Source organism: Erythrolamprus reginae, chromosome 4 (assembly GCF_031021105.1).
Source record: "Erythrolamprus reginae isolate rEryReg1 chromosome 4, rEryReg1.hap1, whole genome shotgun sequence".
NCBI lineage: Eukaryota > Metazoa > Chordata > Lepidosauria > Squamata > Dipsadidae > Erythrolamprus > Erythrolamprus reginae.
In genome coordinates this window covers 2,440,271-2,510,936 of record NC_091953.1, presented here as the reverse complement: position 1 = coordinate 2,510,936, position 70,666 = coordinate 2,440,271, and the positions used below count along the sequence as shown (strand labels likewise).

General features: G+C 44.4%; 4 protein-coding genes across 6 annotated transcripts in view; 3 read left to right on the top strand and 1 right to left on the bottom strand.

The window, feature by feature from the left end:
- Nucleotides 1-3,724, top strand: part of LOC139166208 (lamina-associated polypeptide 2-like) — an 8,808-nt gene extending 5,084 nt beyond the window's left edge. For both annotated transcript variants that reach the window (XM_070749462.1, XM_070749460.1), the window contains exons 3-4: nucleotides 2,493-2,568; nucleotides 3,246-3,724. In XM_070749462.1, coding sequence (XP_070605563.1) covers nucleotides 2,493-2,518 — 26 coding nt within the window. In that variant the 3' untranslated portion in view covers nucleotides 2,519-2,568; nucleotides 3,246-3,724. The remainder of the gene's footprint in view (nucleotides 1-2,492; nucleotides 2,569-3,245) is intronic.
- A 31,146-nt stretch (nucleotides 3,725-34,870) lies between these two features.
- COA4 (cytochrome c oxidase assembly factor 4 homolog) lies at nucleotides 34,871-37,092 on the bottom strand. Its single transcript, XM_070749459.1, has 2 exons — nucleotides 36,920-37,092; nucleotides 34,871-35,295 (listed from the first exon to the last, which is right to left on the bottom strand). The coding sequence occupies exon 2, from the start codon at nucleotides 35,283-35,285 to the stop codon at nucleotides 35,022-35,024; it is 264 nt and encodes an 87-aa protein (XP_070605560.1). The 5' UTR covers nucleotides 35,286-35,295; nucleotides 36,920-37,092; the 3' UTR covers nucleotides 34,871-35,021.
- On the top strand, nucleotides 36,749-56,143 carry PAAF1 (proteasomal ATPase associated factor 1). 2 transcript variants are annotated; one of them, XM_070749458.1, is made up of 12 exons: nucleotides 36,749-37,120; nucleotides 38,406-38,446; nucleotides 39,733-39,836; nucleotides 40,751-40,840; nucleotides 43,776-43,874; nucleotides 44,201-44,351; nucleotides 46,756-46,950; nucleotides 48,686-48,777; nucleotides 50,535-50,650; nucleotides 52,252-52,334; nucleotides 53,773-53,855; nucleotides 55,480-56,143. In XM_070749458.1, exons 1-12 carry the CDS (start codon nucleotides 36,999-37,001, stop codon nucleotides 55,555-55,557), a joined length of 1,254 nt encoding a protein of 417 aa, XP_070605559.1. In that variant the 5' UTR covers nucleotides 36,749-36,998; the 3' UTR covers nucleotides 55,558-56,143. The 2 variants fall into 2 exon arrangements, with proteins under 2 accessions (XP_070605559.1, XP_070605558.1); XM_070749457.1 differs by having other exon boundaries at nucleotides 36,772-37,120; nucleotides 53,773-53,859; nucleotides 55,484-56,143.
- Nucleotides 56,144-59,422: 3,279 nt separating this feature from the next.
- On the top strand, nucleotides 59,423-69,626 carry DNAJB13 (DnaJ heat shock protein family (Hsp40) member B13). Its single transcript, XM_070751609.1, has 8 exons — nucleotides 59,423-59,559; nucleotides 60,577-60,680; nucleotides 61,970-62,131; nucleotides 62,736-62,893; nucleotides 65,539-65,652; nucleotides 66,199-66,312; nucleotides 67,672-67,748; nucleotides 69,399-69,626. Exons 1-8 carry the CDS (start codon nucleotides 59,492-59,494, stop codon nucleotides 69,550-69,552), a joined length of 951 nt encoding a protein of 316 aa, XP_070607710.1. The 5' UTR covers nucleotides 59,423-59,491; the 3' UTR covers nucleotides 69,553-69,626.
- The last annotated feature ends 1,040 nt before the right edge of the window (nucleotides 69,627-70,666 follow it).

Genomic DNA, 70,666 nt, shown 5'->3' with positions numbered 1-70,666 from the left:
GTGGCTGTGGGCATTCCCTCCGAAGGACTGTTTCATCTGCCTGTCCATTGCTCGGGGTAGGGGTGGGGAGAGGTTTTGACCCCCTCAGATAGGGTTTGTAACTTACGTATCCTCCTGGATTCACAGCTAAATCATGAACACCATCTTTCGGCTATGGTCAGGGGGACCTTTGCCCTAGTTCACCTGGTGTATCAGTTACGGCCCTATTTGGACCAGGAGGCCTTGTACACAGTTACTCAGGCCCTCATTACCTCCTGCCTCAATTATTGCAATGCGCTCTACATGGGGCTACCCTTGAAGAGTGTTCGGAGACTGCAGATAGTCCAGAATGCAGCCATGCAAGCTTTATGAGTGTACCTCATACGCCCATATAACACTCTGCATGCTACACTGGCTGCCGATTAGTGTCCAATCACAATTAAAGGTGTTGAAGCCCTACATGGCTTAGGGCCTGAATATTTAAGGGACCGTCTTCTGCCACATACCTTCCACAAGCCTATTAGATTGCACAGAATCGGCCGCCTCCAGGTCCCCTCAACTAAACAATGTAGGTTGGTGGGACTGCGGGGGAGGGCCTTCTCTGTGGCAGCCCCGGCTCTATGGAACCAACTCGAAAAGCTGTTAAGACATAGCTTTGTCGACCGGCCTGGGGGCCGTGAACTCTTAACATCAGACGTGTTTGGCTGGTGTGTATGTTTGTTAGATTGATTTTGGGGGGTTTATATAATGGGTTCGTTAGGGTTATAATGGGGTTTTAATCTACTGTTGATATTCAACTTCTTTTTATTATTGTACTATTGCATTATTTTTCATTGTTATAAGCCGTCCTGAGTCCTACGGGTTTGGGTGGCATGGAAGTCGAATAAATTAAATTAAATTTTTCCTACAAACCACCTGAATGACAGTATAGCAAGATTGTTGGGACTTTCTTGAAAGGCTGAGCTTGTGCCCAGAGCCCCCAGATCTCACCTCAGTTTGAGAGCTGCAATCAACGGCATCTTTACAGGTGATCCTCAGTGAATCACTTAATTAGCAATGGCTCAAAGTTGTAGCCAAACACTCCCCCAAATTTACTTGAGTGACCCGATTTCAAAATTCTAGTGACTTTTGTTTTTATTAGTTTATAACATGAAATACAAAAAAAATACAGTGGTACCTCATGATACGAACCCCTCGTCTTATAAACAACCCGAGATACAAACCCGGGGTTCAGAAAATTTTTGCCTCTTCTTACGAACTTTTTTCTTCTTACGAACCCACCGCTGCCGCCGAGAAGCCCCGCCGCCCGGCTGTCGCTTTTTGAAACAGCCGGGGGTGCTTCCCAGCGTCCTCCTGAACCCGAACGCCAAACCCGAACTTCCGGGTTTGGCTTTCGGGAGGCCCCTGAGAAGCCCCCCGGCTGTTTTAAAAGGTGACAGCCGGGCGGCAGGGCTTCCCAGCGGCCTCCCGAACGCCAAACCCGGAAGTTCGGCAAAAGTTCGGGTTCAGGAGCCGCTGGGAAGCCACGTTGCCCGGCTGTCACCTTTTAAAACAGCCGGGGGGCTTCCCGGCAGCCTCCCGAACGCCGAACCTGGAAGTTCGGGTTTGGCGTTCGGGTTCAGGAGGACGCTGGGAAGCACCCCCGGCTGTTTCAAAAAGCGACAGCCGGGCGGCGGCGTTTTTTTGCATTTTTTTTTTCCGTTGCACGGATTAATAGATTTTACATTGTTTCCTATGGGAAACAATGTTTCATCTTACGAACTTTTCGTCTTACGAACCTCCCGCTGGAACCAATTAGGTTCGTAAGATGAGGTATTATTGTATTGGGAAAATATGGGAGGGAAAAGCGGAAACAGAAAAAATAATATTGATAGCTGTTAAAGTAAGTTGTTCCCAGCTTACTTGCTTTTACATTTTTGCTACTGTTGTTAAGTGAATCCCACGGTCGTTAAGCAAATCTAGTTCTCCCCATAAACTTTGCTTATTGGAAGCAGAGACTAGGAAGATCACAAATAGCAAACACGTGACTCCGGAACGCTGCAACTCTCCTTAATTCCCAATTTTTTATCCAAAGGCCATTGTGCTATGGCCATAAGTGTGAGGACTCATCGGCAGTTTCTTTTTCAGGGTCGTTTTAACTTCCAGCAGTCACTTAACAAATGGAAAGTCAAGGTCTATTTGTATCGTTTTATTATTTTTATGACAATCTAGCAGAGGATTCTAGGTTAATTTTTGTACAGGTTATCTTTTTGGGAAATCGTCAGGTGGCATTAAAAAAAAGATAAATCAATAAGCCATCATAATACATTGAAGGATGGTAACTTATTTTTTATTTTATTTATTTTAATTCATTTTATTTCATCAAACTATGAATACATGAATTGGAGGCAATAAAAGGGAACGTTAGGCCAGGGACAGTAGGCACACTGGTGCGTCTGTGCGCCCCTTAAAAGCCTCTTAGGAATTGGTTTTGTCTTTTCCTCTGGAAAAATAATTCTTCTCCGTTCCTCCAGATTACACAACTGACTGCCACCTTTAGTCCTATTTTCTTGGAAATTATTCAGAATAACCTGCCCGAAAGTGAAAGAGGTATGTGGCTCTTAATGAAAACATTTTAAATTAGAGAATAAAATAATGAAAACCATCAAATTTAATCTCAATAGTTTAAAAAAAGGAAGGAGGAGGACCACTGAGGGATCTTTGGTCTCTCTGAGCTGGGTTGTTTTTTTGCAGACGTTTCATGACCCAACTAGGTTACATCATCAGTGCTTGAAAGCTGGAAGGATATAAAAGTGGCTGTGTGTAAACAAACCTCTCAGGGAACGCTATCAATTTCCCAAAGAACCCTAGAATTCTCCAGGCCACAGTCTGATAAACCCTGACATTAAGCCAAGTTTAAAGGTGGATTTGTAAGATTGTTTCATTCCCTCCCACCAATCACTGACCACTCAGAATTGGGCTGCACAAGCGCTGGCTGGAGTGCAAGTGTGCAGCTTAACTTGCACAAGTGGTGGGCCCTTGGGAAGTCATGCACATGCTCACGATAATTCAGCTGCGCATGTGAGCCGCTCATTCTGCACTAGTCTGCTGCTGGCAAGGCCCAATTCCCCTCCCACCCCCAGCTGTGCTGCCAAGCCGCAATAGTTGGGGACCACTGGCTTAGGTGGCCTAAACTTCCTTGTATCCAAAGGTTTTGCAACTTTCTTAAGTGACCATAATTCTGCATTGTCCAAGACCCAAATGTTCGGATTGTTTCTTTCCTTCAGCACACGGAGGAAGATTTCAGAATTCGACTGAATGTCGGGCCAGAAATGGAGGAGCTTCGGGCCAAACTGCAGTGAGACAGGCCCGGTTATGCTTCCCACCGTTTCCAGACATCCTTCCAGGGTTCCTCAGCCAGCATGGGGGGACTTCCAACTCCCGCAATTCTCCCGCAAACTACATGGGTGAACTTCAACTCCTAGGATTCCCCATAACTACAAGAGGGCCAGACGCAAAAGAGTGCCAGCAAACATGGTTCCATGACACAGCTTTCCCATCTTACCCCATCCTCTGCTTTTTTCACTCCTGAGATTTTTACTCACTTTGGGAAAACATTGCCCGTACCTCAAACAATGAACAAAAAAAAGAATACTCCATTTATTCTGGCGGGACACTTCATATTTTTTCCTGTTACAAGTCGGGGGGAAAACACTCCATTTTTGTATTACCTGGTCTGAAAGTATACACATTATTTTTCTAAAAAGTTTAGCTGTTTCCAAATTTCTGAACGGGCCACGACTTTGTCCACAGCTTCGTCCCTGCTCTGACTACCATGGTGGGCAATGGTAGAATTTATAATCTTTGCAGACAGCTGGTCATTTGCATCCTTTTAGAGGGCTTTTGAGGCCACCTGAAGGTTTTTCTCGGTCCTCAGGGTCACCTGAGAGCTGCAAATGCTGCAATTTTCCCCTCTGGAAATCCATTCTTACTCCCACCCCATTCAAAGGGTCTTCATCCCAAATTGTATTATAGAAACATAGAAACAGAAGTCTGACGGCAGAAAAAGACCTCATGGTCCATCTAGTCCATTATTATTATTTTTATTATTATTATTAATTAAATTTGTATGCCGCCCACTCCGTAGACTCGGGGCGGCTCACAACAGTAATAGAAAAAACAATGTACAATACAAATCTAATAATTAAAACTAAAAACACATAATTTAAGAAAACATACACACAACATACCATACATAAACAGTATAGGCCTGGGGAAGTTATCTCAGTTCCCCCATGCTTGACGGCAGAGGTGGGTCTTAAGGAGCTTACGAAAGGCCAGGAGGGTGGGGGCAGTTCTAATCTCAGGGGGGAGCTGGTTCCAGAGGGTCGGGGCCGCCACAGAGAAGGCTCTTCCCCTGGGCCCCGCCAAACGACATTGTTTAGTGGCTGTCGACGGGACCTGGAGAAGACCAACTCTGTGGGACCTAATCGGTCGCTGGGATTTGTGCAGCAGAAGGCAGTCCCGGAGATATTCTGGTCCGATGCCATGAAGAGCTTTATATATAGAAACATAGAAGACTGACGGCAGAAAAAGACCCCATGGTCCATCTAGTCTGCCCTTTTACTATTTCCTGTATTTTATCTTACAATGGATATATGTTTATCCCAGGCATGTTTAAATTCGGTTACTGTGGATTTACCAACCACGTCTGCTGGAAGTTTGTTCCAAGGATCTACTACTCTTTCAGTAAAATAATACTTTCTCATGTTGCCTTTGATCTTTCCCCCAACTAACTTCAGATTGTGTCCCCTTGTTCTTGTGTTCACTTTCCTGTTAAAAACACTTCCCTCCTGAACCCTATTTAACCCTTTAACATATTTAAATGTTTCGATCATGTCCCCCCTTTTCCTTCTGTCTTCCAGACTATACAGATTGAGTTCATTAAGTCTTTCCTGATACGTTTTATACTTAAGACCTTCCACCATTCTTGTAGCCCGTCTTTGGACCCGTTCAATTTTGTCAATATCTTTTTGTAGGTGAGGTCTCCAGAACTGAACACAGTACTCCAAATGTGGTCTCACCAGCGCTCTATATAAGGGGATCACAATCTCCCTCTTCCTGCTTGTTATACCTCTAGCTATGCAGCCAAGCATCCTACTTGCCTTTCCTACTGCCCGATCACACTGCTCACCCATTTTGAGACTGTCAGAAATCACTACCCCTAAATCCTTCTCTTCTGAAGTTTTTGCTAACACAGAACTGCCGATGCAATACTCAGATTTAGGATTCCTTTTCCCCAAGTGCATTATTTTACATTTGGAAACATTAAACTGCAGTTTCCATTGCTTTGACCATTTATCTAGTAACGCTAAATCATTTACCATATTACAGACCCCTCCAGGAATATCAACCCTATTGCACACTTTAGAGTCATCGGCAAATAGGCAAACCTTCCCTACCAAACCTTCCCCTATGTCACTCACAAACATATTAAAAAGAATAGGACCCAGAACAGACCCTTGTGGCACACCGCTTGTAACCTGTCTCTGCTCAGAATACTCGCCATTAACAATAACTCTCTGATGTCTATGCTTCAGCCAGCTTGAAATCCACTGAACTATCCAGGGATTAAGTCCAATCTTCACTAATTTATCTATCAGCTCTTTATGTGGAACCGTATCAAAGGCTTTGCTGAAGTCCAGATAGGCAATATCCACGGCACCACCTTGATCCAACACCTTTGTGACATAGTCAAAGAACTCAATGAGATTAGTCTGACACGATTTGATTTGCCTTCAGTAAAGCCATGCTGATTTGGGTCCAATAAGTTATTGTTTTTTAGATGCTGATTTATCCTCTTTTTGAGTAGAGTCTCCATCATTTTAACTACAACTGATGTCAAGCTAACTGGCCTGTAGTTTCCAGCTTCTTCTCTACTGCCCTTCTTGTGGATAGGCACAACACTGGCCATTCTCCAATCCTCAGGAACATCTCCTGTTAACAGGGATTGGTTAAACAAATCAGTCAGGGGGGTAGCAATGACAGATCTGAGTTCTTTAAGAACTCTGGGATGGATGCCATCTGGACCCATTGCCTTATTTATCTTTAATCTTTCAAGTTCTTCTAAGACATCGGCTTCTAAGATCACTGGAGCTGAATCCGTACAGCTGGAAGCAATGCTATATCCCTCTATAGTATTATTTTGTAAGGTGTCCTTTGAGAAAACTGAACAGAAGTAGCTATTGAAATGGTCAGCGATCTCCTTATTCCCATTACTGCATGTATTATTCCCGGTACTAAGCTTTGTGATGCTGCAGTTTTTCTTCTTCCTATCACTAATATATCTGAAGAAGGTTTTATCCCCCTTCTTTACAGATTTTGCTATTTCTTCCTCTTTTGAGGCTTTAGCAGCATATATTATCTGTTTCGCCTCCTTCTGTCTCATTTTATACACCTCTCTATCAGCTATACTTCCAGACTCTTTATACCTCCTATAGGCAGCCTTTTTTTCATTGACTATAGCCCTTACATCATTGCTAAACCATAGCGGTTTCTTCTTCCTTTTACCTTTAGTTACTTGCTTTACATAAAGTCTTGTGGCTTTTAAGATGGCCTTTTTTAATACAGTCCACTGGGTGCTCGCTCCTGCCATTTTATCCCTCCCCTTTAATTCATTATTTAAATATTCCCCCATTGCATTAAAATTTGTTTTTCTGAAATCCAATACTTTGGTTGCAGTATAGGATTGCTCACAATCAGTTTTTACATCAAACCACAAACATAGATGGTCGCTGCAACCTAAATTTTCTCCCACCTTGACCTCTGAAACCCGATTCCCATTTGTAAAAACTAAATCTAGAATATTCTCCCCTCTAGTTGGTGTCTTAACTAGCTGTGCCATAGCTGCTCCTGTAAAGGCCTCTACTATATTCTTACTTTTGCATGTAAGGGCACTGGGGATATTCCAGTCAACATCAGGCATGTTGAAATCACCCATAACCACAATATCTCCCTTTACTGCCATTAGGGTAATCTCATCCACCATCTTGTTGTCATGTTCCTCAGATTGCCCTGGAGGCCTATAGATCACCCCAATTCTAATGACAGAACCGTCTTTATTTTGCATGCAAATCCAGAGGGTCTCCAGATCTTTACATGTATTTTGAATTAGTATTGTTTTTAGACTTTCTTTAACATAAATGGCTACTCCACCTCCCCTTCTCTCTATTCTATCCTTCCTATACAGTGTATATCCTGGTATGGATATTTCCCATTCATTGGAATCCTTAAACCATGTCTCAGTTATGGCAACCAGATCCAAATTATCTCTAGATATTATGGCCATTAACTCACAGAGCTTGTTGCTCAAGCTTCGAGCATTCGTGCACATTACCCGAAGAACATTATTTTCATTATTAGTTTGCCCCTTATCATCAACAACTACATCTATTTTATTTTCAGCTCCCTTTTCATAAGCTTCCAGAAACTGATGTATCCTCATTGGTCGGGGACAGAAATCCTCCACATCTGGTACATCTCTGTCCCCTTTACCTAGTTTAAATGCCTGTCCAAAAAAGCTCTGAATTCCTCACCGAGCACCTGGGTACCTCTGTATGATGGATGCAAACCATCCCTCTTAAACAACTCCCTATTAGACCATCTACTGACATCATGACTTACATAACCAAAACCTTCAGCTTTACACCACTGCCTTAACCACACATTAAACTCTCTGATACAACTTGTTTTACCCTCCTGGCCACAAACCGGTAACACCTCTGAGAAAGTCACTGAATCAGTTATTTTATATAGCTCAAAGTCTGTAGAAATTCTCAGTCCTCAAGGTCATAGTTGTCCGAAAGGTTCTTTTTTCAAGAAGCAACTGGACTTTTGTTTTTATTTTCTTTTGAAGAAGTTTTACTTCTCATCCAAGAAGCTTCTTCAGCTCTGGAAGTGCTTCACCTCCAAGTGGCCTCAGGGACTCTGCGAAAGGATGCAAATGACCAGCTGTCTGCAAGGAGTATAGATCCTTCGCTTCTCCACCATCCAGTCAGAGCTGAAGAAGCTGCTGGGAGGAGAAGTGAAAAGTCTTCAAAAGAAAAACCCAGAAAGTCTAGTTACCTCTTGGGGGAAATCACACCTTTGGGACAACCATGGCCTGGGTGATGGAAAATCTCTATAAACTTCTCTTACTGATTCATCTAATGACAAGTAGCTTCTCCCCCCTTTACGATCATTCTTGCCACAGTTGTTAAGTGAATCACTGCAGTTACCATGTTTTTCGTAAGACGCACCTTAGTTTTGGGGGAAGAAAATAAGGAAAAGAACCTGCCTACCAGATATTCATCTGGCTAGCGTCCTTAATCTGGTCAGCCTCACATTATTTTATCCCCTGGTTAGGACTTTAAAAACTTATTCCGAGAGAGTAACAAAACTTTCAAATCAGTAAAAGCTGGGAATATCGTTAGCACCTAGTTAGGGCTGGAAAGAAACGTACTCAGAGCAAGTTAGAGTAATGAGAAAACTCTGCAGAGACTTAGGGCTTGGAAAACACTCTTGGCAGAGAGTAACAATGAAAGAACCTGCAAGGTAAGAGCTGGGAATATCGTTAGCACCTAGTTAGGGCTGGAAAGAAACGTACTCAGAGCAAGTTAGAGTAATGAGAAAACTCTGCAGAGACTTAGGGCTTGGAAAACACTCTTGGCAGAGAGTAACAATGAAAGAACCTGCAAGGTAAAAGCTGGGAATATCGTTAGCACCTAGTTAGGGCTGGAAAGAAACGTACTCAGAGCAAGTTAGAGTAATGAGAAAACTCTGCAAAGACTTAGGGCTTGGAAAACACTCTTGGCAGAGAGTAACAATGAAAGAACCTGCAAGGTAAGAGCTGGGAAGATTGTTAGCACCTAGTTAGGGCTGGAAAAAAAGCTTCCAAAAAAGCTACATTCAGAGTATAAGGCACAACTGAATTTTCAGCCTCCCAGGGAGAAAAAAGGTACATTTTATACTCCGAAAAATACAGTAGGTTAGTGACACCGAGTCTGGCTTCACTGACTTTCCTTCGCAAATGTCACAAGCAGATCACGTCACTCTGGGACACTCATAAATGTGAACCAGTCGCCATGTGGGGATTTTGATCACGTGACCATGGGAATTCTGCAATGGTTGTAAGTGAAAACATGGTCCTAAGTCTTTTTCAGTGTTATTGCAACTTTGAACGTTCACTAAAGGAATTTATTTATTTATTTGATTTGATTCAACATGATCGAAACATTTAAATATATTAAAGGGTTAAATAAGGTCCAGGAGGGAAGTGTTTTTAATAGGAAAGTGAACACAAGAACAAGGAGACACAATCTGAAGTTAGTTGGGGGAAAGATCAAAAGCAACATGAGAAAATAATATTTTACTGAAAGAGTAGTAGATCCTTGGAACAAACTTCCAGCAGACGTGGTAGATAAATCCACAGTAACTGAATTTAAACATGCCTGGGATAAACATACTGTATATCCATCCTAAGATAAAATACAGAAAATAGTATAAGGGCAGACTAGATGGACCATGAGGTCTTTTTCTGCCGTCAGACTTCTATGTTTCTATGTTATGCCGCCCTTCTCTTTAGACTCAGGGCGGCTTACAACATGTTAGCCATAACACTTTTTAACAGAGCCAGCCTATTGCCCCCACAATCCGGGTCCTCATTTTGCCAACCTCGTAGGGCTGGAAGGCTGAGTCAATTCAATTGTTGTAAGTTGCGGCCTACCTCTACTCCTTTTCAGCTTGAAAAACGTTATATCCATAAAACTAAAACATGGTGGATTTTTCACAGGCTACTTTGCAAAGCAGGTAGAGTGCTGTACTGCAGGCCACTGAAGCTGACTTGTAGATCTGAAGGTCAGCGGTTCATATCTCATCACCGGCTCAAGGTTGATTCAGCCTTCCATCCTTCCGAGGTGGGAAAAATGAGGGCCCGGATTGTGGGGCAATAGCCTAGCTCTGTTAAAAAAGTGCTATTGCTAACATGTTGTAAGCCACCCTGAGTCTAAGGAGAAGGACAGCATAAAATTGAATGAATGAATAAATAAAACAAGGCTCATACATAGAACAATATTGGACTTCTGCAAAGTATAAGCATGCATAAGTACTCAGTACAAGCTTTGGGTCCCTTTTGCAGAAATTAGAAATATAGAAACAGAAGACTGACGGCAGAAAAAGACCTCCTGGTCCATCTACTCTTCCCTTATACCATTTTCTGTATTTTATCTTAGGATGGATCTATGTTTATCCCAGGCATGTTTCAATTCAGTTCCTGTGGATTGACCAACCACGTCTGCTGGAAGTTTGTTCCAAGCATCTACTACTCTTTCAGTAAAATAATATTTTCTCATGTTGCTTTTGATCTTTTCCCCAACTAACTTCAGATTGTGCCCCCTTGTTCTTGTGTTCACTTTCCTATTAAAAACACTTCCCTCCTGGACCTTATTTAACCCTTTAACATATTTAAATGTCTCGATCATGTCCCCCCTTTTCCTTCTGTCCTCCAGACTATACAGATTGAGTTCATGAAGTCTTTCCTGATAGGTTTTATGCTTAAGACCTTCCACCATTCTTGTAGCCCGTCTTTGGACCCGTTCAATTTTATCCATCTCTTTTTGTAGGTGAGGTCTCCAGAACTGAACACAGTATTCCAAATGGGGTCTCACCAGCGCTCTACATAAGGGGATCACAATCTCCCTCTTCCTGCTTGTGATACCTCTAGCTATGCAGCCAAGCATAGCTGCCTGAAGATGGTGTGGCACGGAAGCTATCAGCCTGTGGCAGTGCTGAGATGTTATGGAACACCAGGGTGCTTCAATAGCGGCCTTCAGCTCTTCTGCATTGTGCGGTCTCATGTCTCTTTCTTGGCAATGCCTCATAGATTATGTAGTCCAGGTCAGATGAGTTTGCTGCCCAACCAAGCATAGTAATCCCGTGGTCATTGAACTAGATTTTGGTGCTTTTGGCAGTGTGTCCAGATGGCAAGTCCTGCTGGAAAATTTTAAGTCACCATCCCCGTAAAGCTTGTCTGCGTTGGTTGACCCTTGAGAGTGAAGCACAGTGGACCAACACCAGCAGATGACATGGCTCCCCAAATCAACACAGATTGTGTTGAGCATCCTGGGCAGGCCAGCACTGAGGCAGAGTCGAAGGTGACGCAGGCACTGGTGCTGCAGATCCAGAGCGACTGGGATCAGGTCTTGAGGTGAAGGAGGTCACACCCACGACAGCACCAGCAATGCCCTTCAGGCCTGCTGTCAGGCGTGGCGAGAAAGGGTGACCACCTGGAGATCCCTGAATAAAAAGTTGGAGTGGACTCGCTGGTGCTGTGGATGGAGGAAAGAGCCTTTTGGGTGTGGGATTCCAAGGCAGAGAAGTCACTACGGCAATCAGTCCAGCCCTCTTACGGAATACAATTCCCATCCACACAAGCCACAATGGGCTTTTAACAGCATGGACTTGTGTTAGATGCCTTTGAGTCCACTAATTCCAGCCTTCTGGGTGCAGGAGCCCAGGGCAATTAAGGGGCATACATAAGTGCACTGGTGTGCCTTTCGTCCCCTGTCCAATCGTCTTTCCTTTCTTTCACCTATCTGATATATTCTCTCCCTTTCATATATCCTCTCCTCTAAGTTCACTTTCACCCTCATTTATATTACCACAAGTCTATTTTTCTTCCTATGTATTTGTCTATTGGACAAATGAATAAATAAATAAAATAAATCAATCAATCCAGCCCTCTTAGGGGCTACAATTCCCATCCGCCCACGCTACAATGGTTTTTGAAATGCCTGGGTGTGTCGTAGGGGTCTTTGGGTCCACCAGTCCCAGCCTTCTAGGTGCAGGTGTCTTAGGCAGAGAAGTCACTGAGACAAACAATCCAGCCCTCTTATGGACTACAATTCCCATCCGCCCAAGCCAAAATGGGCTTTTAACTGCATGGACTTGTGTTAGATGCCTTTGGGTCCACTAGTCCCAGCCTTCTGGGTGCAGGAGTCCAAGGCGGAGAAGGCACTGAGGCGATCAATCCAGCCTTTTTAGGGACTACAATTCCCATTTATCCATGCCACAATGGGCTTCAGAGCCACTTCTGCTCTTGTTCCCTACCAGTTGATTGGTAGTTTTTCTGCCTGGGGAATTCTGAGAGTTGCAGTCTGCACTCCTTAAAAGTTGCCAAGTTTGAGAAACCAAAAACACATTAAGCCCATTTACTTTACAGGTAGGAAAGCCCATAAGTACAATAAGTGCATGCCAGTTGCCAAGCGTATGAATTTTGATCGCGTCACCATGGAGAAACTGCAATGGTCAAAAGTGTGAACAGTGGTCATAAGTCACATATTTTTGGGCTGTTGTAACTTGGAATGCACACTAATTAAAATGTAAGTTAAGGACTACCTGTAATTTAAAAATCCCACATCTCTAAATTAATTTCATGCCAGACCAACCTTATTGTGTTCCTTCACATAGTGACAAGTAGTCCTCAATTTAGAAACATAGAAGTCTGACGGCAGAAAAAGACCTCATGGTCCATCTAGTCTGCCCTTATACTATTTTCTGTATTTTATCTTACAATGGATCTATGTTTATCCCAGGCATGTTTACATTCAGTTCCTGTGGATTTATCCACCACGTCTGCTGGAAGTTTGTTCCAAGGATCTACTACTCTTTCAGCAAAACAATATTTTCTCCCGTTGTTTGATCTTTCCCCCAACTGACCTCAGATTGTGCCCCCTTGTTCTTGTGTTCACTTTCCTATTAAAAACACTTCCCTCCTGGACCTTATTTAACCCTTTAACATATTTAAATGTTTCCATCATGTCCCCCCTTTCCCTTCTGTCCTCCAGAGTCCAGACTATACAGATTATCAGAGATTTTATCCCACCTAAAACTATAGAGGGAGTGGACTACAATCCCCATCCTCCTCTGCTGGCCCCTCCTCCATATCAGAAGGTCTGGATTTGGGCGGAAGAGCAGCCATTCCCCTCCGAGGAAAGGAATGGGTTAACTCTTCCTTCCGGCTTCCTGTCAATCAAGGCTCTGGAGCCACGCCTCTCCTGTCCCCTCCCACCTTTTCCCACTCCGTCTTCAGTTCGGATGGCCGCCATTTCTTCAGCTCTGATCTTTCCTGCCTCAGAACCGAGAATTTAAGGAACCTCCGGCAGGCCAGCTGAGGTGACTACTCGGGGCTCCGGAGCAGACTCGCCGGGCGGCAGCCGCAGCCTTTCCAGTCAAGGCGAGCCCCGAAATGGAGCCTTCCGCGGAGGGAGACAGCCGCCAGGGAAACGTGAGTGGGGAAGGACTGGATTCCGCAGCCCCCAAGCCCCCCCAGGGGCAAAAGAAAGCCCCCCTCAATCCCAAAACGGCTCCCACGAAAGCAGCGGCCAGAATCCGCCCGAAGCCCACACCGGCCAAAAAGGCCCCTAAGGCCGAGGAGGAGGAGGTGGAGGGGGCCATGGACGGAGAAACTGAGGAGGCAGAGCCGCGCAGGCAAGAGAGCCCCCCAGTGGACGAACCTGGCAGTTCCCTCGCTTCTTTACCGCAGCCGTTAAAACCTCCAACTGAGGTCCTTCCGACGGCTACCCAATCTCAGTCACCAGGTGGCGCCAGAGAAGAATTTTCTGAGCCACAGCTTCCAACGGAAGAAGACAATGAGCTTCCTTCCGTTTCATCTCCACTCCCACAGGAAGGAGATGGGGAGCCGGCTCCTAAGAGGGCAAAGCCTATCCCAGAGGCTACCTTCACTCCTTCAGCAGCGGGAGTTCGCCCAAAGGAGACACAGGAGCCAGAAATTACTCCACAAATGAGATTAATCATCGCAGAGGCCATTGCTCAGGGTATTGCCGCAGGCATGCAACAAAAGCAACAGGCAGCCTCTCCAGCCCCTCACAACCAGGGGCAGTCTATTGCTTCTGACAACTCAAGGGACTCACCTGTTCCTCAGAGGCCTCATTGTCCTGCCTCTTCCCTACACACCCCAGAATCCCTCTGGGGTGATGAAGAGCAAAAAGAGCTAATGTTATCTGAAGGCAAAAAAGTGACTCCAACCTTCACAGGACTCTTCAATCCCGCCTTGTTTAAGACACTTGTCTGCAAAGCCAAGGCCACAGCTGGGAGAGGAGCAGACCCAGCCGCCTCAGATGCGTCCTTGGCCTTATCTGACCCCAATAGTTTGCTGTTCTCAGACACTGCCACTGAGAACCAGGAGATCCCTTTCCCACAATTTTTCCTGGATATTATCGAGCGACAGTGGGCTCAACCAGGGGCGTTCTGTACACCGTCCAGCAAGGAAAAGCATTTATACAATGTGGATCCAAATTTCAGGGCGGCATTAGAAATACCAACAATCGACGGACCCATAGTGGCCTTAGCCCTCCCCACCTTTTTGTCCAATAACACGGATGATGCCTTAAGTGCAGAAGATAGGAGATCGGAAATTATACTCCGCAAAGTTCATCTAACGGCTTCCTGGGCGGTTAGGTCGGCTCTGGCTGCTTCCTTCTTCAATAGAACTTCCTTGATTTGGCTCAAAGAGATGCAGTCAAGAATCCCAGCCACCGACGACCAGACTCATCAGGACATCAAGCAGCTGATAGCGGCAGCAGAATTCTCTGCAGATGCCACACTCAACTCGGCCAAGTTCGCTTCCGGGACCATCGGCACATCCGTGACAACACGACGACTGATGTGGCTCAGCCACTGGGAGGCAGCCATGAAGTACAAGTGGAAGTTGGCTTGTGCTCCCTTCAAAGGTGGCAAGCTGTTCGGAGAGGTCTTAGAGCCTCTACTCATAGAGACCAATGACAAAAAGAAAGTTCTACCCTCTATGTCCGACAACACTTATCAGCGACCCACACCCTACTTCGAAAATCCTTCCATGGGAACAGCAGGCTCTGCATACAACTTCACACAACCACATGCAGGATACTTTAAGCAAAAACGTGGCCAATTCAAAAGCCGTGGCTATAGAGGCAGGGGCAGACAGCAGTTCCAATCCAATTGGCCATATTGAGGTAACAGAAGTCATGTTTCCTCCAAATGACTGCAGACCTAACCCTCCCATTGGTGGCCATGTAAATATCTTTGCGTAACAATGGGAGGAAACGACCACAGATGCCTGGGTACTAAGCATCATAGAAACAGGCTTCGCTCTTGACTTTCGACACCCCCAAGGTTCTTTATTTGCTGCCTGGTCTCAAGAAATAGAACAACAAGATCCTTCATGGCAGCTGCTATCCAACACATGTTCGATATGCGAGCCATCCAGCCAGTTCCAGTGAACCCGCAGCGACTGGGGTTCTACTGCATTCTGATTGTAGTCCCAAAGGCTTGGGGAGCGGGAAGGGTGTTGGAGAGCGGTTCTTGGTTTTGTTTTGCAAACTTAACACGACCAGTACAGGCCCACCCATTCGGCCTATCTTCAGCACCCAGAAAATTCACAATGGCGCTTTCAACTTACTTCAGAACTCTCCCTATTCACATCCAATGATATCTGGTCAACGTTTTGATTCCATTCTCAGCCTCACGATCCAGGTGCTTCAGTCTCTCAGATTCTCAGTCAACTATGACAAGAGCCACTTCTCTCTTACCAACAAGATATTCCATCTAGGACGCGTCTACAACCTTAAATACTAGAAGAGCCATTAGGACCTGTTTCCCTTAGAAAACACTGAGAGCCACAAAACCTGGCTGGACGTGGTTATCTCGGCATCTCTCTCTCCCAACCATTCGCATGAATCCCCCCCTCCCCCTGCCATGCCTACCCAGGTTTTGTGGCTCCAGGTATTTTCTTTTAAACGTGTTTCTTGCTCTCGCTCTCATCTTTCTCCCCCATCTTTCTCCTTCTCTCTTATCTTTCTCCCTCCACTACTCTCATCTCTCTCCTTCCCACTCTCTCTTCATCTCTCTCATCTTTCTCCTTCTCTCCTTCCCAATCTCTCTCTCCCTCATCTTTCTCCTTCTCTCTTATCTTTTCCCCTCCACTACTCTCATCTCTCTTTCTCTCCCCCATCTTTCTCCTTCTCTCTTATCTTTTCCCCTCCACTACTCTCATCTCTCTCCTTCCCACTCATCTCTCTTTCTCTCCCCCATCTTTCTCCTTCTCTCTTATCTTTCTCCCTCCACTACTCTCATCTCTCTCCTTCCCACTCTCTGTTCATCTCTCTCATCTTTCTCCTTCTCTCCTTCCCAATCTCTCTCCCTCATCTTTCTCCTTCTCTCTTATCTTTTCCCCTCCACTACTCTCATCTCTCTCCTTTCCACTCTCTCTTCATCTCTCTCATCTTTCTCCTTCTCTCCTTCCCAATCTCTCTCCCTCATCTTTCTCCTTCTCTCTTATCTTTTCCCCTCCACTACTCTCATCTCTCTTTCTCTCCCCCATCTTTTTCCTTCTCTCTTATCTTTTCCCCTCCACTACTCTCATCTCTCTCCTTCCCACTCTCTCATCTCTCTTCCTCTCTTCCTCATATCTGTTTCTCATCTTTCTCTTTGTCCCCCTCTAGTGTGTGTGTGTGTGTGTGTTCCCTGTTGAACCATTTACAAAAACAGCCCAGGGTTTCATGTCCCCCCCCCCCCAAAAAAGTTGATGTTTTTTCTAGTTTGGGTGTATTTTGCCCTATGATTTAAATCAGCAGTCATATCAGGTTCCCAGATAAGTGAAGTTTTTTTGTCCTCCAGCGGTGCCTCCCGGTCAGCTGGCTGCCCCCCCCTCACTCCTTGCTGCCCTTGAGAAGGATGGCAGTTAGTGCGTCCTCCACCCAGAGCCACAATGGCTGCAACTAACCATTTGGTATTTGAGTGGAGGGCTCTAACGCTAGACAACTTCTTTGGGCAAGTGATACAAATGATTCAAGTGTCTAGGAGGCCATCTACCAAAAGGATTTATAATTCCACCTGGAGATCCTTCTGGGCCTAGTGCTCCAAAGCCTGTATTGATCCCCTCTCAGTATCTGCCCCGAATCCTGGACTTCCTACAGGCCGGACCAGACGAGGGGCTTATTGCCCAAGACCATAAGGGGACAAGGGACCACTTTGTCTATGTTATCTTATGGGGAAGTGAAATCCCTCGCACAGTGCCCTATTACGCGTAGCTTTATCATAGACGAGACTAACTTAAAGCTTCCAATGGTTCACCAATATCCCACCTGGGAACCGCCAGGCTCTTTCTTCTACAGCCTTCAAAGCTTTGCATTCCACTAGCCTTTATTTCCCCATCTGCAGGGCCTCCTTTCTAGTGTCACCTCAGCGAGGGGCATCTCCGAATTAGCAGCCCCCTCAGTAAGGAAGGATCTAGGCGTTTTCCATCCCAATAGGCTTATTTTGTGCTTGGGCCCTTCGTTCTGACCAAAGATCAACTCCATATTTCACAGGCCTCAAGAACTCTCCAAAAGGATGCAAATAACCAGCTGTCTTCAAGGGATATGAATCCACCATCAGGTCAGAGCTGAAGAAGCTGTTTGGATGAGAAGTGAAACGTTTTTAAAAGCAAAACCACAAAGTCCAGTTGACTCTTGGGGGGGGGTGGACACCATTGGGACAACCATGGCCTGGATGACGGAGAATCTATTGATCTCTTTAACTGATTCAAGGGCAAGTAGCTTCTCATCCCTTTACGATCATTCTTGCCGCAGTTAAGTTAGTGACACAATTCTTAAGTAAATCTGGCTTCCCCACCGACTTAGTTTGCCCGGAGCTCTCGAAAGTGGATCACGTCACCCCAGGACACTGAGTGTCATGAATGTGAACTGGTTGCCATGCGTGGGGATTTTGATCACATGGCCATGGGAATGCTGCTGGTTGCAAGTGTGAAAACATGGTCCTAACTCTTTCAGTGTTACTGCAATTTTGAATGGTGAATAAACAAACTGTTGTAAATCGAAGCCTACCTGTGCTCCTTTTCGTCTTGAAAAATGATGTCCTCTCCCTAAAACGAAAGCCAGGCTGTGGTTTTTTCACAGGCTACTTTGCAATAGCAATCCCAAACTGATCCAACCTGTTCCATTTTCCTCAGAATGTCAACTAAGTACTCCCAATTTAAGGCACTAGACAAGGGACAGACACCCACAAGGCCTCTAATACAGTGTTTCCCAACCATGGCAATTCGGAGATACTGTATCTGGACTTCAACTCCCAGAATTCCCCAACCAGCATTTGCTGGCTGGGGAATTCTGGGAGTTGAAGTCCAAATATCTTCAAGTTGCCAAGGTTGGGAAACACTCTTCTAATGGAAGACTGCAAGGTGGCTCCAGGCCCAACTCTATTAGACCAATTAGCAGGAGCATCAGGCAATTATGGTTTTCTGCTTGGTTTTATTTTATTTATTTAATTCGATTTCTATGCCACCTAATCCCGAAGGACTCAGGGTGGCTTACAATAACAATATGAATACAAAAACAAGAAGTTGAATATAATATCTAAAACAATAAAACCCTCATTAAAAAACCCCATAATTGAACAATCAAGACAACATGCATACATACCATTCATATGATTTGGCCATGATGGTTGTTAGTTCATGGCTCCCAGGCCTGCTGCATCAGCATTCCTATTGCCCATGTCCTAATGGTCCCACTTATCAGTACACTCATGTATTTATTTACTTACTTATTTATTTATTGGATTTGTATGCCGCCCCTCTCTGTGGACTCGGGGCGGCTAACAACAGTGACAAAAACAGAATGTAAAAACCCAATACTAAAACAGCTAAAAACCCTTGTTATAAAACCAATCATACATATAAACATACCATGCATAGATTGTAGAAGCCTAGGGGGAAAGATTATCTTAATTCCCCCATGCCTGACGGCAGAGGTGGGTTTTGAGGAGCTTACAAAAGGCAAGGAGGGTGGGGGCTATTCTAATCTCGGGGGAGTTGGTTCCAGAGGGCTGGGGCTGCCACAGAGAAGACTCTTCCTCTGGGACCTGCCAGATGACATTGTTTAGTCGAAGGGACCTGGAGAAGGCTAACTCTGTGGGACCTAATCGGTCGCTGGGATTTGTGCGGCAGAAAGTGGTCCCGGAGATATTCTGGTCCGATGCCATAAAGGGCTTTATAGGTCATAACCAACACAGTTAGTAGGACGATAGTTCAAAGGCCTCGATTCTTTGGCGTTCAGCCAGGGTGGCACAGTGGTTAGAGTGCAGCACTGCAGGCTACTTCAGCTGTTACCTGTAGTTCAGCAGTTCAAAACTCACTAACAGCTCAAGGTTGACTCAGCCTTCCATTCCTCCGAGGTGTGTAAAACAAGGACTTAGATTGTTTGGGGCAATAGGCTGATTTTGCAAACCACTTAGGGCTGTAAAAGCACTATGAAGTGGTAGATAAGTCTAAATACTATTGCTAATTCTGATGGTCCAGACTTCGCAACCATACATACATACATACATACATACATACATACATGCATACATACATACATAGCAATGGGAAAATCATTGCCTTGACTATACAGTTTTGTTGACAGTGATATCTATTTACAGTATTTACTTTATTTATTTATTTGATTTGTATGCCGCCCCTCTCCGTATCACTGCTTTTTAGTATGCAGTCTAGGTTTACCATAGATTTCTTGGTCAGGAACAAGCTATTCCTATCTGCGGTGATCTTGGAACTCTGGAAAATAAAATCTGTCATTACCTCCATTTCTTCCTGATTTATTTGCCAAGAATTGAGAGGGCGAGATACCATGATCTTAGTTTTTTCAATGTTGAGGAAAATAAAATCTGTCACTATCTCCATTTCTTCCTCATCTATTTCCTAGAAATTGAGTGGGCTGGATGCCATGATATTAGTTTTCTTAATGTTATGGTAAATAAAATATGTCACTACCTCCTTTTCTTCACCATCTATTTGCTAGGAGGGATGGATATCTCCGGGACCGCCTTCTGCCGCACAAATCCCAGCGACCGATTAGGTCCCACAGAGTTGGCCTTCGGGTCCCGTCGACCAATGTTGTTTGGCGGGTCCCAAGGGAAGAGCCTTCCCTGTGGTGACCCCGACCCTCTGGAACCAGCTCCCCCCTGAGATTAGAACAGCCCCCACCCTCCTTGCCTTTCCCAAACTCCCTAAGACCCACCTCTGTCGTCAGGCATGGGGGAACTGAAATATCTTCCCCAGGCCTATACTGTTTATGTATGGTATGTTGTGTGAATGTTTTTTAAATTATGGGTTTTTAGCTTTCTAATTATTGAATTTGTATTTTACACTGTTTTTCTGTTGCTGTTGTGAGCCACCCCGAGTCTGCGGAGAGGGGCGGCATACAAATTTAATAGATAGATAGATAGATAGATAGATAGATAGATAGATAGATAGATAGATAGATAGATAGATAGATAGATAGATAAATATGCTGAGGGCTGGATATGATGATCTTAGTTTTTTTAACGTTGAGGAAAATAAAATCTGTCACTTTTCTCCATTTCTTCGCCATCTATTCACACACATTCCATACTTGGAATATAGCATCTAGTTTTGCTGGAATTGGGTATGTCTAATTTGATGAAAAGAAGGACCAGGGGAGACATGATAGCAATCTTCCAATATCTCAGGGGTTGGCACAAAGAAGAGGGAGTCAAGCTATTCTGCAAAGCACTTGAGGGTAGAATAAGAAACAATGGGTGGAAACTAAACAAGAAGAGAAGCAACTTAGAACTGAGGAGAATTTTCCTGACAGTGAAAACAATTGATCAGTGGAACAACTTTTTAAGACAAGCTTGGATAACCATTTGTCTGAAATAGTATCCTTCCTAAGCAAGGGGTTGGACTTGAAGATCTCCAAGGTCTCTTCCAACTCTGTTATTCTTCAAGCGTGCTGAGGAGAATTCGAGGAGAGGAACGGGTTAACTCTACTTTTCCCGCTCCTTCTACACTGTCAATCAAGGCTCTGGAGACACGCCTTCCCTGTTCCGCTCCGTCGTCAGCTCGGGTGGCCGCCATTTCTTCAGCTCTGATATTTTTTCCCTCAGAAACGAGATTTTAAGAACACCCCACCTACCCACCCACCCATTTCTCCGAGGAGAAGCTCCAACCCAGCCAGGGACGAAGGACCGGCAGGCTCCCCGTTCTGACTGGCAAGTCCGCCTTTCTCCGGCTCTTTCCCTTAGAACGCTCCGCAGGCCTGCTGAGGTGACTGGAGACACTGCTCGGGGCTCCGGTGCAGACTCACCGGGCAGCACTCCTGATCCCAGAAATGGAGGCTTCCGCGGAGACAGACAGCCGCCAAGCAAACGTGAGTGGAAAAGGACTGAATCCCGCAGCTCCCAAGCCCCCCCAGGGGCCCAAGAAAGCCCCCCCGAAGCCCCCCCAGGGGCCCAAGAAAGCCCCCCTCAAGCCCAAAACAACTCCCACGAAAGCAGCGGTCAAAATCGGGGCAAAGGCCGCAGCGGCCAAAAAGGCCCCTAAGGCGAAGGAGGTGGTGGGGGCCATGGGCGGGGAAGCTGAGGAGGCAGAGCCGCGCAGCCAAGAGAGCCCCCCAGTGGACGAATCTCGCGCTTCTTTGCCGAAGCCGTTACAACCTCCAACTGGGGTCCTTCCGACGGCTACCCAATCTCGGCCACCAGGTGGCGCCAGAGAAGAACTTCCACAGCCTCAGCTTCCAACGAAAGAAGACAATCGGCTTTTGTCCCTTCCAACTGATTCAACTCTACTCCCACAGGAAGGAGATGGAGAACCGGCTCCTAAGAGGGCAAAGCCTATCCCAGAGGCTACCTCCACTCGTTCAGAAATGGAAATCCTCCCAAAGGAGACACAGGAGCTAGACATTTCCCCACAAATGAGACTAATCATCTCAGAGGCCATTGCTCAGGGTATTGCTGCAGGCATACAACAAAACAATACCTCACACCAGGGGCCGTCTGTTGCTTCCGATACCTCAAGGGACTCACCTGTTCTTCAGAAGCCTGGTTGTTCTGCCTCTTCCATACACAGCACAGAATCCCTCTGCAATTATGATGAGCAAAAAGAGCTAATGCTATCTTTGGATGAAGGAGGGGTTCCAGAACGCCCAGCCTTCACAGGACTCTTCAACCCTGACTTGTTTAAGACACTTCTCTACAATGCCAAGGCCACAGCTGGGAAAGGAGCAGACCCAGCCGCGTCAGATGTGTCCTTGGGCTTATCTGACCCCAATAGTCAGGTGTTCTCAGCGGTTCCTAATGAGAAAGAGGAGATCCCTACCCCCAAATTTTTCCTGGATCACATCCAGCAACAATGGGATAAACCAGGGGCGAATCCTCCAACAAATGAGATGGACAGGCAGTTCTACAATATGGACCCAAATTTCAGGCCGGCATTAGAAATACCAACAGTTGATGAGCCCGTGGTGGCCTTAGCCTCCCCCAATTTGTTGTCCAATAAGAGAGGGGCTTTCTTGAATGCAGAAAATAATAGAGCAGAAGTGACATTCCGTAAAGTCCATTATGCAGCTGCCTGGGCAGTTAAGTCGTCTCTGTCTGCTTCCTTCTTCAATAGAACTTCCTTGCTTTGGCTCAAAGAGATGCAAGCAAGAATCCCAGCCACCGACGACCGCACTCATCAGGACCTCAAGAAGCTGGTAGCAGCGGCAGAATTCTCTGCAGATGCCACACTGAACTCGGCCAAGTTCGCTTCCGGGACCATCGCCTCAACCGTGGTAGCACGACGACTGATGTGGCTCTATCACTGGCCAGCAGACACGAAGTACAAGTGGAAGTTGGCTTCTGCTCCCTTCAAAGGTGAAAAGCTGTTCGGAGAGGCCTTAGAGCCTCTCCTCATAGAGACCAAAGACAAAGGGAAAGTCCTACCCCCTATGTCCAGAAACAACTATTGGCAACCCACACCCTACTTTCAGAAGCCTTCCTTGGGAACAGCAGGCTCTGCATACAACTTCACACAACCACATGCAGGATACTTTCAGCAAAAACGTGGCCAATTCAAAAACCCTGGCTATAGAGGCAGGGGCAGGCAGCAGTTCCAACCCAATTGGCCATAACAAGGCAACAGAAGTCATGTTTCCTGCAAATGACTGCAGACCTAACCCTCCCATTGGTGGCCATGTAAATCTCTTTGCGTTACAATGGGAGGAAACGACCGCAGATGCCTGGGTACTAAACATAGAAACAGGCTTCGCTCTTGACTTCTCTCTACACTCCCACGGTTCTTTATTTGCTGCCTGGTCTCAAGAAATAGAACAAGATCCTTCATGGCAGCTGCTATCCAACACATGTTCGATATGCGAGCCATCCAGGCAGTTCCAGTGAACCCGCAGCGACTGGGGTTCTACTGCATTCTGTTTGTAGTCCCAAAGGCTTGGGGAGCGGGAAGGGTGTTGGAGAGCGATTCTTGGTTTTGTTTTGCAAACTTAACACGACCAGTACAGGCCCACCCATTCGGCCTATCTTCAGCACCCAGAAAATTCACAATGGCGCTTTCAACTTACTTCAGAACTCTCCCTATTCACATCCAATGATATCTGGTCAACGTTTTGATTCCATTCTCAGCCTCACGATCCAGGTGCTTCAGGATCTCAGATTCTCAGTCAACTACGGCAAGAGCCACTTCTCTCTTACCAACAAGATATTCCATCTAGGACGCGTCTACAACCTTAAATACTAGAAGAGCCATTAGGACCTGTTTCCCTTAGAAAACACTGAGAGCCACAAAACCTGGCTGGACGTGGTTATCTCGGCATCTCTCTCTCCCAACCATTCGCATGAATCCCCCCCTCCCCCTGCCATGCCTACCCAGGTTTTGTGCCTCCAGGTATTTTCTTTTAAACGTGTTTCTTGCTCTCGCTCTCATCTTTCTCCCCCATCTTTCTCCTTCTCTCTTTTCTTTCTCCCTCCACTACTCTCATCTCTCTCCTTCCCTCTCTCTTTCTCTCCCCCATCTTTCTCCTTCTCTAGCGCGTGTGTGTTCCCTGTTGAACCATTTGCAAAACCAGCCCAGCTGCTTAGATGAGAAATGGAACATATTTAAAAGAAAAACCAGAAAGTCGACTCTTGGGGGGGGGGGGGGGGACTTTTGGGCCTGGATGATGGAGAATCTCTATAGACTTCTTTTAACCGATTCATTCAACCACAAGTAGCTTCTCCCCCCTTTACGATCATTCTTGCCGTAGTTGTTAAGGGATTCACTGCAATTAAGTTGGTGACACAATTGTTAATCTGGCTTCCCCACTGACTTTTGAAGAGCTCTCAAAAGCGGATCACGTCACCCTGGGACACTGAGTGTCATAAATGTGAACAAGTCGCCATGCGTGGGGGTTTTGATCACATGACCATGGGAATGCTGCAATGGTTGTGTGAAAACATGGTCCTAAGTCTTTTTCAGTGTTACAATTTTGAATGGTCATTAAACAAACGGTTTCAAGTCGAGGCCTACCTGTGCTTCTTTTCATCTTGAAAAATGGTATCTTCAAGTTGCCAGGGTTGGGAAACACTGCTCTAATGGAAGACTGCAAGTGGCTCCAGGCCCAACTCAATAGATCAATAAGCAGGAGCATCAGGCCATAATTAATTGTTTTCTGCTTGGTTTTGTTTTATTTATTTAATTTGATTTCTATGCCACCCAATCGCGAAGGACTCGGGGTGGCTTACAATAACAATATAAATACAACAACAATAAGAAGTCAAATATAATATCTAAAAATAAAAGCCTCATTAAAAAACCCATAATTGAACAATCAAGACAACATGTACACATACCTTTCATACGATTTGGACATGATGGTTGTTAGTTCATGGCACCCATCAGCATGCCTGCTGCCCCTGTCCTAATGTTCCCACTTATCAGTACCCATCTTATGTATATAAACAATGTTATATCTACGTATGGTTGTTAGTTCATGGCCCCCTCCGCACATAAACTCAAAGAAGCCTACCTAACAGGGTTAGAGTGAGGGAGCAGCTGTCCGCTGTCCCTCTCCCCAAGCCAGATATGGTAGGTAGACTGCCCCCCCCCAAAGCTCCATTCACATCCCTCAACAGTCTCAAGACTGTTCTGCAATGCCTCGCCACCTGCCAAAAGGCCGCCAGGGTGGTGGGCATCGCCCAGCCTTCTGGCGGTGTGTGGCCTGGCTGGGGGGGGGGAGGGAGTAGGCTGGCAGGACAAGACGGGGCTGAGGTGGAGATGGCACAGGTGTTGCAGACCCAGAGTGAGTGGGGACCAAGTGTTGAGGTGGTTAGGCCCCCCCATGACTGTGCTAGCCACATCCCTTGGCATTGGCGGCCTGCCTAGTGGAAGGAATACCACCCAGAGTTCTCTGAAAGGGCGGAGTCTCGGGATAAAAGGGAAGGGAACATTTTAATTGCTTGGAGTTGTCTTAGGGCAGTGATGGCAAACCTATCCTGTATCCTAAGATTTTTATTAATATTGATTGTTTCTTCATTGCTTATTTGACCCCTATGATCATCATTAAGTGTGGTACCACATTTAAATATGTTAAAGAGTTAAATAAGGTTCAGGAGGGAAGTGTTTTTACTAGGAAAATGAACCCAAGAACCAGGGGGCACAATCTGAGGTTATTTGGGGGAAAGATCAGAAGCAACACAAGAAAATATTTTACTGAAAGAGGAGTAGATGCTTGGAACAAACTTCCAGCAGATGTGGTTGGTAAATCCACAGTGACTGAATTGAAACAAGCCTGGGATAAACATAGATCCATTCTAAGATAAAATACAGGAAATAGTATAAGGGCAGACTAGATGGACCATGAGGTCTTTTCTATGATTCTTGACAATGTATCTTTTATGTACGCTGAGAGCATATGCACCAAAACAAATTCCTAGTGTGTCCGATCACACTTGGCCAATAAAATTCTAGTCTATTCTATGGCACGGGTATCACAGGTGGCACACGGAGCCATATCTGCTGGCATATGAGTCATTTCCCTAGCTCAGCTCCAACATGTATGTGTGTGCTGGCCAGCTGATTTTTGGCTTGCATAGAGGGACTTTTTGGCTTCTAGAAAGTCTCGGGGAGGGGAGTATGGACAGGCGTTTTTACATTCCCCAGCCCCAAGGAAGCCTTTGGAGCTTGGGGAGGGCAAAACACAAGCCTATTGGGCCTATCAGAATATGCCATTTCCAGCCTCCAGGGGGGCCGAGGGCAGGAAAAGGTTGTTTTCGCCCTCTGGAGGCATTGAATTATGGGTGTGGGCACTTGTGCATGTGTGATAGCACGCATAAACGCTATTTCGACTCCCGAAGGAAAAAAAGGTTCGCCATCACTGTCTTAGGAGATGTTAGTCATTCCGTCCGTCAGTTAGTTAGAACAATAATTCAACGGCCTTGTTTCTTTGGCGTTCAGCACAGGTGCTGCGGATCCAGAGCGACTGGGTACCAAGTGTTGAGGTGGGGAGGCCACCCCAAGAATGCGCTGGCCACGTCCCTTGGCATTGGTGGCCTGCCTAGTGGGGAAGGAATACCCCACAGATCTCTGAAAGCAAGAACGAAGTCTCGGGGTGACAGACAACAAGGAAACATTTTAACTGCTTGGATTTGTCTTGGGGGTGTTAGTCCATCTGTCCTTCAGTTAGTTATAACAATAGTTCAACGGCCTTGATTCTTTGGCGTTCAGCCAGGGTGGCGCAATGATTAGAGTGCAGCACTGCAGGCTACTTCAGCTAACTGCTAGCTGTAGTTCAGCAGTTCAAATCTCACCACCGGCTCCAGGAGCCTGCCATCCTTCCAAGGTGGGTAAAACGAGGACCCAGATTGTTGGGGGCAATATACTGATTCTGTAAACCACTTAGAGAGCCATCGCCGCCACCCACCGCGGAGGTCCCTTCGCCTGGTTGGCGGCGGCAGCTTCAAGGGACCAAAAGCCAGTCCTCGGCGCTGCATTGCTGCCTCCATTTGGGTGAGATCTCCACGGTGGGCGGCCTCTGAGCTGCAGCTGCAGAAGGACCGGCTGTTGGTCCCTTGAAGATGCTGCCGCCGCCGCCGCCACTTCTGTTCGTGTAAATCGGAATACAGTATTCTGACTTACACGGAAATTCGGCTTACAACGTCCCGTATGAACGGATGGGCGTCATAAGTTGGAGACTACCTGTACAGTTTTATTGACAGAGTGATATCCCTGCTTTTTACTATACTGTCTAGGTTTGCCATAAATTTCTTGCTCAGAAAAAAGCATCTTCATTTCTTGGCTGCTGTCCCTATCTGCGGTGATCTTGGAGCTCTGGGAAATAAAATCTCTCTTTACCTCCATTTCTTCCCGATTGATTTGCCAAGAATTGAGAGGGCCAGATGCAGTGAAGGACTACGGAAGTTTTACTACCACATTGTGGGCGTGGCTTATGCAGGGCGCCCTGCATTTTCTTTCAACATCTTTCAGTGCGAATTGGGTGCTCTGGGGTGGAGCTCCGTTTTTGCTACCCCACTGCGTTTCCCGTGTCCGCCCAGTAGCCCACCTCTGGCCAGATGCCATTACTGTATCTTAGTTTTCTCAGTGTTGAGGAAAATGAAATCTGCAACTACTTCCATTTCTTCCTCATCTATTTCCTAGCAATCGAGAAATCCAGATACCATTATATTAGTGTCTTAATACTGGGGGGGGGGACGGGACCTGTCACTACTTCCATTTCTTCCCATCTATTTCCTAGCAACTGAGTGGGCCATATGTCATATTAGCTTTCTTAATGTTATAGTAAATAAAATACGTCATTACCTCCCTTTCTTCACCATCTATTTGCCAGGAATTCAGAGGGCTGGATATCAGAGCTGTTTTTTTTTTTTTAATTATAAATATACTTTATTTATAAATACAAAGAAAAAGGGAAATAAGGGGGGGCGGAAAGGATAAACAGAAGAGAAAAAAGGGAAAGGTGGGGAAAGGGAATACACAATCAAGAAATTTGAAAAAGTGGTAACATTGTACATCATACATTATAGATCATAGGACATATATTCCTTAATATCATTATTGCGTTTCTTAAACAATGTAAATAAACAATATCCTTACTATTACCAACTACAGTGTTCCCTCGATTTTCGCGGGTTCGAACTTCGCGAAAAGTCTATACCATGTTTTTTCAAAAATATTAATTAAAAAATACTTCGTGGTTTCCCCCCCCTATACCACGGTTTTTCCCGCCCGATGACATCATATGTCATCGCCAAACTTTCATCCACCTTTAATAAATATTTTTTTAAATAAACTTTAATAAATAAACATGGTGAGTAAATGGTTGCTAAGGGAATGGGAAATTGCAATTTAGGGGTTTAAAGTGTAAAGGGAAGGCTTGTGATACTGTTCATAGCCAAAAATAGTGCATTTACCACATCTCTACTTCGCGGAAAGTCAACTTTCGCGGGCAGTCTTGGAACGCATCCCCCGCGAAAATTGAGGGAACACTATATCTTAAATTATAATAATGGATCTTAGGTCTCGTTTCAATAATTTATCAATTTCTAGTGTTTGTATATACTGTATCTATATGTTAGCTGATAGTAAATAGATGAAAGTATTTTATAAATGAAGAAAGTAAAGACAAAGAAAGGGGTACGAAATTATTAAAGTTTGTTTAGAAACAGAAAGGAGCTGGGGTTTTTTAATGTTGAGGAAAATAAAATCTATCACTTCCATTTCTTCGCCATCTATTCACACACATCCCACACTTGGAATACTGCATGTAGTTTTGGTCCCCATGATGTAAAAAAGACGTTGAGGGCTAGAAAAATTGCAGAGAAGAGTAAAAAAGATGATTGGTGGACTGGAGGCTAAAACATACCATGAATGGTGGCTGGAATTGGGTATGTCTAGTTTAATGAAAAGAAGTACTAGGGGAGACATGATAGCAGTGTTCCAATATCTCAGGGTTGGCCACAAAGAGGGAGTCAAGCTATTCTCCAAAGCATCCGAGGGTAGGACAAGAAGCAATGGGTGGAAACTAAACAAGGAGAGAAGTAACTTAGAACTAAGGAGAAAATTCCTGACAGAACAGTTAACCAGTGGAACACCTCACCTCCGGAAGTTGTGAATGCCCCAATACTGGAAGTTTTAAAGCAGATTTTGGACAACTATTTGTCTGAAGTAGTGTAGGGTTTCCTGCCTAGGCAGGGGTTTGGACTAGAGACCTCTTAAGGGCCCTTCCAACTCTTTTATTCTCCAAGTGTGCTGAGGAGAATCCGAGAAGAGGAACGGGTTAACTCTGATTTCCCGCTCCTTAGACCCTGTCAATCAAGGCTCTGGAGCCACGCCTCCCCTGTCCCCTCCTACCATTTCCCACTCCGTCTTCAGCGCGGGTGGCCGCCATTTTCTCAGCTCTGATATTTCTTCCCTCAGAACCGAGAATTTCGGACATTCCAACCCACGCATAGACTCTCACACTCTTTTCTCCGAGGAGGAGTTCCAGCCCAGCGGGGGCGGGAGGACAGGCAGGCTCCCCGGTCTGACCGGCAAGGCCGCCCTTCTCGTCTATTTCCTTTGGAAGCTCCCGCGGGCCTGCTGAGGTGACTGGAGTCACTGCTCGGAGCTCCGGAGCAGACTCGCTTGGCAGCAGCCGTACCTTTTCTAATCGGAACCATCCCACAAATGGAGCCTTCCGCGGACGGAGACAACGGCCAGGCAAACGTGAGTACGGAAGGACTGGATTCCGCAGCCCCCAAGCCCCCCCAGGGGCAAAAGAAAGGCCCCCTCAAGCCCAAAACGACTCCCGCGAGAGCAGCGGCCAGAATCAAGCCAAAGGCTGCAGCGGCCAAAAGGGCCCTTAAGGCCGAGGAGGAGGAGGTGGAGGGGGCCATGGACGGAGATACTGAGGAGGCAGAGCCGCACAGGCAAGAGAGCCCCCCAGTGGACGAACCTGGCAGTTCCGACGCTTCTTTACCGCAGCCGTTAAAACCTCCAACTGGGGTCCTTCCGACGGCTACCCAATCTCGGCCACCAGGTGGCGCCAGAGAAGAACTTTCTGAGCCACAGCTTCCAACGGAAGAAGACAATGAGCTTCCTTCTGTTTCATCCCTACTCCCACAGGACAGAGATGGGGAGCCGGCTCCTAAAAGGGCAAAGCCTATCCCAGAGGCTACCTTCACTCCTTCAGCAGCGGGAGTCCGCCCAAAGGAGACACAGGAGCCAGAAATTACTCCACAAATGAGATTAATCATCTCAGAGGCCATTGCTCAGGGTATTGCTGCAGGCATGCAACAAAAGCAACAGGCAGCCTCTCCAGCCCCTGACAACACCTTACACCAGGGTCAGTCTATTGTTTCTGATACCTCAAGGGACTCACCTGTTCTTCAGAGGCCTCGTTGTTCTGCCTCTTCCATACACAGCACAGAGTCCCTCTGCGATGATGATGAGCAAAAAGAGCTAATGCTATCTGAGGATGAAGGAGGGGCTCCAGAACGCCCAGCCTTCACAGGGCTCTTCAACCCTGCCTTGTTTAAGACACTTCTCTCCAAAGCCAAGGCTACAGCCGGGATAGGAGGAGACCCAGCCATGTCCGACGCATCCTTGGCCTTATCTGAGCCCAATAGTCTGGTGTTCTCAGAGCCTGCCACTGAGAAGGAGGAGATCCCTGCCCCCAAATTATTCCTGGATGTCGTCCAGCGACAGTGGGCTCAACCAGGGGCATTTTCTTCACTGAGCGAGTTGGAGAAGCGTTTCTACAATATGGCCCCAAATTTCATGGCAGCATTAGAAGTACCAACCATCGATAGGCCCGTGGTGTCCTTAGTCTCCCCCACTTTTATGTCCAATGACATAGAGAACGTCTTAAATATAGAAGATAAGAGAGCAGAAGTGACACTTCGCAAAGCCCATCGTGCAGCTTCCTGGACGGTTACATCGGCTCTGTCTGCTTCCTTCTTCAATCGAACTTCCTTGCTTTGGCTCAAAGAGATGCAAGCAAGAATCCCAGCCACCGACGACCGCACTCATCAGGACCTCAAGAAGCTGGTAGCGGCGGCAGAATTCTCTGCAGATGCCACACTGAACTCGGCCAAGTTCGCTTCCAGGTCCCTCTCCTCGTCCGTGATAGCCCGACGACTGCTGTGGCTCCGTCACTGGCAGGCAGACATGAAGTACAAGTGGAAGTTGGCGTCTTCTCCCTACAAAGGTGACAAGCTGTTTGGAGAGGCCTTAGAGCCTTTACTGATAGAGACCAGTGACCAAAAGAAAGTCTTACCCTCTATGTCGAAACGAGGTTCCCCGCGACAGGCACCATACTTTCCAAAGCCTTCCTTCAGAGCGGAGGACTCCGCACACAACTTCTCACAACGACAGGGGGCATACTTCCCACAACAAGGTGGCCAATCCAATCGGCCTGGCTATAGAGGCCAGGGCAGACAGCAGTTCCAATCCAATCGGCCATTTCGTGGGAACGGGAGGCGTCCCTTCCGTCGCCCCTCCAAGTGACTGAAACCCCAACCCTTACATTGTTGGCCCTCTGAGTCTCCTCAAGGCACAATGGGAGAAATGGACCAGATGCCTTGGTCCTAAACAGTGTCCGAATAGGCTTTGCTCTTGACTTTTTCTCTACACCTCCAAGGTTCTTTATTTGTTGCCCCGTGTCAAGAAACAGAAAAATAAATCCCTTCAATCCAATTAATGCTTGTTAGACATTTGATGCGTCCAGAGGATCAGTAGCGACTACGGTTCCCACAGAAAAGAAAAGGCCAGCAGCCAAAAAACCAGGGTGGACGTTGTCAATTCTACATCTCCCTCTCCCTCCCACCCAATCACATGACCCCTCCCCCAGCCAGACCTACCCAGATTTTGTGGCTCCAGGTTTTTTAAAAAAATAAATTTTATTGTGTTTCTCTCATTAAACAAATATTCATAATTTTTGCATAACTATTCATTTACATATTATTTACAAATGATTACTTTTCAATCTAAACATAATCCATACATTCCAGTTATACGTTTTACTTCTACTTTTTATCACTTCTTTTGTCATTCTTGTTTTCTCAATCCAATGATACCATTTCTTCCATATTCTGTAATATTCTGAATCCTTTTTTGTCCTTTCAATTCAATTGTTAATTTGTCCATTTTGGCACAATCAAATTTTTTTAAATTAAAATTTTGGTGGGTAAGTTCTTCTGTCTCCAGTATTGCGCAAACACTCTTCTTGCAGCTGTTACGATATGTAGTATAGTACATGTGGTTCTTTTATTATATTCCCCCTTACCAATCCCGAGGAAAAATAACGAGTATATTCTTCTTGATCCCCTGTAATTTCCTGTATCCATCAATGAATTTTTATCCAATATTTTTTTGTTTCCGTGCCTAACAGCCATGTATGAAAGAAGGTACAGTACTTTGTATTTGATGCAGCAAATTTGGCAAAATATTCATTTTAATTGTTGCAATTCAACCTAGTATAGATAATTGTAATGTTCCCCATCTTTCCGAATCTGTTTTTATTTCTTGAATTAATTTCCCATAATTATCTTCTTTAATTGAGCACCTTGCTGGTAGCCAAATACCTAATTATTATTTTTTAAATGTACATTGCAATCCCAATTTCCTTTCTAATTCTCTCCTGTTTTTGTTATATTTTTCACTTTCATTTTTGTTTTCTGATTAATGCTAAAGTCTCCACAATTCTCTATTTCCCTTGTTGTATTTTAGAGTTGTATTTTTTTAAACAGGTCTCTGTCATCTCTTTCTCTTTTTCATCTTTCTCTAAACTTTCTCTCCCCCGCCCCCTTCTCTCTCTGTGTACCCACTTGAACCAAATACAACAGAGGTTTAGTAGTGGTGTTGGTGGTTTTGCTGTTGATGTACCTGGAATTTGGATGCTTTTTACCGTTTGATTTAAATCAAGAGTGATTTCAAGTTCCCCTGGTTGAGGCGGGCAGGGTTCCCTTGGGTCCCATTGGTTGGGGGTCAAGGGAAAGGGAGGGTCTTGCCTTCTCTTTCTGCTCAAGATCCCCATGGGCAATTGGGGGGGCCACCGGGTGACACAGAATGCTGGACTCTATGGGCTTTGGCCTGATTCAGCAGGGATCTTCTTGTCTCCATATGTTTCTGATTAGAGTGTTCTAAACCCCGTCACTGTTCAATCAGAGGTGCCCAAAACCCTTAGGAGAATTGACCGCCGGCACCACTCCAGGAACTCGCCTTGGGGAGCCCAGCGCTCCGGGGTAAGTAGGCCCAACTGCAGTGCTGCTTCCCATCAACGAAGAAGCGGTACGAGAGGGGCGGAAGCCACCGGCAGGAAGCAGCATTGTGGCCCAAGTTCCCAGAGGTGCCAACGGGCAGATCCGCAAAGAGAGCAGGCAGGTGGCCAGGTGTGAAACCTGGGGGCTGGTTTGGAGCCCGAAGCCCCGCAGAGCCCGTACAGAAGGAACGCAAGCGGAAGGCAGCCTTATCTGCAGCATCCCCATAACCTCTCTAGAGCAGTGTTCCCCAACCTTGGCAACTTGAAGATATCTGGATTTCAACTCCCAGAATTCCCCAGCCAGCATTCGCTGGCTGGGGAATTCTGGGAGTTGAAGTCCAAATATCTTCAAATTGCCATGGTTGGGGAACACTGCTCTAGATCATCCTGCAAGAAGTGGGTACTCTGCCTTTGCAGAAATGAGGCAGGTGGATACACAGCAGTTCCTAAATATCGTCTTTCTCTTGCGAAGCGCCGCTATCACTGCCTTTCCACCACTGGCTGGGCCGGGCTGGACACTGACATTGAGGTGGGGGGGATCGCTGGGAAGGCGACATGGAAGGCCAGCAAGCATGGCAGGGCTGCAGGAAAGAATGTGGGGGTGCTAACTCCCTTCCCCCTGCCCCGATATGCTTGCCTGCCTTTGACATCACCTTCTGCTTCTGGCCACAAAGGCACTTGGAAAGAACGAAAGCATGTTGGGGCTACAGGCTGCAGGGAATGGAGTAGGTAAGGCAGGACGGGACAGTGGGGGTGAGGGAGAAGGGCAGTTGGTAGGCTGCGACTTCACAGGCTTGCCTGGCAGGCAGATCAGGGGCTCAACGCTTCAGTCGGGGAGGGGGGGCGTTTGCCCAGGTTCGCCTGATGCACCAGTTGCGGCCCTACGTGGACCGGGGGTCACTGCTCACAGTCACTCATGCCCTCATCACCTCGAGGCTCGACTACTGTAACACTCTATGTGGGGCTACCTCTGAAGAGCGTTCGGAAACTTCAGATCGTGCAGAATGCAGCTGCGAGAGCAATCATGGGTTTCCCAAGGTATGTCCATGTTATACCAACACTCCACAGTCTGCATTGGTTGCCGATCAGTTTCCGGTCACAATTCAAAGTGTTGGTTATGACCTATAAAGCCCTTCATGGCATCGGACGAGAATATCTCCAGGACTGCCTTTTGCCGCACGAATCCCAGCGACCAGTTAGGTGCCACAGAGTTGGCCTTCTCCGGGTCCCGTCGACTAACCAATGTCATCTGGCGGGACCCAGGCGAAGAGCCTTCTCTGTGGCAGCCCCGACCTCTGGAATCAACTCCCCCCCCCCGGATATTAGGACTGCCCCCACCCCCCTTGCCTTTCACAAACTCTTAAAAACCCACCTCTGCTGCCAGGCATGGGGAAATTGATTCCCCCAGGCCGTTTCGTTTTATGTATGGTTTGTTTGGAGTGTATGACTGTTTTTATACTAAGGGTTTTAACTGTTCTTTTTAATCATTGGATTTGTACTGTGCTTTGCTGTTGTGAGCCGCTCCGAGTCTCCGGAGAGGGGAGGCATAAAAATCTAATAAATTAATAAACCTGCAGAGGCTGGACGGGGCAAGGAGAGTGAACAGCATCTGAGGGACCAGCCAGCCATTACTACGGGTTCGCTGAACCACCAGTGCTACTGGTAGGCACGAACCAGTCCAAACGAATAGCATTTCACACCTGCCTCAAACGATCACCACCAACAACAAAGTGCTCGAGTCAACCTTCCAGGAAACTTGACATTTTTTCCTATTGAAAGCAAAAAAAAAAGAATGCCACTCAATTTTTTTTGTATTAACAGATCTGACGGCATACACATCTTTTGCCTACAAAATTTAGTTCTTTCTGAACCGGCCACGGCTTCGTCCACCGCTAGCCCTGCCGGCCTGGGTTTGTTCTGCGATTCCCCTGCGCTTCCCTTCGGTCAGCTGGCGGCCTGGTGCAGCTTCTGCCTCCTCTTCGTTTCTTCCGCTCGCTGCTTCTGATGTTCCGCCATGCAGGTCCGAAAACTCTGCACTTGCTCCTGGCACTTGCGCCAGTCCTGGTGGTCTGCCATGCACTCCATCACTGCGTAGTGGAAGGTGGCACACCCGGTGCGCTGGATCATCTGGTCAAAAGGGTCTTCCTCCTCCTCCTCTTCTTCCTCCCTCCTTGCCTTCGTCTTCTGGCTCCAGTCATGGCCAGACATCCTGGCAAATCTGGGGAAAGGAGAATCCGTTGCTTTAAAAAAAAAAATCCTTGTGGTATCCACACCAGTGTGAAGTTACTCTAGCCAAGTGAGACTGTAACCCCTCAGCCCAACACTTCTTTTACTGTCCCAAAGATGCTTTGTCCTTTTTTTCCATTTTTTTCACCATCTTTACATGCACATCCATCCTTATACCATAGTATCAAAACATACATAATTATACATTTCTGTCCCAAATGCCACAGAGCAGTGGTTTTCAACCTTTCTAATGCCACAACCCTTTAATACAGTTCCTCGTGTTGTGGTGACCCCCAACCATAAGTCTAGCACTAATTCTCCCAACAGAGCTTTAAGCTGATTAATAATAATAATAATAATAATAATAATAATTTATTAGATTTGTATGCCGCCCCTCTCCGAAGACTCTGAGCGGCTCACAAATTGGTAGGAAGGTCAGAGGGACACCCCCACTGTAAATGCCTGATTGGTCGGATTGTAAAAATATGTTCCAAGGTGCCAGAATAGAAGCTTTAGTTCCTAACACGGTGGGAATTTTGTCTTTTCCCATAGTCTTTAGGTGAAACAGTCGTTCGACCTCCAAAGGGGTCCCGACCCCCAGGTTGAGAACCACTGCCATGGACAAGTATCCTAAATTTGCAATTTAATGTACTTTTATCTCAAGCTTGATTTCTTTCTATATTTCATACTATTCCCCTCTATCTCCCTCTCTTTTCTCTACCTTCTTTCTCCCGCTCTCCTCCTTCTCTCCCCTTCCTTTCTTCCACTTTTAATTATTCAGCTAATTACTCCCAACTTAAGGCACTAGACAAGGGACCGGGACCCCTAAGGCCACCAATGGAAGACTGGATGTGGCTCAATTAGGCCAATTAGCAGGAGCATCAGGCAATGATCAGTTGTTTTCTGCTTGGCTTTAATGGCATCAGCCTGACCACATTTTATATTTTATTATTTGGAGCCCTCTTACTTTTGATCGGAACACAAAATTGGAGGCGTGGTTGTGGTATGCTGTAACCTATAGGTTCCACTTAATATCTTTATCGACATACATTATTATTATTATTATTATTATTATTATTATATCCACATACACATGTATCTGTATCTGCAAATATAATCATTAATATCTTTCCCACCCATCTTGAATATTGTTAATGCTCCTTTTTTAAAATGGGGCCAAATAAGCATCTCATTTCCCCTCTGATCAGGGATGAGCAATTATGGATGCTTTATGAGATGCCGACTTCAACTCCCAGAATTCCTCAGCAAGTATCTATGGCCTCCTAAAGAGCTGCGGACTTCAACTCCCAGAATTCCTGAGCAGTCATGGCTGCCCACAAGCAAAGTCAATGGAGGACGCAGGGATTCTGGGAGTTGAAGTCACAAAGGGTTTGTCCACTTAGATCCCCCGGACTACCTCACGTTTACCACGTTTACGCAAATACAATATCGGGAAGGAAGGACTCCTTCCCCCCACCACAGACACACTCGAAGAAGCCTACCTCGCAGGGTTGGGGTGAGGGGGCGACTCTGCGCTCTCGCTCTCCCCAAGCCAACCCTTGGGTAGACTAAGGTAGACTAAGCCGGGCCGTCCCGCCCCCCGAAGCCCCGCCCACCTCTAAGCGCGCCTCCAACCGCCGCCTTAGTCCGCCCTGCAGCGTCTCGCCGCCCGCCAAACTGTTGCCGTGGTGGGTGATGCCCGGGCCTTCCGGGGGACGGTCTCCAGGAGGCGGCTTCCGGGGCGGGGCTGCAGCTGAGGCGAAGATGGCGCAGGCGCCGGTGCTGCGGATCCAGAGCGACTGGGACCAGGTCTTGAGGTGGGGAGAGGCCACGCCCACGACGGCGCCGGTCACGCCCCTCGGCGCTTGTGGCGGGCCTGGCGGGAAAGGGAGACCACCCGGAGATCCCTGAGGGAAAAATTGGAGTGGAATCTCTGGGGCTGCGGATGGAGGAAAGGCAGCCTTTTGACTGCCTGGACTTGTCTTAGGGGTCTCAGGGTCAGCCAGTCCCAGCCTTCTGGGTGTGGGAGTCCAATGCAGAGAAGACTCTGAGGCAATCAATCCAGTCCTTTTCAAGGACTACAATTCCCATCTACCCATACCACAATAGTTTTTCGATGCCTGGACTTGTCTTAGGGGTCTTTAGGTCCACCATCACAGCCTTCTGGGTGTGGGAGTCCAAGGCAGAGAAAACCCTTGAGGCAATCAATCCATCCCTCTTGGGGACTACAATTCCCATCCGTCCACCACAATGGTTTTTTAAATGCCTGGTGTCTTAAGGGTCTCAGGGTCAGGTAGTCCCAGCCTTCTGGGTGTGGGAGTCCAAGACAGAGAAGACACAGGCAATCAATCCAGCCTTTTCAGGAACTACAATTCTCATCTACCCACGCCACAATGTTTTTTTAAATGCCTGGACTTATCTTAGGGATCTCAGGGTCAGCCAGTCCCAGCCTTTTATGTGTGGGGAGTCCAAGGCAGAGAAGACATTGAAGCAGTCCAGTTCTCTCTTGGACTACAGTTCCCATCCACCCATGCCATAATAGCCTTTTAAATGCATGGACTTGTTTTAGGGGGTCTTTGGGTCCACCAGTCCCAGCCTTCTGGTTGCCGGAGTCCAGGGTAGAAAAGACACTGAGGCAATCCAGCTCTCTCTTGGACTACAATTCCCATCTGCCCACACCACAATGAGTTTTGAACAGTCTGGACTTGTCATAGAGGGTCTTTGGGTCTGCCAGTCCCAGCCTCCTGGGTGCAAGAGTCCAAGGCAGAGAAGACACTGAGGCAATCAATCCAACCCTCTCGAGGACTACAATTCCCATCCACCCATGCCACAATAGACTTCAGACCACCTTCTGCTCCTGTTCCCTACCAGTTGATTGATAACTTTTCTGGCTGGGGAATTCTGGGAGTTGTAGTCTGCACTTCTTAAAAGTTGCCAAGTTTGAGAAAAAACACATTAAACCCATTTATTTTACAGGTAGGAAAGCCCTTGGCCTTCAGGATGCAACAGGACAGCTCTCTTTCAATTATTGCTTTTATTTATTAAATTTATATGTCTCATATCTTCTCATTCTAATAGTGTATTTTTCTCCCACTTTTCTAGGAGAAATGAGGAGGAAGTTTGGCTGAGCTGCCGGAGTCCAGGTGAGTGAGAAAAATAAGCTTTTCCTGGCTGTTGTCGAGTGATTCTGTCAAATAATTCCAGTTCTTTCTTTGCCTCCATCCCTACTCAGATGTTACATGCCGAAACACAGTTCTGGAGACTTCACCTACAAAAAGATATTGACAAAATTGAACGGGTCCAAAGACAGGCTACAAGAATGGTGGAAGGTCTTAAGCATAAAACGTATCAGGAAAGACTTCATGAACTCCATCTGTAGAGTCTGGAGGACAGAAGAAAAAGGGGGGACATGATCGAAACATTTAAATATATTAAAGGGTTAAATAAGGTCCAGGAGGGAAGTGTTTTTAATAGGAAAGTGAACACAAGAACAAGGGGACACAATCTGAAGTTAGTTGGGGGAAAGATCAGAAGCAACATGAGAAAATATTATTTTACTGAAAGAGTAGTAGATGCTTGGAACAAACTTCCAGCAGACGTGGTAACTGAATTTAAACATGCCTGGAATAAACATATATCCATCCTAAGATAAAATACAGAAAATAGTATAAGGGCAGACTAGATGCACCAGACTTCTATGTTTCTATGTTTCACAGCTCACATTGCAACTGGGAAAACCATGATCTTAACTATATGCAATCCTTGGAACAAACTTCCAGCAGACGTGGTAGATAAATCCACAGTAACTGAATTTAAACATGCCTGGGATAAACATAGATCCATCCTAAGATAAAATACAGGGAATAGTAGAAGGGCAGACTAGATGGACCATGAGGTCTTTTTCTGCCGTCAGACTTCTATGTTTCTATGAAAAATATGGTATATATGTATTTATTGGTTAAGTTATTAATGGTATACATAGTATTATAGTATAATGCAATAAGTACTATATGAAATGCTTCGGTATAAAAGTAGCACATATGCTGTGACACGAAACACTGTAAAATATACTTTATGGAGTTCTAAATGTTCACAACTGTTCCTATTTGTCCAGATTGATATTTGTCTTTATTACTTTTTTATTGTTTTGTATTTGTATTTTGTATTTGTGTTTATTAATGTTGTAAAATGTATATTATTATTTTTTAAATGTACATTTTATTCATTGGAAAAACAACATTGAAAAGTTGGCATTTCCCCCCCTCCTTTCTTTTCAAAGGCGAGTTGGCTTTAGAACCTACTAAGCTTTGGCTCGTAACTGAATTTTGGTCACAGAGTTGGCAAGGGACCTTAGAGGTCTTCTAGTCCTATCTCCTGCTCAAGCCAAGAGTTGGTATTTTCAACAATGCCGTTTGGTCGTCTCCTTTAGGGAAATCAACATTATATGGAACTCTGACGTGTCACGGTTTGAGCCCGGATGGGATTCCTGAAATCATAGCCTCCGAAGGATTTGACATAAGCGCAGTAACTAAGGTATTATCGAAAAGCAGAATCTGGTAACATCCCCCCTCCCCCCAAAAAATATTGTATGGAAAGGCAGAAGCATTTGGGAACCACAGGCCCCTTCATCCAATGCAGAACCTAGAATTCCTCAATTGTGGTAGGTTTAACCTACCTGGACTTCAACTCCCAGAATTCCCCAGGCAGCACAGTCAGGAAGCGAACCAGCAGCGAAGTAAGCCAGAACCCACCCCTGGTAGATTGGTAGACAGAAGAAAGGGAGGGAGGAAGGAAGGAAAAGAAAAAAAGGAAGCAAGGAAGGAAGGAAGGAGAGTGGGTGGATAGGTAGAAGAAAGGGAGGGAGGGAGAGAGGAAGGAAGGGAAGGAAGGAAAGAAAGAGTGGGTGGATAAGTAGAAGAAAGGGAGGGAGGGAGAGAGAGGAAGGAAGATTAGGTCCCACAGAGTGGGCCTTCCCCGAGTCCTGTCGACTAAACAATGTCGTTTGGCGGGTCCCAGGGGAAGAGCCTTCTCTGTGGCGGCCCTGACTCTCTGGAACCAGCTCCCCCTGGAGATTAGAACTGCCCCCACCCTCCTTGCCTTCCGTAAACTCCTTAAAACCCACCTTTGCCGCCAGGCATGGGGGAATTGAGATATCTCCCCCGGGCCTATACAATTTATGTATGATATGTTTGTATGTATGTTTGATTAATAATGGGGGGTTTTTAAATGTTTTTTAAATTATTAGATTTGTTATGAATTGTTCTATTGCTGTTGTGAGCCGCCCCGAGTCTACGGAGAGGGGCGGCACACAAATCTAATAAATAAAATAAATAATAAAGGAAGGTAGGTAGAAAGGTAGACAGAAGAAAGGGAGGGAGGAAGGCTGAGATAATCTGCATTTGGTCAATTTTATTTTTATCTCAATTTTCCCTTTTCATCTTTTTCAGAAAAGTTTGATTGTCTCCTGCCCACGGGAAAACACCTCTAGCAAATTTCTGGCCCCCTATACTTCCTTTTGCAGGATCCATCAAAAAAGTGTACGTATTATTTTACCTCCTGGCGTGAAGAAACTACTAAAGGAAATAAAGGAAGGATTTTTTAAAATAATGTACATTTTTTTAGCAAAACCATGGTTCACTTTCTTACTGCGACGTTCGATTAATGACCTCTGTAGTCATATGACTGAGCCATTTGACAGCCGTTACAATACAGGACTTCGGTGGTGCAGTGGTTAGAGTACAGTACTGCATACTCCGGGACCGCCTTCTGTCGGACGAATCCCAGCGACCAGTTAGGCCCCACAGAGTTTGCCTTCTCCAGGTCCCGTCGACTAAACAATGTCGTTTGGCGGACCCAGGAGAAGAGCCTTCTCTGTGGCGGCCCCGGCCCTCTGGAACCAGCTCCCCCCAGATATCAGAGTTGCCCCCACCCTCCTTGCCTTTCGCAAGCTCCTTAAAACCCACCTCTGTCGTCAGGCATGGGGGAATTGAAATTTCCCTTCCCCATAGGCTTATAGAATTTATACATGATATGCTTGTATGTATGAGTGGTTCTTTAAATTGGGGTTTTTTAGATTATTTTTAATATTAGATTTGTTCACATTGTCTTTTTATATTGTTGTTAGCTGCCCCGAGTCTTCGGAGAGGGGCGGCATACAAATCTAATAAATACAAATACAAATACTGCAGGCTAATTCTGGTGATCACCAGCTGCCAGCAGTTTGGCAGATCGAATCTCGGTAGGCTCAAGGTTGACTCATCCTTCCATCCTTCCAAGGTCAGTAAAATGAGGACCCAGATTGTTGGGGGCAAGAGGCTGACTCTCCTTAAACTGCTTAGAGGGGGCTGTAAAGCACTGTGAAGCAGTACCGTGTTTCCCCGAAAGTAAGACAGTGTCTTACTTTCTTTTTACCCCCAAAAGCCCCACTACGTCTTACTTTCGGGGTATGTCTTACATAGGAAAAAAATTGAAAGGGTCGCGTTCCCGAAGGCATCTCCCCAGAGTCCAGAAGGGCAGCCGCGGGACAGGAGCCTCGTGAGCTCTTTTCCAAGTTCAACCTCAGGGCTCCAAGCGGCGTGCACGCGTGGAGCCACAGACGCGTGTCGGGGAAGCGTGTGTCTGGAGGGGAGGAGCCGCTCTGCGCAGTTGGGCAGCCCCACCTGCCTGCCGGAAAGGAGGCGGGCGAAGGAGGGCGCAGCTCCGGCCGCTCGCCTCGGAGCTGGTCGGCCTCGCTGGCCGCTTGCAGCCAAGCCTCAGCAGGACTCGGTTGCTGGGACGAGCGCCTTCGCTGCAAGCCGCCGCCCGCTCGACTTGCTTCGGACCAGCGCCATCCTTCGCTTTGCCAAGCCAGGGAAGAGGCGGTGGCGCCACGGCGAGGCGAAGGCGAGGGGCGCGCGGGGAGCTTGGAAGCGACGTCATCGGGCTCCCCCCCTGGCAATACCCCCGTGTTTCCCCGAAAGTAAGACATATGTCTTACTTTCGGGGTACGGCTTATATTAGCCGACCCCCCTGAAACCCCCGATATGTCTTACAATCGGGGGTGTCTTACTATCGGGGAAACAGGGTATATAGCTCTAAATGCTAAATGCCATTGCTTCGTTATGGTCATATGTCAAGGACTCCTACATTTTAATTACATTAACAAAATCTTGAAAGCATCTCGTGAACCTTCACTGGTTCACAAAGGCCCATGAGGTTAAGGTAGGATTATTCTGAGTCACTTTCTCACACTTTCTACTACTTTCCCAGGAGCGAGTGACACTTTCCTATCTCCATAAAACCTCTCTCCCCCTAAGATTAAAATAAACTATGGCATTATTTGGACTATAAGACGCATCAAGATTTCAAGAGGGGGAAAAAATTAGTTTTTGGCCTCTGTGGCTCCCAGGAGCACTTTTCAGCTCTCCCAAACCCTTCACACATCCAATTTTTGCCAAAACAGGGCCATATTTAATCTATAAGAGGCACAGACTTTTTCATGTACTTTTTGGGGGAGAAGTGCATCTTATAGTCCATAGTCTTATACTCCGCAGTCTGCATTGGTTGCCGATCAATTTCCGGTCACAATTCAAAGTGTTGGTTATGACCAATAAAGCCCTTCATGGCATCGGACCAGAATATCTCCGGGACCGCCTTCTGCCACACAAATCCCAGCGACCGGTTAGGTCCCATAGAGTTGGCCTTCTCCAGGTCCCGTCGACTAAACAATGTCGTTTGACGGGACCCAGGAGAAGAGCCTTCTCTGTGGCGGCTCTGACCCTCTGGAACCAGCTCCCCCCAGATATCAGAGTTGCCCCCACCCTCCTTGCCTTTCGCAAGCTCCTTAAAACCCACCTCTGTCGTCAGGCATGGGGGAATTGAGACTTTCCCTTCCCCCTAGGCTTATAGAATTTATACATGGTATGTTTGTATGTATGAGTGGTTCTTTAAATTGGGGTTTTTTAGATTATTTTTAATATTAGATTTGTTTACATTGTCTTCTTATTGTTGTTAGCCGCCCCGAGTCTTCGGAGAGGTGCGGCATACAAATCAATCAGTCAATCAATCAATCAATCAATCAAATAAATAAATAAAAATAAAATAAAATAAAATAAAATAAAATAAAATAAAATAAAATAAAATAAAATAAAATAAAATAAAATAAAACATACAGTAACAGAATAACAAAATTGGAAGGGACCTTGAAGGTCTTTTAGTCCAGCCCCCTGCCCAGGCAGGAGACCCTCTACCATTTCAGAACAAAGGCAGACCAACATCATCTTAAAAACTTCCAGTGTTGGAGCATTTACAATTTCTGGAGGCAAGTTGTTCCACTGATGAATTGTTCTCACTGTCAGGAAATTCCTCCTTAGTTCTCGGTTGCTTCTCTCCTTGTTTAGTTCCCACCTTGTTGGTTCTGCCTTCAGGTGCTTTGGAGAATCAGTTGATCCCTGTTTTAATTTTTCACTGCTCTTTCTTCTCTCTTAATTTTAGACCACCTGCCTTGACATCTCGAGTGGAGGTGGGCTTGGAGTATCCACCAGCGCCGATGGCAGTATGAAAATTTGGCAAGCCGCTAATGGGGAAGTCAGAGTAAGTATTGCCTAAGCCACTTTTAAAAGGGGTGGACTTCAATTCCCAGAATTCCCCAGGCCAGCTATGCACTGTGACTTAGAAACCTAGAATATTGACGGCAGAAAAAGACCCTCATGGTCCATCTAGCCTGCTCTTATACTATTTCCTGTATTTTATTTTAGGGTGGATGGATGTTTATCCCAGGCATGTTTAAATTCAGTGACTGTGGATTTACCAATGTCTGCTGGAAGTTTGTTCCAAGCATCTACAACTCTTTCAGTAAACTTATTTTAAAAACCGCCTGGAATCTGTTGACAATGTGCTCAATTCATTCTCTTTTCAAGAGGAATTTGGAAGGACACGTATACGATGTGAATTGTTGCCGGTTTTTCCCATCGGGCATCGTGGTGCTGAGCGGAGGGATGGACGCCAGGCTGAAGATCTGGTCTGCAGAGGACGGGTGTTGCGTCGCAACTTTTCAAGGGCACAAAGCAGGTTAGAAGTGAGCACCAGAATTAGCCCAGAGTCGAATTGAATGAAGCCAGCTGAATTCTACTACGTGTAGAATTAGATCCGGCTCATATTGGTTCTTGAGAGCCGATGCTTAAAATTTTGGCAAACTTGTTTTGCAACCAGAGCTGAGCCCTGATTTGAAGATTTAAATGACTTGGAATAACGTAGATAAAATAATGATGATTAATACCCTGTTTTCCTGAAAATAAGACAGCATCTTATATTAAATTTCGCTCCCAAAGGTGTGCTACCTCTTATTTTCAGGGGATGTCTTATTTTTTTTCAATGAAGCAGAATTCATATTTATTGCTGAACAAAAATAATGAACATTTATTATATACTGTACAGCAATTGTCATCACAAACCAGCATAACCAGACAAACTGTGAATCCTATCAAGAATTTCTTACTACTACCCATGTACGACAATTATACTTTCTTCTCTTTTTCTTTTAGTAAACTTTATTAATTTTTCATAAAAATTGACAAACATACAAACACACATTTAACATAAAATTGGGGTTGCAATTCCCCGCTTGTCGTAGAAGTCAAATTTCCATACAGAAAAAAGAATACAATATTAACACCTTCGATCAACATATTAATTTAAATGAAAAGAAGAAATTTTGTTTGACCTTATATAAAAAAAACCCCTTCATATATAAACAAGATAAAACAAAAAATTTAAATCATAGCAATACTTCTAGAGTTCTCACATAAATTTTACTTTTAATTCTTCTTCTTCTTTATCCATATATAGACTTTATTCCAAATCACATAAAATTCTGATTCCTCTTGGTTGTTTAACCGTCTTGTCATCATATCCATTTCAGCGCAATCTAATATTTTCTTAATTACCTCTTCCTCTTCGAGAATATTTTCCCCTTTCCAATTTTGCGCATATACTATTCTGGCCGCTGTCAAAATATGAATAACTAAATGGAAAATATCTTTCTTGTATTTCTGTTTAGTTATGCCCAGTAAATAAAATTCTGGGTTTTTTTCTATCTCTTGCATTACTATTTCTTTTATTATTCTTTCTATCATTTTCCAATATAACTTAACTTTGCTACAAATCCACCATTGATGATAATATGAACCTATTTCTTTCTTGCATTTCCAACATAATGGAGATATATTTGGGAACATTTTTGCAATTCTATTTGGTGGGAGATGCCACCTGTAAAACATTAATTATACTTTCTTCAAATATATGTTATATATCTTCCGTTCGGTAATGCTGCCAAATGAAACATCTCCTATGTCTTACTTTCAGGGGATGCCTTATATTAGGCAATTCTACAAAACCTCTGCCATGTCTTACTTTCGGGGGTGACTTATTTTCGGGGAAACAGTGTATGAGAAGCATTATGACAACCTCCATGTTGTGAGCCGCTCCGTGTCCTCGGACGGGGGGGCATACAAGTCTAATAAATAATAATAAGAATAATAAGAATAATAACCTAAGAAAATTGCTGCATTTTTCAGAGTATAATACGCACTTTTTCCTCCCTAAAAGAGGCTGATAATTTGGGTGCCTCTTATATTCTGAAGGTAGTTTTTTTCCCCAGCCCTAATTAGCTGCTAACGATCTTCCCAGCTCTTAACCTAGCAGGCTCTTTCATTGTTACTCTCTGCAGAGAATGTTTTCCAAGCCCTAAGTCTTTGCAGGTTTTTTTTCACATTGCTCTACTTGCTCCAAAAGTTTCTTTCCAGCCCTTACCAGATGCTAATGATTTTCCCAGGTCTTACTGGCTTGCAAGCTCTTTCATTGTTACTCTTTATGAATAAGGTTTTTTTTAAAGTCCTAACCAGGGGATAAAATAATGTGCTGCAACTGACCAGACTAAAGACACTAGCCAGATGAATATCTAGTAAGCAGATTCCTTTCCCTATTCTCCTCCCCAAAAACTAAGGTGCATTTTATACTCTGAGAAATACAGTATATAAATGAAGTTGTGATCCTAGTGGGGCATTTAGTTATGATACAATAGGGGATGTGAAAAACAAAATATGAATAAAAAGATTAAGAAAAGTGAGTAGGCAGTATAGCTTAAAATTAAAAGGCAAGAGAAAGAATAACTATCTTGGTAAATTAAGCTAATAGCGGTCAATTCTGGGGTAAAAATGAAATTAATTGGTGGAGATCCCAGAAGACAAAATTAGATTCTTTCCCCCTTTTTAAAGAAGCAATGCGATTTTAGCAAAATATACCTGAAATAAAGTGTTATATATAAAGAATTTATGAATGATTGTTTAAAATGTGTAACTACGTACTTCACTGTAATATTGTAATACTTCAAGGTATATATTGATTTATGTTCAGAGTGATGGAGAAAAACTAAAAAAAACATTTTGCAAAAAATACATATATTTCTCTGCTGCAGGAATCCTGGACACAGCCATTGTGGAGAGGGGCAGGAACGTGGTCTCCAGCTCGCGGGATGGCACGGCGCGCCTTTGGGATTGCGGGCGATCGACTTGCCTGGGCATTGTAGCCGATTGCGGCTCTCCGGTCAATGGGATTGCTCTGAATGCAACGGACAACTCTTTAAACTTGGGGTCCCCTGAAGACCCTCCCAGTAAGTGATTGCATTGTGATGATTGGTTTTTCTTGTGCGCCCCCTCCTCAAGAAGCCTTCCCTGGACCCAGCCATTCTTAACAACTATCGTCCAGTCTCCAACCTTCCCTTTATGGTGAAGGTTGTTGAGAAGGTGGTGGCTCTCCAACTCCAATGGTCTTTGGAAGAAGCCGATTATCTAGGCCCTCAGCAGTCAGGATTCAGGCCCGGCTATAGCACGGAAACTGCTTTGGTCGCGCTGATGGATGATCTCTGGCAGACCCGAGACAGGGGTTTATCCTCTGTCCTGGTGCTTCTTGACCTCTCAGCGGCTTTCGATACCATTGACCATGGTATCCTGCGCTGGCTGGAGGGGTTGGGAGTGGGAGGCACTGTTCTTCAGTGGTTCTCCTCCTACCTCTCCGGTCGGTCGCAGTCGGTGTTAGTGGGGGGGGGTCAGAGGTTGACCTCAAGGTTACTCCCTTGTGGGGTGCCTCAGGGGTCAGTCCTCTCCCCCCCTGCTATTCAATATCTACATGAAACCGCTGGGTGAGATCATCCAAGGGCATGGGGTGAGGTATCATCAGTACGCCGATGATACCCAGTTGTACATCTCCACCCCATGTCCAGTCAACGAAGCAGTGGAAGTGATGTGCCGGTGCCTGGAGGCTGTTGGGGTCTGGATGGGTGTCAACAGGCTCAAACTCAACCTGGATAAGACGGAATAAATAAATAAATAAATAATTCAGTAATACAGCACAAATACATAAAGTGTATAAAAATATTATTTGCTTTAGCAAATATTTTAGTCAAGAACAGTCACAATTAAATCAGTCAATACATATACAAAACTATAAGCCTTACTTGTTCAGCTTACAAATACATAAATCAGCATTTAACATATACAGTGGTACCTCTAGATATGAGCTGCTCCACATGCGAATATTCCAAGTTACGAGCCACGACACGAGCAAAATTTCTGTTCGACACCCGAGCTCAAATTCGGGATACGAGCCGAACTTCCACTAGGTGGCGCAAGAATCTCCTTCCTTCCGGTTTTCTTGGTGCGAAAAACAAAGTCTAAAGGCATTCGTTCGAGATGCGAGTTGATTGACTTACGAGCTCGGATCTGGAACAAATTAAACTTGTATGTCGAGGTACCACTGTACTGTAGTTTCTACTACAGCAGTCACATAAGAGAGAGAGAATCACGCTTCTGGCTCCCTCTTGTGGCAGTCCGTAACACTAGCTCTTAAAGCAGTAGTGTTCTAATACATTTAAGCATACATTGTTGGTTTATTTTATATATTGCCAAACCCAACTAGTACTAACAAATCAGACCTTGTTTTCAGACAGGACTTTTAACGCCCAGTTGCCTGGCTTTTAACCTTATGCCTTAATCATTAGGCCAGGTGTTTCCAAATCTGGCAACTTGAAGATTTGTGGACTTCAGCTTGAATTACAACTTTCACCACTAGAATTCCCAATTGCCTGGCTTTTAGCCTGACACCTTAGTCACTAAACCAGGGTCCCCAAACCTGGCAACTTTAAGACCTGTGGACCTTAACCAGAACTAGAGCTCCCAGAATTAAAACTCTCAGGTGCCTGGCTTTTAACCTTCCAGAGGTCTGGAAACCTGGCAACTTTTAAGGCATGCTGGCTGGGGAATTCTGGGAATTGAAGTCCACAAGTCTTAAAGTTGCCAAGTTCTCCGTTCCCTGCGTGAGTCCAAAGTCTCTCTCTTTTTCCACTACAGGCGAGCGTGAAGTTGGCACGGAAGGAAAGATGTTGCTGTTGGCTCGGGAGGACAAAAAATTGCAAGGCTTGGGGTTACAAAGCAGGCAGCCGGTAAGATTCCTCCTCCACTTGGGATAATGAGGCCGATTTTCTCCCTTGGTTGCCTTTGATTGGAAATGACCAGAGTTTGTTATTTATTTATTTTTTATTTATTTATTCATTTGTCCAATACACAATACATATGGAAGAGAATAGACATGTAATATATATAAAGATAATATGTAAACATAGAGAAGATATATGAAAGGAAGAAAATATATATGATATATGAGATAAAGGAAAGACAATTGGACAGGGGATGAAAGGCACACTAGTGCACTTATGTACGCCCCTTACTGACCTCTTAGGAACCTGGAGAGGTCAATCGTGGAGAGTCTAAGGGAGAAATGTTGGGGGTTAGGGGTTGACACTATAGAGTCCGGTAATGAGTTCCACGCTTCGACAATTCGATTGTTAAAGTCATATTTATTACAGTCAAGTTTGGAGCGGTTAATATTAAGTTTGAATCTGTTGCGTGCTCTTGTGTTGTTGTGGTTGAAGCTGAACTAGTCATTGACCGGTAGGAACGTTGCGGCATATGATCTTGTGGGCAATACTCAAATCGTGGTTTAGGCGCTGTAGTTCTAGGCTTTCTAGGCCCAGGATTGTTAGTCTATTTTCGTAGGGTGTTCTGTTTCGAGTGGAGGAGTGAAGGGCTCTTCTGGTGAAATATCTTTGGACGTTTTCAAGGGTGTTGATGTCTGAGATGTGGTATGGGTTCCAGACAGATGAGCAGTAGTCTAGGATGGGTCTGGCAAAAGTTTTGTAGGCTCTTGTGAGTAGTGTGAGATTGCCTGAGCAGAAGCTGTGTAAGATCAGGTTAACAACTCTAGAAGCCTTTTTGGCGATATTGTTGCAGTGGGCTTTAGCACTTAGGTCATTCCATATTAGTATTCCAAGGTCTTTTACTGAGTGTGGGTTGGCAGTGAGAGATTGTTTATTCAGTCTTGTATGTGTGGTTTGGATTCTTTTTGCCGATGTGGAGGGTAGAGCATTTGTTGGTTGATATTTGAAGTTGCTAGGTGTTAGACCAGTCTGAGACAAAGTCTAGGTCTTTTGGAGAGTGATTGTGTTATCAGTGGTGTTGAAAGTTTTACATCGTCAGCAAAAAGAACACAGAACCAGAGTACCTCCGGAACCGCCTGCTACCGCACAAATCCCAGCGACCGATAAGGTCCCACAGAGTGGATCTTCTCCAGGTCCCGTCAACTAAACAATGTCGCTTGGCGGGACCCCAGGGGAAGAGCCTTCTCTGTGGCGGCCCCGGCCCTCTGGAACCAACTCCCCCCAAAGATTAGAATTGCCCCCAACCTCCTTGCCTTTCTCAAACTGCTTAAAACCCACCTCTGCCGTCAGGCATGGGTGAATTGAGACCCTCTTCCCCCTAGGCCTTTACAATTCTATGCATGGTATGTATGTATGGTATGTTTGGTTTTTTTATATTAATGGGCTTTTAATTATTTCTGACATCAGACTACTATTGTACACTGCTTTATTGTTGCTGTTAGCCGCCCCGAGTCTCCGGAGAGGGACGGCATACAAATCCAATAAATAAATAAATAAACTGTGTTGCAGGAAATTAAATCTGGAGAGCATACACAGGGGGACTGATAGCAGCAGGATTGATTTAAATAAGAAGCTTCTTCTTCTGTCCTGTTGCCAGCCCCAATAATTAGATGCACACAAATTGTCTAATTCATAAAAGGATTTAATATACACAAAAGTCCCAATATTGTAAAAGTCTTTTAAGAGTCTGATTTCCTCCTTAGGTTTTCCTTTTCATCGGTTCGGATGCCTTCAACTGTTGCACTTTCCTCTCCAACACGTATCTGCTGGGAGGGACCCAGGATGGAAACATCTACCAGCTGGATGTCAGGAACACCAAGTGAGTCAGATTCCCGGCTCTTTTTAAACAGTAAGGATTAAAAAAAAACCCAGCAGTTTCCTTATTTCCCCCCCCAGCAATTTTTAAATTTTATCAAAACATTAAAATACAGGCTACCAAAAAAAAAGATAGTAACAAAACAACACAAAATTATGCAAAGCACCCCAAACAAATGTATACATAAATAATGTCCCCCTCAGTTGAATAGAAACATAGAAGACTGACGGCAGAAAAAGACCTCATGGTCCATCTAGTCTGCCCTTATACTATTTTCTGTATTTTATCTTAGGATGGATATATGTTTATCCCAGGCATGTTTAAATTCAGTGACTGGGGATTTATCTACCACGTCTGCTGAAAGTTTCTTCAAAGCATCTACTACTCTTTCAGTAAAATAATATTTTCTCATGTTGCTTTGATCTTTCCCCCAACTAACTTCAGATTGTGTCCCCTTGTTCTTGTGTTCACTTTCCTATTAAAAACACTTCCCTCCTGAACCTTATTTAACCCTTTAACATATTTAAATGTTTCGATCATGTCCCCCCTTTTCCTTCTGTCCTCCAGACTATACAGATGGAGTTCATGAAGTCTTTCCTGATACGTTTTATGCTTAAGACCTTCCACCATTCTTGTAGCCTGTCTTTGGACCCGTTCAATTTTGTCAATATCTTTTTGTAGGTGAGGTCTCCAGAACTGAACACAGTACTCCAAATGTGGTCTGACCAGCGCTCTATATAAGAGGATCACAATCTCCCTCTTCCTGCTTGTTATACCTCTAGCTATGCAGCCAAGCATCCTACTTGCTTTCCCTACCGCCTGACCGCACTGTTCACCCATTTTGAGACTGTCATAAATCACTACCCCTAAATCCTTCTCTTCTGAAATTTTTGCTGATTAAATATTTTATTCAGTATTTGGAATACTGTGGTCCAGTTCTGGAGACCTCGCCTACAAAAAGATATTGATCAAATTGAACGGGTCCAAAGACGGGCTACAAAAATGGTGGAAGGTCTTAAGCATAAAACGTATCAGGAAAGTCAATCTGTATAATCTGGAGGACAGAAGGAAAAGGGGGGACATGATCGAAACATTAAATATGTTAAAGGGTTAAATAAAGTTCAGGAGGGAAGTGTTTTAGTAGGAAAGTGAACACAAGAACAAGGGGACACAATCTGAGGTTAGTTGGGGGAAAGATCAGAAGCAACGGGAGAAAATATTATTTGACTGAAAGAGGAGTAGATGCTTGGAAGAAACTTCCAGCAGACGTGGTTCGTAAATCCACAGTAACTGAATTTAAACATGCCTGGGATAAACCTAAAAACACAGGAAATAGTATCAGGGCAGACTAGATGGACCGTGGGTATTTGGCAGATCGAATCTCAGTAGGCTCAAGGTTGACTCAGCCTTCCATCCTTCCAAGGTGTGGGGTCAAATGAGGACCCAGATTGTTCGGGGCAAGAGGCTGACTCTGTAAACCGCTTAGAGAGGGTTGTGAAGCGGTATATAAATAAATGCTATTGCTATTTTGGCACAACCATGGTCTGGATGATGGAGCAATATAGGGCCTTTAAATATTGAATATTTTTTCCTCTGTTTTCCAGATCTCCCATTCGAGTGATCCGGAGATCAGGCGCCCCGGTCCTTTCACTCATCCCTTACAAAGATGGATTTATTGCCAGCCAAGGTAATTTATTTGTCATTTCTTTGGTAAGGAAATCTATATGGATGCCCACTCACTCACAGTAACCTTCAAGACAAAACCCAATAGCCGCCCCCACACCTCCCTCTGGTAACCACAATCTAACTAATCTCTTGATGGACTCCGTAACCCCCTGGGGTCCCCACGCCCTTTGAAAAAATCATATCTGGAGAGAATGTTAAGGTGAAACCGGTTTTGTCTCTGCAGGGTTGATGTTCCACAGGGAAGGAGCCACCCCAATGAAGGCTCTTCTTCTTGGCCCCACCAGATAGAATTAAGAGAGGGTGTATCTTATTCCTATTTTTGTAAGATGCCCATAAAATGCCCATATTTTTAAAAAAATCCTCACTATTTTGACCCACAGCTGGCCACTATCCCATTGTAACTTTCACTCTGCAACGAAAGAAATGATTTCTTCAGCAGAGTGGAATAAAAACATTGTTTAGAGACACCCAGAAGGCAGGTTGAGGGACCAGCTGGCTTTGCTGAATACGTTCCAGGGCCTTTGCTGTATCGTTGTCATCTCACCAGGACATCAAATCTTCTATAGTAATTTAGATGCTACCAGAAATGTTTGGTCATTTGTAACCTTCTGTAGGGAGAAACAGGGTGTTGTAAGGCAACCATTTAAAAAAAGTTTTATTCATTAGTTTTTCCAACTTTAAAAACATCACTATAATAATACAGATCTTTGCCTGTTTTCCTACATTTCTTACATTACATCTATATAATTATATCCATTGTGTTTCATGTTTATATATTTTTTGTATCTCAGCTTTCCGTCCTTCCGAGGTGGGTCAAAGGAGGACCCAGATTATTGGGGGAAAGAGGCTGGTTCTATAAATCACTTAGAGCAGTGATTTTCAACCTTTTTTGAGCCGCAGCACATTTTTTACATTTACAAAACCGTGGGGCACATTGAGTGGGTGTGGGGGGGGGGTGGCTAAAAAAAGTTTGGACAAAACAATTTGCTCTCTTTCGCTCTATTTCTCTCTCCCTCCCTACCTCCCTCTATGTCTTTCTCCCACCTTCCCTCACTCTCTTTCTCTCTCTCTTTCTTTCTCTCTCTTGTTTTCTTTCTCTTGCTTGCTTTCTCTCTCTCTTGCTCTTTCTTTCTCTCTTCTCTCTCTTTCTTTCTCTCTCTCTTGTTTTCTTTCTCTCTCTGAGCTTCGCGGCACACCTGACCATGTCTTGCGGCACACTAGTGTGCCACAGCACACTGGTTGAAAAACACTGACTTAAAGGGAGCTGTAAAATCATTATGAAGTGGTATATAAGTCTAAATGCTATTGCTATTAAATTTATATGCCGCCAACCTGACTATCCCAAGTGACTCTGGGAGACTTACAAAAATAGAAATATATAAAAAAATATTAGCATGGCAAGAATCAAATGTAGATTTTAATTCCTTACCTGTTTGCAGGTGATGGGACCTGTTTTATTATGCAGCAGGATCTCGATCACGTGGTTGAGTTAACCGGACCCGACTGTGACCCTGTGTACAAGGTATGTTTAAAAGACAACATTCAGCCTGGTTTATTTTGAGCTAAGAAGGGGCATAAAGCCCTACATGGCATCGGACCAGATTACTAACGGAACCGCCTTCTGCCGCATGAATCCCAGCGACTGGTTAGGTCCCACAGAGTCGGCCTTCTCTGGGTCCCTTCGGCCAGACAATGCCGTCTGGCGGGACCTACGGGAAGAGCCTTCTCTGTGGTGACCCCGGCCCTCTGGAATCAGCTCCCTCCAGAGATTTGCACTGCCCCCACCCTCCTCGACTTTCACAAGAGTCTTAAGACTCATTTATGTCGGCAGGCATGAGGCAATTAGATCAAGGCCCCCCCCCCCCCCCCCCTGTTTACTAAATCTGATGAGTGGTTGTGGATGAACTGATTTTAATATATTGGGATTTTAGTTTGTAATTTTTTAATTAATTAGATTTTTTGTTGCATTGTTTATATTGTGTCTTGTGAGCCCCCCCGAGTCTTTGGAGAAGGGCGGCATACAAATAATAATAATAATAATAATAATAATAATAATAATAATGCAAGACTAAGAAAGGAATTGGGGTCCTACCCTAAGAAGTAAAAGAGGGACGGAAGTGTTCAGAAATTAAATCAAGATCATATGATTTGAGATGGTGTAGGGCTGTGATGCCGAAACTATGGCAGGTGTTTCTTTCTTTTTTTTATAATAAATTTTATTGAATTATATACATATTTAAAAAACACACATAAACAGATTGTTGTATTCTTAGTTTGTGAGTACAATTATAGATTGTCTGTTAGGACAATACAACATATAGTTCCGTCCCACCCCCTACCCCTGCTGCCTCTTTGCAGCTTATCTTATTGTAACTTTACGGATAATCATATCAGCGAGATTATATACATATATTTATATAAATTGTACATATACACATATCTATACTTATATAGAAATAACAATAATAGCTCTGTTAAAAAAGAATTTGTCAGCAAATAAATACAGTGATATTTATCTATATTTGAATTGTTATTGTGTTTTCTTTCCATTTTTTATATCAGCCTTACAAACATCTATATTTTCCCCCAATCATTGACCCAATTATAAAAAATTTTCCATGTGTCTATATCTTGTGATTTTTTATCGTTTTTCAATTTTTGTGTTAGAGTATCATATTCTGCACAATCAAGCATTTTTTTGATCATATCTCTCTCTCTGTTGGTGAGTCTTCTTTCTTCCAGTTTTGTGCTATAGTGATCCTGCTTGCCGTTATTAAGTGTTGTATTAGATGGTATTCTTCTTTCTTGACCCTCAAATCTATTATACCTAGTAAAAAAATCTCTGGTTTGAGTTGTAGTTTAATTTTAGTAGTTTCATATATCCAATTTCTAATTTTAATCCATATTGTTCTAATTTTTGGGCAAGTCTAACACGTGTGGAAGAATGTTCCATTTGTGTTTGTACATCTCCAACAGTTTGGTTTTTAATTTGGGATAAATTTGGGCTAGTCTTGATGGTGGGCAGGTGTTTCAGAGATGGCATACAGAGCCATATCTGAGGGCACATGAGGCTAGGTCAGCTCCAGTGCATGTCGTCAGGAACCATACAAGCTGACTTTTATTTATTTTTTTCCTGATTTCTTTAGGCAGCTCTCTGGGGCAAAGAAATATACACCTGTTGCCGGGATGGGCTACTGAGGAGATACCAGCTTTCCGATCTGTGATGCACCTGGAAATGTTGACCTTGGATTGCAAATGCTCAGGGATTTCTCTGAATGACTGTTCGGAAGTCCTCTATAACCGTGTTTTCGAAGCTTGGTCCAATTTAAGAGGGTCGGACTTCAACTCCCAGAATTCAATTCCCCAAATCTATCCTGGCTGGGAAATTCTGGGAGTTGAAGTCCCTCCCCACTCTTAAAAGTGGGCCAGCTTCGGATATAACTATCTATTCCAGTGGTCTTCAAACTTGTAACTTCAAGACTTGTGGACTTCAACTCCCAGAATTCTCCAGCTTGCACGCCTGACCTCTTCACTTAGATGATCTTTCTGGCCTCTTCCAACTCTATCATTCATCGCTGGCTGGAGAATTCTGGGAGTTGGAGTCCACAGGTCTTAAAGTGGCCAGGTTTGGTGACCCCTGATCTATACAGTCGCTTGAACAGAGCCGATGACAGTTAGGATTTTAAGAAGACGGTCACCTGAAGTCGGAGCTGAACTGGGCATTCCTACGGGGAAAAAGAGACGCAGAGCCCTGAAATTTTTGCTCTTAAGGTTTCTTGTTATTAAAGGCCGCTTTGTATTTGGAAAAAAGTTTCACCCTGTCTTTGATTGATTGATTGATTGATTGGATTTGTATGCCCCTCCCCCTCTTCATGGACTCAGGTCGGCTCACAACATATCAATAATAAAACAATGCACAGTAGTATAATTGGATCCAATTAATATAGATAGTTAATTTAAAACATTATAAAAAGCTAAACATCAAAAATCATTCAAGTACATTCAAGTGATTCTTAAACCAGGGAAGTGACCAGAGAGAGGAGAGGCCAGGATAAATCACCTCGTGGGAGGAATTCCTTTTAGGTAACCATAACCCCTCTTGGCAATATCTCAAGGAGCTTGCGAAAGGCAAGGAGGGTGGGGGCAACTCTGATATCTGGGGGGAGCTGGTTCCAGAGGGTCGGGGCCGCCACAGAGAAGGCTCTTCCCCTGGGACCCGCCAAACGACATTGTTTAGATGACGGGACCCGGAGAAGGCCAACTCTGTGGGACCTAATCGGTCGCTGGGATTCGTGCGGCAGAAGGTGGTCCCAGAGATATTCTGGTCCGATGCCATGAAGGGCTTTATAGGTCATAACCAAGACTTTGAATTGTGACCGGAAATTGATCGGCAACCAATGCAGACTTTGGGGGTCGAATGACTGTTTCACAGGGGTCATCTAAGACTTTGGGAAAAGACAAAATTCCCATGGTGTTAGGAACTAAAGCTCCTATTCTGGCACCTTGGAACATATTTTTACAATCTTACAATCAGGTGTTTACAGTGGGGGTGTCTCTTTGATCTTCCTGCCAATCAGTTTCAAGCTCTGTTGGGAGAATTGGCGCTAGACTTATGGCTGGGGGTCACCACAATATGAGGAACTGTATTAAGGGATCACGGCATTAGAAAGGTTGAGAACCACTGATGTAGGGTCTAATGCTTGATCGGGGGGGGGGGGGGGGTTTAGACTAGATGACCTCCAAGGTCCCTTCCAGCTCTATTCTGATTGATTGATTGATTGATGTTGTTGAGCACTACGTCTACAGCTAAATGCATGGGAAGCTTTCCAGGAAAACACTTCCCGGACTTTAGCCGCTGATATATTTGATAAAGGACATTGCTATAATTATGTTTTCCTAGTCTATCTTTAGACCTCCAAGCCAAGATCAGCCACTTTTGAGTCTCTGCAGGGTAAAAAAAAATAGGGGAAGGGTAAACAAAGAGATTGGCCGCTAAAGAGCATTTTGCAGCCAGGCAGAAGCGTCCAAAGTGATCATAAAAATAGATTTATTTTTTTTTGCAAAGAGTTGCTCACGTCTTGGCTTAAAAGTCAACATTAAAAACCATAAAAGCTGCGATTAGACCAGACAAGGCTGTAGCGTCCTTCCTAACCCCCCATTTGCAAACACTTTTATTTAACTTTGAGGGGGTTGTTTTCAACACTCGGCAACCCCCCAAACCTGAAAAATGAATGGAAAATTGCATTATTAGCCATACTTCCCCCTTCCCAGATCTGTGAGAGTCACAGTTGTTTTTAATTTTTATTAGTTTACTGTATTCATTTATTTGTTTTGTCAAGGACCTATTGGTGGTATACAGAGATATAATAATATTTATATATACTGCTCAAAAAAAATAAAGGGAACACTTTATTTTTGAGAAAATATTATTTGACTGAAAGAGTAGTAGATCCTTGGAACAAACTTCCAGCAGACGTGGTTGGTAAATCCACAGTAACTGAATTTAAACATGCCTGAGATAAACATAGATCCATCCTAAGATAAAATACACAAAATAGTATAAGGAGTCTACGGACAGGGGCGGCATACAAATCTAATAAATAAATAAATAAATAAATAAAATAAGAGCAGACTAGATGGACCAGGAGGTTTTTTTCTGCCGTCAATCTTTGATGTTTCTATGTTTCTACTCAAATAACCCATCCTAGTTCTGAATGAATGAAATATTCCCATTGAATACTTTGTTCTGTACAAAGTTTAATGCTCCCAACAGCAGGTGAAATTGATTGTCAATCAGTGTTGCTTCCTAAGTGGACAGTTTGATTTTACAGAAGTTGGATTTACTTGGAGTTATATTGTGTTGTTTAAGGGTTCCCTTTATTTTTATTTTTTTGAGCAGTGTACATGATACTAGTAAAAAAGAAACATTAGGAGGGGATGGAAGGCATTCTGGTGCACTTACGCACGGCCCTTTTTAGGGGCTTGTGAACTTATCCACACCTTGTAAAAGAGCTTAACACACTGCAAAATCAGATTAGGGAGGGTTTATGTGCAAGGGGAAAATTTAAGTACATTCCCTCCACCCTCCTTGCCTTTCGCAAACTCCTAAAACCCACCTCTGCCATCAGGCATGGGGAAATTGATTCCCCCAGGCCCTTTCATTTTATGTATGGTTTGTTTGGGATGCATGACTGTTTTTTATAATAAGGGTTTTAAACTCTCCTTTTTTAACCATTAGATTTGTACTATGTATTGTTGTAAGCGGCTCTGAGTCTCTGGAGAGGGGCGGCATACAAATCTAATAAATAATAATAATAAATAATATATCAATATCTACCTACCTACCTATCTATTATTATTGTTGTTGTTATCTCTATTTATCTATCTATCTATCTATCTATCTATCTATCTATCTATCTATCTATCTATCTAACTATCTAACTATCTATCTATCTATAGAAACCTAGAAGACTGACTGCAGAAAAAGACCTCATGATCCATCTAGTCTGCCCTTATACTATTTTCTGTATTTTATCTTACAATGGATCTATGTTTATCCCAGGCATGTTTAAATTCAGTCCCTGTGGATTTATCTACCACGTCTGCTGGAAGTTTGTTCTAAGCATCTACTACTCTTTCAGTAAATAAAATTTTCTCATGTTGCTTTTGATCTTTCCCCCAACTAACTTCTGATTGTGTCCCCTTGTTCTTGGGTTCACTTTCCTATTAAAAACACTTCCTTCCTGAACCTTATTTAACCCTTTAACATATTTAAATGTTTCGATCATGTCCCCCTTTTTCCTTCTGTCCTCCAGACTAGACAGATGGAGTTCATTAATTCTGTCTGTCTGTCTATCTCCATCCACCCATCCAATGTATACTTTCCCCACCGTTTGCAAAAATATGTTTTTGCAACCCAGTTTTTTCCTCCTGCCCCCCCCCCCGGAAAATGTGCCAACCGTCCTTCCCAAGGGAGCCACCCCTCCCCTACAAACAGAGGCACCTGGGGGACAGGTTCCATTACAGAGCAGCCAAGAAAGATTTGCCCAGGGAAATCGCGACGACTACAACTCCCGTCATACCCCGGGCGGGCGCCGATACCGGTGGCGGCGGTAGCCATAGCAACGGGAGAAGCCTGGGCAAAAAAGCAAGGCCACGATGGGCCAGGATTACTACTTGGTGTTGGAGCTGAACCGCAACGTCAGGGATGCGGACATCAAGAAGGCGTGAGAGAGCCGGGAAAGGCCTGGGTGGGCTGGAGGCGCGGGACTGCAATTGCCCAGCCTCTCTTCGTCGAGCAACATGGGCTTTGTGGGCCCTTGGTCGTGAAAGATGGGCTTTCTAGACTGCTTTGCCAGGGTTTTTTTTTTTTTTTTTGCAAATCCCTCCTTAAAGAGAATTGCTGCGGTTGGAATCTGCTACTTTGCAGGGAATCTCCAAATCTGGCAACTTTGAAGACTGGAGAACTTCAACTCCCAGAATTCCCTGTTTTAAAAGCATGGCTAGCTGGGGGATTCTGGGAATTGAAGCCCACCTATCTTAAAAAACGGCCACGTTTGGAAACACCCTGCTCCTAGGCAGTGCTTCCTCATCCTGGCAACTTGAAGAGACGTAGACTTCAGCTCCCAGAATTCCCTGTTTTGAAAGCATGGCTGGGTAGGGGATTCTGGGAGTTGAAGTCCACCTTCTTAAAAATTGCCCCGTTTGAAGACTTTCTGCTCCTAGGGCACTACTCCTCCATCCTGGCTACTTGAAGAGATGCAGACTTCAATTCCCCAAAATCCCTTGTCTTTAAAGCATGGCTGGCTGGGGGATTCTGGGAGTCAAAATCCACCCGTTTTCAAATTTGCCATAATTTTGTATTATGAATTTTTTTCCCTGGGATTATACAAGAGTTACTAACAAAATACTGCATTTTATTGTACTGGAATTAGAAGATATTTGGCATTGTATTAAAGTGTATGAAGTAAAAAACAATTAAAAAAATTATCCCCCCCCCCCCCCAAAAAAAATGCCGAGATGGAGACAAACCACTTTAGGGGATGGCACAAGGCTTGGCACCATGAACCACCGTGAACCACCCCCAAACTTGCAAAGATGCAAAAAAAGCAGGAACAAATAAAGATGAGGCCCCAACTCATCTTAAAAAAACCCTTGTCCACGCTGGTTGTGTGAATCCAGTGTTGGGTGTTTTGGTATTCCTGGAATAAAATGTCCAAGCTTCTCTCTTGTGCCATTTGCAGATATCGGAAGCTAGCCCTGAAGTACCATCCGTTAAAGAACAAAGAGCCATGGGCTCCCGGGAAATTCAAGCAGCTGGCCGAAGCCTACGATGTCCTGAGCGATCGTAAGTAGAGGAAAAGAGACCACACAGAGATGCGGTGTGGAAGAATCCACTTCGCTGCAAAATCCAGGGAGTCTTCCTCTAAATCTGAAGTTATTTACTCCCTCCGTTTTACATCTGTGGGCTAAGCTGTCTCTTATGGACTGGTCCCTAGGCATCGTCCCTTTCTGTTCCTCAAAGCAGAGGTGGGTTTCAGCAGGTTCTGGAAAATTAGTAGTGGAAATTTTGAGTAGTACGGAGAACCGGTAAAGACCACTGCTGACTGGCCTCGCCCCCATCTAGAAACATAAAACATTGAAGATTGACGGCAGAAAAAAACTTCCTCATCCATCTAGTCGGCCCATGTACTATTTCCTGTATTTTACCTTAGGATGGATCTATCTTTATCCCAGGCGTGTTTAAATTCAGTTCCTGTGGATTTACCAACCACATCTGCTGGAAGTTTGTTCCAAGCATCTACTACTCTTTCAGTAAAATAATATTTTCTCCCGTTGCTTCTGATCTTACCGCCAACTAACCTCAGATTGTGCCCCCTTGTTCTTGTGTTCACTTTCCTATTAAAAAACACTTCCCTCCTGAACCTTATTTAACCCTTTGACATATTTAAATGTTTCGATCATGTCCCCCCTTTCCCTTCTGTCCTCCAGGCTATACAGATTGAATTCATGAAGTCTTTCCTGATAGGTTTTATGCTTAAGACCTTCCACCCTTTTTTAGCCCATCTTTGGGCCTATTCAATTTCATCCATATATTTTTGTAGGTGAGGCAAGAGGTTGACTCTTGTAAACAGCTTAGGGAGGGCTGGAAAGCATTGAGAAGTGGTATATAAGTGTAAGGGTTATTGCCCTTCCTTCTTTCCTTCTTTCCTTCTTTCCTTCTTTCCTTCTTTCCTTCTTTCCTTTCCTTCTTTCCTTCTTTCCTTCCTTCCTTCCTTCCTTCCTTCCTTCCTTCCTTCCTTCCTTCCTTCCTTCCTTCCTTCCTTCCTTCCTTCCTTCCTTCTGTAAAATGAGAACCCACATTGTTGATGGCAACAGGTTGACTCTTGTAAACAGTTTAGAGGGGAGGGGGACTGGAAAGCATTAAAAAGTGGTATATAAGTCTAAGGGTTATTGCCCTTCGTTCGTTCGTTCCTCCCTCCCTCCCTCCCTGTCAAATAAGGATATTGGGGGCAATATATGCTGACTCTGTAAATAGCTTAGAGAGGTCTGGAAAGCTCTGCTAAGGGGTATACAGTATAAGTCAAGGGCTATTGCTATGCCCAACTAAAACGTTTTCCCTCTTGATCCCTTTAGCGGTGAAGAAAGCCGTGTACGATAAGTTTGCCGAGGAGGGTCTGAAGGGAGGAATCCCCCTGGAATTTGGTATCGACACTCCCTGGACAGAAGGGTACGTCTTCCATGGAAACCCTGAGAAAGTCTTCCGGGAATTCTTCGGAGGAGACAACCCTTTCTCAGGTAGGTTCCAACACAGCTCACCTGTTTACCTGTCGAATGATTTGCAATTCAGCATATAAATCTGAGGGCAATCTGGAAACAGTCCAATCATACACAGTCAAATCAGTCAATCATTTTCAATACAATACAATACTACAAGCCTAACTTGTACAGCTTACAAATACATAAACAATCATCGAACACACAGTTCTTACTATAAGAATCTTATAAGAATGGAGTCTTCGGAGAGGGAAGGCATACAAATCTAATGAATTATTATTATTATTATTATTATTATTATTATTATTATTATTATTATTATTTATAGCAATCAGCAATACCAAACAGAGAAATAACAGAGACAGAAAGAAAGAATCATGCTTCTGGCTCCCTCTTGTGGCCATCTCCAACATTACCTCTTGAAGCTGTAGTGCTTCAATACATACAAGCATTCATGGTTAGCTTGTTTATATATTGCCAAACCCAACGTAGTTACGTTTTTCAACTCCCAGGATTCCTCAGCCAATTCCTGGGGAATTCTGGGAATTGAAATCCATCCATCTGAAAATGGCTACTTCAGCTACTGGAACGTAACTGGTGCCAACCTCTCCTCTCAATGGTACAGAATTCTACACCAGTGAAGGGGCCGAGGTCAACATGGCTTTCGGGGGTCTCCGGGGCCGTGGAGTGAAGAAGCAGGACCCCCCCATCGAGAGGGACCTCTACCTGTCCCTTGAAGACCTGTTTTTCGGGTGCACCAAGAAAATCAAGATCTCACGGAGGGTAAGGAAGGGAGATGTTAAGGCCGAAGGCGGTTGGGGGCTGAGGGCTGTTTTAGAAGGGGGGCAGAGTGGGGGGTGCAGCCGGAGCGCGATAGCGGATTTTCCTGACGTTCTGGGGGTGGGCAGCTGAACCGTGGCAGTTTGGGGACCCGATTTGGTGTCAAACCTGACCTGGAGGGGCGGGGGGAGAGAGAGAGTTGGGGGAAAATTTATGAATGGGTTGAGAATAAAAATAATAAATAAAATAGTTAATGTAAGGTAAATTTAATGTAAGAGTAATTAATGAGAAATAGAACTGACAGAACCTGGATGACAGAAAGAGAAAAGGACGCAGCGTTAGTTAAATATGCAACACATGTTTTTGAAATTAAATTAAAAAAAGATTTGACATGGAATTGAAGAATTTAAAAAAATAGAGTACTAGAACTGAAAAATGAAGAAAACTTGGCATATAAATTGATAAATGGTCAAAGCAATGGAAACTGCAGTTGAATGTTTCCAAATGTAAAATAATGCACTTGGGGAAAAGGAATCCTCAATCTGAGTATTGTATTGGCAGTTCTGTGTTGGCAAAAACCTCAGAAGAGAAGGATTTAGGGGCAGTGATTTCTGACAGTCTCAAAATGGGTGAGCAGTGTGGTCGGGCAGTAGGGAAAGCAAGTAGGATGCTTGGCTGCATAACTAGAGGTATAACAAGCAGGAAGAGGGAGATTGTGATCCCCTTATATAGAGCGCTGGTGAGACCCCATTGGGAATAATACTGTGTCCAGTTCTGGAGACAAAAAAAGATTGATAAGATTGAACGGGTCCAAAGACGGGCTACAAGAATGGTGGAAGGTCTTAAGCATAAAAAGTATCAGGAAAGACTTCATGAACTCCATCTGTATAGTCTGGAGGACAGAAGGAAAAGGGAGGACAAGATCGAAACATTTAAATATGTTAAAGGGTTAAATAAGGTTCAGGAGGGAAGTGTTTTTAATAGGAAAGTGAACACAAGAACAAGGGGACACAATCTGAAGTTAGTTGGGGGAAAGATCAAAAGCAACATGAGGAAATATTATTTCACTGAAAGAGTAGTAGATCCTTGGAACAAACTTCCAGTAGACGTGGTTGGTAAATCCACAGTAACTGAATTTAAACACGCCTGGGATAAACATATATCCATCCTAAGATAAAACACAGAAAATAGTATAAGGGCAGACTAGATAGACCATGAGGTCTTTTTCTGCCGTCAGACTTCTATGTTTCTATATAAATTGGCATATAAATCTATCTATCTATCTATCTATCTATCTATCTATCTATCTATCTATCTATCTATCTATCTATTTATTTTATAACTGCTTAGACTATTGTTTCTTAAGTTAAAATTAGACAAAGCTTTTCCGCTTTAGGTAGATTGAATAATTGAGATTTAGGATTTTTTATTATTTTATGTGAGACTCTGTAAGTATGCTATTATTCATTGAAGATGCATGTGTTGTGATATATGTATAGTTTTATGATGAAACATATTAAAAAAGAGAGAAGGAGCGGAGTTAAAATGGGTGGCGTTTTCGCAGCCGCCATCTTGATGTTTTTGACCCCGGTTATGCTTTGCCCATCTTGACCCCAGCTCCGTTGTGTTGGTAGCACAATTATGACAACACCAAGCTTAGGGTTGTCGTCTATCCGGATGACAGGCTTATATAGGTAATCCTGAACTAACCACTAATTTCATTGAGCCCAGAATTACAGTCATAAGTTGGGCCGGTCGTTAAGCTGATCACCACGCCACTATGGGTAGTCGACTTACAACATTGTTCGTTGAGTGGCCCTTCAAAGTTACGATGCTGCTGAAAAGAGTCGTGATGGTTTTTCACGCCATCGCAACCTTTGCAAGCATCCGCTGGGTCACGTGATCAAAATTCAGACCGTTGGCGACCGATTCATATTTACACTGATGGTCGTGGGGTTCTGGAGGTCATCTGACCAACCCTTTTGCGACCTTCTGACAAGCAAGGTGGGAAGGCAGATTTGCTTAACGACCATGTTACTAACAACTGCAGTGATTCACTTTACGACTGTGGCCAGAAAGGTTGTAAAAGGCGGCAAAATCCACTTAGCCACAGAAACGCTGGGCTTGATTGTGGTCATAAGTCGAGGACTGCCTCTATGGTCATCCTACCTTGCGTGGCTTTGTCGCTAAGTGAAGGATTAGATTAGATTATTATTAGAGTTGGAAGGGACTTCTTCTTGATGCCAGGGTACGCAGGGTTGCCAGAAGGCACGAGTGGCTAAGCAAGAGGAGGTCTCTGCCTGAATAGATCTTAAGAACAATTAGCCATGCCCTTAAGCTCTTTAAAGTTGAACCATGTGACACTTCAGTCAACTTTCCTTACGTTCCAGATGTCCGCTCGGATTTCTCTCTTGGGATATTAGTATTTCAATGATGAATTATGAACTGGGGACTCTAATTAGCAGCTGGCACCAAACAGACCCATTTCTTGCTTTGTTGTTGGACTTCTAAATCCAAACCTCCCTAAATCCTAAAATATTAGAATTACTTGCTTAAATCTTGTCAAATCCATGTGTTTGTGGACCCATTTCTTGGGGGAGCTTGTCGCTGGGACAGAACAATTCCCCCATCTCTTTCCAAACCCTCAGGTGATGAACGAAGATGGCCACGCGTCCACCATTAAAGACAAGATCTTAACGATCGACGTTCAACCTGGTTGGAAGCCTGGAACTAAGATCACTTTCAAAGAGGAAGGAGACCAGGTGAGGTTAGGCCAGGACAGGTGGGGCTGATGTTTCCTTTGGAACCTTCTCTGGTTAATTCTACCCCAGAATCTTTTTTATCGGATGCCAGCTTCACTTTAGACAGAACAATGGAGTTAGTAGGACTTTGGAGGTCTTCTAGTTGCTTCCCCCAAGAAGACGAGGGAGTCAAACTATCCTCCAGAGTCCCTGAATGCAGGACAAAGAAGCAACAGGTGGAAACTAATCAAGGAGAGAAGCAACCTAAGGAGAAAATTCCTAACAGAACCATTAACCAGTGGAACAACTTGCCACCAGAAGTTGTGAATGCTCCAAATATCTTCAAGTTGCTAAGGTTGGGAAACACTGCTCTAGGTGGGGGTCTAACTAAGACTTTATAGAGTGGTATTAGTATCTCCCTTGATCTTAATTGTATCCCTGTGTTAAGGATTGTGTTGGCTTTTTTTGGCTGCCTCTGCAAACGGCTGGCTCTTATTCATTCATTCATTCATTCATTCATTCATTCATTGGATTTCTATTTAGACCCCTTTTGGTCTTTCATTTCAGGGCCCCAACATCATCCCTGCAGACATCATCTTCATTGTGAAGGAGAAGCTCCATGCCAGGTTTAAAAGAGAAGATGATAATCTGATCTACGTAGCCAGCATTCCTCTGGGAAAGGTAAACAGCAAGACTCAGGCAGGGGATACGAAAGGTTGCTGTCATTTTTTTTTCAAAGTAATTTCTCCCCCCCCCCCTCCACATCATAAAATACAATAAACAATATACCTTCTGTTTTGTTACAATAAAATAGTTTTGGATTAGTAAATCTTATTTAATCAAATTATACATTCTTAAATCCCGTTTATTTAATTTCAGCTATCATCACACACCCCTTATTCCATTCTATCTAATTTCGTCATGTAGATAAATCTCCATTAGTGTCTAATTAGGTCCATCATTAATATTCCTTAAACTACTGGTAAAATCAATATCTTTCACATCTTATAATCTTAATATCAAAACCGTAGTGCCTTCTTCCCTAAGACTAAAACCCTTATACCTAATTTTATCAGTATAAAAATTATATATATCAGTTTAAAAAACAAATACAAACATTTAAATTCATTACTTATTATTATGCCATTATTATATTTCATCAAACCCCTTTTGATAAATTAAAACTAAGCAATAAAAACAAGGTTGCTGTCATTGACAGTCACACGCAACATACAATGGCACACAGGCAGAGTGTTTAACCAGGGTGGCACAGTGGTTAGAGTGCAGGCTACTTGAGCTAACTGGTAGCTGTAGTTCAGCAGTTCAAATCTCACCACTGGCTCCAGGTTGACTCAGCCTTCTGTCCTTCCAAGGGGGGTCAAATGAGGACCCAGATTGTTGGGGGCAAGAGGCTGAATCTGTAAACCGCTTAGAGGGGGCTGGAAAAGTACTAGGAAACAGTAGATAAGTCTAAATGCTATTGCCATTTCTCTTTCCTTCCTCCCCTCGCTCCCTCTTTCTTTTATTTCTTTCTCTCCCTTCTTTCCTTTCCATCCTTTTCCTTACTTCCTTCCATTTCCTTTTCATTCCTTTGCTTCTTCTTTCTTTATTTCCTTTCTTTCTTTCTTTCTCTTTCCTTCCTTTCTCTTTTTTTCTTTCTTTCTCTTTTTCTTTCTTTCTTTCTTTCTCTTTCCTTCCTTCCTTCCTTCCTCCCTCCCTTTCTTTTTTTCTTCCTTCCTCCTTTCTTTCTATGAGCCAGGGGTGGCGCAGTGGTTAGAGTGCAGCCCTGCATGCTCCTTCAGCTAACTGCTGGCTGTGGTTAAGCAGTTCAAATCTCACCACCGACTCAAAGGTGGACTCAGCCTTCCGTCCTTCCGAGGTGGGTCAAATGAGGACCCAGATTGTTGGGGGCAAGAGGCTGATTCTGTAAACCGCTTAGAGGGGGATGTAAAAGCACTAAGAAGCGGTGTATAAGTCTAAGTGCTATTGCTGCACTATTGCTACCACATTTCAGCCACTCTGTGTCCTTTGCTCCCCCAGGCCCTGATTGGCTGCACTGTGGACGTCAGGACACTGGACGAGAGGCTGTTGAACATCCCCATCAATGATATTGTCCAGTAAGTGCAGTTCCGGGAGGAAATGGAGGGGCTGGGAAGCCGACAGGTAACACCTCCCCAGCTGCATTCAGACCACCAACTTAGGCGAGATGGTTGGGCAGCAAAAGTCTTCATCATCGCTCAACCATCTTTCAAAAGCTGGTGGTTTGATCCTGTGCTCCAATTGCCCTTCGTTGACCAGAGCAATAATCCCCAATTGTTGCGGTGTGGTTGCCATATTCCTTATGGTATAAAACAGTAGTGTGCAAAATTTTAGGCCTAATTGTTAGTATTATTTTATTATAAATATAATAATATAATATATATTCAGGAGGGAAGTGTTTTTAATAGGAAAGTGAACCCAAGAACAAGGGGGCACCATCTGAGGCTAGTTGGAGGAAAGATTATTATTATTATTTATTATTATTATTTATTGGATTTGTATGCCGCCCCTCTCCGCAGACTCGGGGCGGCTAACAACAGTGGTAAAACAACATGAACAATCCAATTAATAAAAACAACTAAAAAACCCTTATTATAAAAAAAAGAAGAAAAGATCAAAAGCAATGTGAGAAAATATTATTTTACTTAAAGAGTAATAGATGCTTGGAACAAACTTCCAGCAGACTGTTCTGCCGGCGTGTTTCAACCGCCCGTAATTACAGGGTAATTAGTCCAGAAAGACACACACCACACGATAAAAGGAAAACCCAAAAGTTTTTATAAACAGAAAAACAGAAACAGCTCCCTTTTCAAATGTCAAAGGGATTTTCTGGTACACACAAGGCACAGGTGAAATGCCGTCCAATTGCTCACCCAATAACTGGGAAATTGAGTCCAATTCTAAAGTCCAGAGAGTCCACACACACAATCCTGAACAGCAAAAACCACAATCTTGACGAAATAATGAATCAGATAAACTGCCATGAGGCTAAAACACCAGGCTGCACTTTTATCTGTAGCACTAATTACAGCAGCACCACCCAACCACAGGTGGCCTCATTTTCTCTTGTAATAATCCTTCAGTTGTTGTCTCCTATGCATCACTCTACGCATGCGTGGATGTGTCATTAATTCTTGTTCAGAATCCAGGGATGATACAGATGATTGATCTCCTCCTGGGCTGTCTGCCAAACTCCCCTCTTCCCTGTCACTCACGCTTCCTTGGTCAGAGGAGGCTTCGTTGGCAGATTCTACTGGGAGCAAAACAGGCCTGCGGCATGTGGATGTCTCCCCCACATCCACCTGCACATTCCTTGGGGCAGAGCTAACCACAACACAGACATGGTTGGTAAATCCACAGTCACTGAATGTAAACATGCCTGGGATAAACATATATCCATTGTAAGATAAAATACAGGAAATTGTATAAGGGCAGACTAGATGGACCATGAGGTCTTTTTCTGCCGTCAATCTTCTGTGTTTCTATATAATAATATGATAATAATAATAATGAGATCTAAAATTTTGCACACCTCGGTTTTATACCACAAGGAATCCATGTGCAAAGTTTTGTTGAAATTGAAGGTGGTCGAGAGGGGAAGATTCTGAAAATTGGTCCATTTGACAAAGAATGACCCAAATTCAACCGGTCATTAAACAGACGGTCGTAAGTTGAGGCGATTTGTACATGTTCAGGCTCTGACCTGCCTCTCCTGCTTCCTTTTGCAGCCCCAAGTACTTCAAAGTGGTCCCCGGAGAGGGGATGCCCCTTCCCCAAGAACCCACCTGCAAGGGAGACCTCTTCATGTACTTCGACATTGTCTTCCCGGCCAGGCTGACCCCAGCCAAGAAAGCGCTCGTGAGGGAGGCTCTCCTCTTGTGAAGGACACCCCAAGCTGCTCTCCACCACACCTGTACCTTTTTTTAAAAAAAATAAATTAAAATATTTTCTATTGAGTTCAGAATGCAGGAGTTGGGTAGGGCTGGTTCTAGAGCAACCTTGGCCACTTTAAGACTTGGGGACTTCAACTCCCAGAGTTCCTCAGTGGGCCATGAATGATAGAGTTGGAAGAGGCCAGAAGGGTCATCTAAGTCAGGGGCCTCCAATCTTGTCCACTTTAAGACTTGGGGACTTCAACTCCCAGAATTCCTCAGCCAGACATGAATGATAGAGTTGGAAGAGGCCAGAAGGGTCATCTAAGTCAGGGGTTTCCAACCTTGTCCACTTTAAAACTTCTGGACTTCAACTCCCAGAATTCCCCCGCTGGCCATGAATGATAGAGTTGGAAGAGGCCAGAAGGGTCATCTAAGTCAGCGGTCAGCTATGCTGGCTGAGGAATTCTGGAAGTTGTAGTCCACAAGTCTTGAAATTGCCAGGTTTGGGGACCCCTGGTATAGAGAAAACAAGGAGTAGGTGGGACATGAGAAGTTGTGGTTGCTGCAGCACTGCAGCAGAGACTGGATAATCACTTGTCTGAAATGGTCTAAAGTCCCCTGCTTTAGGGGGCTGGACTAGCAGATCTCCAAGGTCCCTTCCGGCTCTATCCCGATTCTGATTCCTTAATTATGTGAAGCTAGGGAATTTCAATGCCATTGACGTTTGCAAGTAATCAGTATACGATCACAGTGAAGCCCCACATGTTGCTAAGCAAGACAGCCATTAAGTGAGCTTTGCCCCACTTAATGACCTTTCTTGCCAAGGTTGTTAAAAATGAAGCTCTGCAGTTGTTAACATGGTTTTTGAGTGAATCTGGCTTCCATAATAATACTGAAGAGTATCATTCATTCATTCATCATTCATTCATTCTATTCGACTTCTATGCTGCTCAATCCCCAAGGACTCAGGGTGGCTTAAAATAACATAAAAAGATACAAATACAGTGGTGCCTCTACTTACGAATTTAATTCGTTCCGTGACCAGGTTCTTAAGTAGAAAAGTTTGTAAGAGGAAGCAATTTTTCCCATAGGAATCAATGTAAAAGCAAATAATGCGGGCG

Excerpts from the sequence above, each read along its gene's own strand:
- COA4 (XM_070749459.1), bottom strand. The coding sequence starts at position 35,285 with ATGTCTGGCCATGACTGGAGCCAGAAGACGAAGGCAAGGAGGGAGGAA.
- PAAF1 (XM_070749458.1), top strand. The coding sequence starts at position 36,999 with ATGCCCGGGCCTTCCGGGGGACGGTCTCCAGGAGGCGGCTTCCGGGGC. Across the intron at positions 50,651-52,251 it reads CTGGATGTCAGGAACACCAA|ATCTCCCATTCGAGTGATCC; the intron begins GTGAGTCAGATT and ends TCTGTTTTCCAG. Across the intron at positions 52,335-53,772 it reads TGGATTTATTGCCAGCCAAG|GTGATGGGACCTGTTTTATT; the intron begins GTAATTTATTTG and ends ACCTGTTTGCAG.
- DNAJB13 (XM_070751609.1), top strand. The coding sequence starts at position 59,492 with ATGGGCCAGGATTACTACTTGGTGTTGGAGCTGAACCGCAACGTCAGG. Across the intron at positions 59,560-60,576 it reads GATGCGGACATCAAGAAGGC|ATATCGGAAGCTAGCCCTGA; the intron begins GTGAGAGAGCCG and ends TGCCATTTGCAG. Across the intron at positions 62,894-65,538 it reads AAATCAAGATCTCACGGAGG|GTGATGAACGAAGATGGCCA; the intron begins GTAAGGAAGGGA and ends CCAAACCCTCAG.